Below are 72,089 nucleotides of genomic sequence, written 5' to 3' on the forward strand. Positions count from 1 at the left end.
ATTTCTCAAAGATGTACAATAATATATAGCTTTAAAAAACATTTACCTTTATTAGCACCTCATTACCACTTTAAAATGTAGCTTGGGAAAGCATGATTATTACCATTTCATAGGAAATAGGCCCAGAGAAGATCCGTGACTTGCCAGAAGACTTAAACTTGTGGGGCACTGAAACTTAAATTGTAACAGATATTATTACCTCATTAAATCCTCACAGCATGAGATGAAGCAAGTAAATGGTATATTATTTCATTTTAATATTGGGGAAATTAAAGCCAAATTGGTGAAGCAGCATTGCTAGCAAAATGCACCAATGTGGAAGATTCTATACCTCATTGCCTTTTTCACTCCTAAGTACCTGAAATGTTAAAGTTTTACTTCCTTTTTAAGACACAGTTTGTAATATGCCTCTTTTTTTCTGAAATGAAATCCCAGTTAAAATGCTGACAGAGTACTCAGCCGGGGAGTTCAGTGGCCTCTGCTCAGCTGACAGGCCCACAGAATTACCAAGGAGACAGGCTCTGGGATCAGGCTTGGATGATCCTTCCCCTGATGAACTGCACTAACTGCCGTGTTCCTTTCACAAGCACTGACTCTGCAGATTGTGGGAGTTTCTGAAGCTGTTCAGAACACAGTCAAGTGAGGAGACGGGAGAGAGGCCTGAAGTAAACAGTGAGCATGGCACTTATTTTCCTTTGATTGATAGGCAGTTGTTCCTTGGGTTACCACAGGTTCTGTTAAAATAGAAATCAATGCAAGAAGCTAGTTCTCCTCATGTCCTCAAGTTGGGCCCCCTTTGTATGCCCGAGAGAAAATGGAGGCGCCCTGTATGGCGCCACCTCAGCAACTAACAAAGTGCGTTCTCTGGAACCCTTGTCCTGCTGGAAGGCCTGTGAAAGGGGCTCCTATGATAAAGTAAGTTAAAAATTCTACCACCGTTTCCTCACTGTTTAGATTCCAAAATGTACAAAAGTATATTAAAAGCTTTGTTTGGCTAACAAGCAACTTTTTCTAAACTTATTGAATCATATAACACCTGCTCTCCGCCACCATATAAAAACAAATATAAACCTTTGTGAGAAACTATTTCTTAGTTTTTCATTAGGGTTTTTTAATCCTAAAAAAAATTTTTTTAGTGGGATTTCAGAAGAAAGATGATAAAGCTAAAAGGAGAAGAGTTGAGGTTCTTGTGATTCTATTGCTCCCTAGGAGTAAAAAAATCATAAAATGTCTTCAGGTCTTACATTGTCCATTTATAAAATAAATAACATTTTCCTCAACTCATGGTGTTGAGAAGTTTTAATCAGACCTTTACTAAAGTGATATAAGATTAAACAATTGAAACACCTTAAGCCATTTAGAAGAAAGTGAGACAAATTATTTTTCAGAAATGATGTTTTTAAACAGTATCTAATGCTTTGCACATTTACAAGACCAGATCAGATAATCAACAAGGACTTACTGTATAGCACAGGTAACTCTATTCAATGTTCTATAATAATCTATATAGGAAAAGAATCTGAAAAAAATGAATATATGTATATATATAACTGAACCACTTTGCTGTGAACCTGAAATTAACACAACATTGTAAATCACCAATTTTGTAAATCACCAACATAAAATAAAAATTAAATTAAAAATAATATAAGACCAGATCATAGTATTCTTCATTTTCTTCAAATCATTGGTGGAATTTAGTATTTTAATCCCATACATTAAGTTATATATAGAATTTAGAGAGACAACTGGCGTTTTTTTTAATAGCTAAAAAAAGACATCTGAAGGATGAATGATGTGAAAACCATGAGAATATAGACAATTTGTTTTCTCACAGCCTAAATACATTGAGTTACTTCTTAAAGGACAGTCTCATGAGAGAGGTAAAAATGTATTTATTTAATTACTATATATAGGATAGCATGGAAACTATATTTCTTGGAATACTGAGCTGCCTGCCAAAATTGTCTTCTTATGTCTACTATTATTCAGATTAGATAGTTAAAAAAATAACAAATAGTTTAGAAGAACAAGTAATTCAGTAAGATTATACTATTAATTTACATCTTTTGATACTTTCCATCCATCTCATTTGCTGGGAGTTAAGGAGAGTGAAAAAGTTGCCTTAAAACTCAACATTCAGAAAACTAAGATCATGGCATTTGTCCCATCATTTCATGGCAAATGCATGGGGGAACAATGGAAACAGTGAGAGACTTTATTTTGGGAGGCTCCAAAATCACTGCAGATGGTGATTGCAGCCATGATATTAAGACTCTTACTCCTTGGAAGAAAAACTATGACCAACATAGATAGTACATTAAAAAGCAGAGACAATACTTTGCCAACAAAGTCCATCTAGTCAAAGCTATGGTTTTTCCAATAGTCATGTATGGATGTGAGAGTTGGGCTATAAAGAAAGCTGAGCACTAAGAATGGATGCTTTTAAAGTGTGGTGTTGGAGAAGACTCTTAAGAGTCCTTGGACAGCAAGGAGATCCAACCAGTCCATCCTAAAGGAAATCAGTCCTGAATATTCATTGGAAAGACTGATGCTGAAGTTGAAACTCCAATACTTTGGCCACCTGATGCGAAGAGTTGACTCATTGGAAAAGACCTTGATGCTGGGGAAGATTGAAGGCAGGAGGAGAAGGGACAAGAGAGGATGAGATGATTGGATGGCATCACTGATTCAATGGACATGAGTTTGAGCAAGATCTGGGAGTTGGTGATGACAGGGAAGCATGGCGTGCTGCAGTCCATGGGTCACAAAGAGTTGGACACGACTGAGCAACTGAACTGAACTGAAGGCAGACACAGTGCATGAAGAAAAGCTTTTGTATATTTCCTTGTTTTTGAAAACTACTTTATTCACTAGTTATTTTAACACCCACCCTCAATCAATGCTTCACAGAGACATGCAATAAAGACATCCATATTTGCCTTGTATTATGTTAGAGAATTAAAAATAAACTCCTTAAGATACAGATCCAGAAAGTTTGAGGATAGTATTTTTGTTCAGGCTTAATCACAGAAAAGCAATATAGAATATTTTCGTTCAATCTCTTCCACTTCTAGTGCTTCCCAGTTGCTAACTGAATGAAACGAGAACCTCATGCTTTTCCATTTAAGATCCACCACAATCTGTTTTCTCCCTCATCCCAGGGCTTAGTTCCCATGGGCCTGAAGGATCTAGTCTTTGTTCCAGCTAGCATCCCTAGGACATACATTCTTCCTGTCTGCACTCTATGTTCATGCCTCTCCTCTCCAATCTCACCTCCAGTCATCTGAAACCTATTAGTATTATTAGAGGTTAAAACATTTGCCCAGGTCACTAAGCAAGGAATGGAAAAAGCCACGGTTCAAAACCAGGCACTGGTCTGTAGAGCCCATGGTCAGCCACCCCACTGAACTGCTTAAATGCTGAAAGAGCTTTTAGTATTTCTAAAATGCTGAAATGCTGATAGAGCTGGCCTTGCATCCTGGTTCTATGGTTCCCATCCTGATAACTTTGGGGTAAACATTGATCTCTCTAATCGTTATAAGAATTATAATAAATCTTTGATTAAATAAGATGATTAGCAATTGGTTAATTTAATCTTCAGTTAAGTAAGATGATTAGCAATTGGTTCAGTCCTTGGTCCAGACTGAAGACCCAGCAAATGCCAGCAGTTATTTTTACATTCTTACCCTGTTATATATATCATACATAAATAAATAAATTTCCTTCCTTCCTCCCTCCCACCCTCCTTTCCCTTTCTTCCCCCCTCCTCTCACTCTCTTTCTCCCCTCCCCAGTCAGATTCTATGAATCTTGAGGGGGAGAAAAAAGTTTTATTCATTTTGTTCTTGAACTTTACAGGTGTTAAATATGTATTTTTGATTGATTGATTGGTATTTAATCATTCTTTATATTTTATGATAGAAAATTTCCAGTTGCTTACTAAGAACACTACCATTAAAGACTTATGTAATATAATAGCTACCTATCCTATTACAGAACAGACACTTCTCAATAAAGCAGACATTTTAAGTAATTTTTTGGTATTTGTTAACATTCAGTAAATATTTTTAAATGTATCTTTCTTTGACAAATATGATACTCTAACAGCATTTATATTTTTGACAGTCAATATTTTTTTATGTCATAGGAAGTGTCTTGTTAATATTTTATCCTAGCATGGGCTGCTATGGTGATTAATTTAGTATTCACATGGATAGATACCACATGCACTTTTCTAGGTGTTTCACTATCATTTACTTTAGCTAATGGGCACTTAAAGTCTTGCTGATTTTTCCCCAAAGACTCATAGTCATCTATAACATTCTTGAATAATTGGGCTTTAAGTGGAAGTTAAGAGGATTGACTACTTCCAGATAGCCAAAATTTTCTACTAGTTTAAATTTAAAATTTGAATAACCCTAAAGATATCAAGTTTTGAAATTCCCTAAGAAATTGAAAATTAATACTGTGAAATAAAGTGAAATAAAATGACTTGGGTTTTCTCATTAGAAGCTATTTATGGAAGTCCCACTTTATAAAATTACTATTCAGTATTATTTTAATTCATACACTAAAGCAATAACAACAGCATCTGGAACCTAAAAATTGCTGCCAGAATAAATAAAATGTATCATTACGACTTTTCAAGAAGTTTTAAGATACGCTCATTTCAACGTCAACTCTTCATATCTCCTCTAAAGCCATTTTGCTTCCTTTAGATCAGCATGTCCATCCTGATGTTGATTGTCTAAGTATTGACTGACAATTATTTGTGAGAAATAGTCTTTCATGTATTCAACTGTTTTTAAGTCTAAGCCAGGATTTCCTGCAGTGGTGACAAGCTTTGAGTAGAGACAGATTGGAGTGTTTCTCTACCATGTAGCCCTTCTCCACTCTGGTAGTGTTTCCAGCTAATAGATGGGGAATGAATGGTGGTGGATGGGAAAGAGAAGAAGGCAGAAGACTATTTCTAGCCAATGTCTACCAATTCACAGGAGATATTTTTGTTTGTGTTTGGAGAAATGGCCTACCAAACTCCAAGAGTGAAATATCAGTAACCTCATATTTGTCATCTCTCACATCGTTTTTTCTAATACCCACAACAACCCTTGTGAATTTATTATTAACCTCATTTTACAGATGAGGAAACTAGAAAAGCTAATTCACAAAGATTATATGTGAGTTAACGAAAGAATCGTGACTTTAATGGAGGTCTTTGGCTTCAGGAGTGATGCACTTTCTTCTCTGTATATCACCTGAAATTTTCCTTGGAAGTGGAAAATAAGACCTTTGTAGAGTTAATGAATATGTCCTTCCATGCAGTTCAATTCAGTCCGACTCTTTGAGACCCCATGAATTGCAGCACGCCAGGCCTCCCTGTCCATCACCAACTCCTGGAGTTCATTCAAACTCAAGTCCATCGAGTTGGTGATGCCATCCAGCCATCTCATCCTCTGTCGTCCCCTTTTACTCCTGCCCCCAGTCACTCCCAGCATCAGAGTCTTTTCCAATGAGTCAACTCTTCGAATGAGGTGGCCAAAGTACTGGGTGGTATTAATAATTGTAATTGTGCTACATTATCATAACAGACAAGGAGTTTACCTAAATGACGGAAGTTAGCATGGCTTCTAAACATAGCCATGTTTAGTATTTTTGGCACTTAGGAGGAGAGCAAAAAGAACCAAGCAGATTAAGAAGGTTCTAAGAGCCAGCAAATTTGGAAAACTCAGCAGTGGCCACAGGACTGGAAAAGGTCAGTTTTCATTCCAATCCCAAAGAAAGGCAATGACAAAGAATGCTCAAACTACCACACAATTGCACTCATCTCACACGCTTAGTAAAGTAATGCTCAAAACTCTCCAAGCCAGGCTTCAGCAATACATGAACCATGAACTTCCAGATGTTCAAGCTGGATTTAGAAAAGGCAGAGGAACCACAGAACAAATTGCCAACATTCGCAGGATCATCAAAAAAGCAGGAGAGTTCCAGAAAAACATCTATTTCTGCTTTAATGATGATGCCAAAGCCTTTGACTGTGTGGATCACAATAAACTGTGGAAAATTCTGAAAGAGATGGGAATACCAGACCACCTGATCTGCCTCTTGAGAAACCTGTATGCAGGTCAGGAAGCAACAGTTAGAGCTGGAGGTAGAACTATAGACTGGTTCCAAATAGGAAAAGGAATACTTCAAGGCTGTATATTGTCACCCTGCTTATTTAACTTATATTCAGAGTATATCATGAGAAATGCTGGGCTGGAAGAAGCTCAAGCTGGAATCAAGATTGCTGGGAGAAATATCAATAACCTCAGATATGCAGATGACACCACCCTTAAGGCAGAAAGTGAAGAGGAACTAAAAAGCCTCCTGATGAAAGTGAAAGAGGAGAGTGAAAAAGTTGGCCTAAAGCTCAACATTCAGAAAACGAAGATCATGGCTACTGGTCCCATCACTTCATGGGAAATATATGGGGAAACAGTGGAAACAGTGTCAGACTTTATTTTTTGGGGGCTCCAAAATCACTGCAGATGGTGATTGCAACCATGAACTTAAAAGACGCTTACTCCTTGGAAGGAAAGTTATGACCAACCTAGATAGCATATTCAAAAGCAGAGACATTGCTTTGCCAACAAAGGTCCATCTAGTCAAGGCTATGGTTTTTCCAGTAGTCATGTATGGATGTGAGAGTTGGACTGTGAAGAAAGCTGAGCACTGAAGAACTGATGCTTTTGAACTGTGGTGTTAGAGAAGACTCCTGGACTGCAAGGAGATCCAACCAGTCCATTCTAAAGGGGATCAGTCTTGGGTGCTCTTTGGAAGGACTGATGTTAAAGCTGAAACTCCAATACTTTGGCCACCTCATGCGAAGAGTTGACTCACTGAAAAAGACTCTGATGCTGGGAGGAATTGAGGGCAGGAAGAGAAGGGGATGACAGAGAATGAGATGGCTGGATGGCATCACCAATTCAGTGGACGTGCGTTGAGTGAACTCTGGGGGTTGGTGATGGACAGGGAGGCCTGCGTGCTGCAATTCATGGGGTCGCAAAAAGTTGGACATGACTGAGCAACTGAAATGAGCTGAATATTTTTTTATAAATCTATCACTCACTGTCTGAATTTGGGAAACCCAAAGCGGCAAAATTTAATTTTTTCACTTTCCTATCAGAATCTATTGATTGTAAAGCCTCTGCATTGCAAAGTAAGATAGAGCATGGGTTCAATTCTTTTAAAGCAGCTTAATTAAATGAGAGAGCACTTGCTTGCACCCATTACTCAAATATTAGCTAAGAATCTTTCTTTCTAGTGTTCCAGCAATGTTTTTCTTTTAATCCTTAAAGAGAGTGAAAATGCCCAGACTTTGTGAGAACAAGTCAACCAGAGTTGTTACTAAGAAAGATAAGAAACAGGTTTGCTTCTACAACCTAACATCTCAATTTATGTGCCTCTACCCACCCCCCTAAACACACATAAGGGATCCCCTGTCTCCATTTGCTAGATCCTTTACTGAGAACTAGAGTCCTCTTCCTGTTCTAAACACTACTCTGAAGCATCCAAAAGTTCTTCCAACTCCCAAATTATTTTAACCTCAAAGAAAACTCCCAACCCCTTAATATAGACCAAGATGCAGCATATGTTTTTGGTAAAGGGCCAGATAGTAAATGTTTTCATCTCTGGGGGCCAGATGGTGTCTCTCACAAATACTTAACGTGCAAGTTATAGAGTGAAAGCAATCACAGACAATAAATAAACAAATAAGCATGGCTGTGTTTCTATTTTCTTTGGCTGTGTTTCGATAAAACTTTATTTACAAAAATAGATGGCAGGCTGCATTTGGCTTCAGAGCCATAGTTCCATGATCCCTGATACAGACCAGCTCCTTCATTTAATTGTGTTCTAGAGTCAAAGAAACAAGAGGAAAAAAGTAAAACTGATCTTTATTTAGCCAGGATGAGAGCACCAACAACGTGCTAAGTCCTACGCCCTGTGGTGCGGATTTAGTGGCGATTAACTCAGACTTGGATTCTGGGTTTATGTTGTTTCCTTTCCTTCTCCCAGGAGAAGAGCAGGATTATCTTGGCATAGGATGACAATATCCTAAATTAGAAATTCACTTCTTTCGCAATGGTATACATGCTCTGCCAACAAAGTCCTGGGTAAACTTGCAAACTAAACAAAGTTTGCCTACTTACATCCCTTCTCAATCTTACCTTTACCTTATCTCTCACCTTTCTGACGGTCAGCTCCTTGCTCTACTGCTTCAAGTCTTCCCTCTCCTTCTTCTACATTCCACACTCTTACTCTATGATCATTTACCCTTCCCTACAGTCTTAATCTATTGGCCCCAACACAATATCCTTAGAGTCTTTAATTTCACAAACTAAACTTACTAACACCATGGTATAAGTGATGCAGATTTTTTTGTTTAAAAGGCAAGCTTGTGATTCCTAATTCTACTGTAGCTGGCAATAAAGTAAGTATGATCAAATATGCATCTGCACACTTTGCCTAAACTGTCAGAGTTTAAGCCCATACTTTCTGGGCTCAATAGAAATTCAGCTGAATCCTGAATAAGGAGAGCCTCCAGCAGTTTTTTCAGTTTTCTGAAAGAAAGGAGAAAAGAGAGCAGAGGTGCTTATTATGGGAGGTACAGGCAGTCCAAGGGCTACCTTGCTGTGCCAGCTATAACAGAAGGTATGTGACAGATTAATTTAGGCCAGCACACACCTTGCTGGGAAGTATGCATTAATATAGGAAAGTGGAATTAAATATTTAAGTCTGTCAAAATAAAAATGTGAATTGTCTCTGCTCCCTCCTCATTTCATATATACTAATTTTTCAAAGGTGGCTTTTGTCTGGTGATCTAGGTAGTCAGCTCTGACAACTCTGACTCATTTGTAAATTCAAAGGCCTTTTGGACCACAGTCTAGGTACTGGGGAACTGATGACTTGGTTTTTTTAGCTTAGAAATAAAAATTTAAGTGAATATTTGTGAGTGAATAGAAAAAAATGAGCAAATTTTGTTTGTAGAAAAGGGAGGTGAGATTCTGTACTGGTCTGAAAAGTCCATGGTAATGGTTTAAGAGGACAGGGAATAATGATATATATAAAACAAAGAAGAAAGTCTATAAAATTCAATCAACTTTTGTAGGCTTGTTTGGTACAAAAAACCCAGGAAAGCTTGGAGTAGCTTGGCATTTCAGCAAACATAATGGGCCTTGGCCTTCAGCCTACTCCAGTGCATTCATTTTCTCTAGGGAGTTTTTCTTTTTTCTTATCCAAGGAACTGGTCTAAAAACAGTTAGGGTTACTTAAGAAGTGATGATTTACTATTTAGTCCTGAAAGGGCTGTAATGTCTTGGAAGTCTAATCTCTACCTGACTTTATCGAATGAATGCATCTCTCTTGCTTGATAAACATATTTACTGGACAACAATGCAATTATTTGGCTAATTATGATGTCAGTTGACACAGGTGGTATAAAGACATCTTAAAGTTGGATTCTGGATGAATGTGGAAGAGGAGAGTGAAAAAGCTGGCTTGAAACTCAATATTCAGAAAACTAAGATCATGGCATCCTGTCTCATCACTTTATGGCAAATAGATGGGGGAAAAATGGAAATAGTTGCAGATTTTATTTTCTTGGGCTCCCAAATCACTGTGGACTGTGATTGCAGCCACAAAATCAAAAGACACTTGCTCCTTGGAAGAAAGGCTATGACAAATCTAGACAGCATATTAAAAAGCAGAGACATCACTTTGCTGACTAAGATCTGTATAGTCAGAGCTTTGATTTTTCAAATATTTAGGAATGGTTGTGAGAGTTTGACCATAAAGAAGGCTGAGTGATGAAGAATTGATGCTTTTCAACTGTGGTGCTGGAGAAGACTCTTTAGAGTCCCTTGGACAGCAAGCATATCAAACCAGTCACTCCTAAAGCAAATCAACCCTGAATAATCATTGGAAAGACTGATGGTAAAGCTGAAGCTCCAATACTTTGGCCATCTGATGCGAAGAGCCGACTTATTGGAAAAGGCCCTGATGCTGGAAAGACTGAGGGAAGGGGGAGAAGGGAGTGAAAGAGCATGAAATGATTGGATTACATCACTGACTCAGTGGATATGAGTTTGAGCAAACTCTGGGAGACAGTGAAGGATAGTGAAACCTGGGGTGCTGCAGTCCACGGGTTCTCAAAGATTTAGACACAACTTAGTGATTGGACAACAACAACAAAGTTGGATTCAGCCCAACTACAGCAAAGGGGAGACCATATTGAAAATAAAAGTAGAAATTCATCAGGATCTTCTCTCTAGAGGTGCAGGGCTCTCATCTCTGCTCCTTTATAATATATACCTCATTTTTTCTCTCTGTGTGAATAAGGGTTACTAGCCATTTTTATACTATGGATGCCCTTGGAGCTTTGAAAAAAAAACCTATGGAAAAACCTCAGAAAATGCCTTCAATGTATCAGATCAGATCAGAGCAGATCAGTCACTCAGTCGTGTCCGACTCTTTGCGACCCCATGAATCGCAGCACGCCAGGCCTCCCTGTCCATCACCAACTCCCGGAGTTCACTCAGACTCATATCCATCCAGTCAGTGATGCCATCCAGCCATCTCATCCTCTGTCTTCCCCTTCTCCTCCTGCCACCAATCCCTCCCAGCATCAGAGTCTTTTCCAATGAGTTAACTCTTCGCATGAGGTGGCCAAAGTACTGGAGTTTCAGCTTTAGCATCATTCCTTCCAAAGGAATCCCAGGGCTGATCTCCTCTAGAATGGACTGGTTGGATCTCCTTGTAGTCCAAGGGACTCTCAAGAGTCTTCTCCAACACCACAGTTCAAAAGCATCAATTCTTCGGTGCTCAGCCTTCTTTACAGTCCAATTCTCACATCCATACATGACCACAGGAAAAACCATAGCCTTGACTAGACGAACCTTTGTTGGCAAAGAAATGTCTCTGCTTTTGAATGTATAAAATATATTATATGATATTAAAAAGAAAATCAAATATATTAAAACATATTCAACATGTTAACTAAAATTTTTATTTTTTAATTTAAATGTTTACAATATATTAATACATATGCTTCTTTACAATATGCGTGTTAGTTGCTCAGTTCTGTCTGACTCTATACTACACTATGAACTGCAGCCTGCCAGGCTCCTCTGTCCATGGGATTCTCCAGGTAAGAATACTGGAGTGGATTGCCATGCCCTCCTCCAGGGGATCTTCCCAACCAAAGGACTGAACCTGGGTCTCCTACACTGTAGGCAGACTAGACTCTACCATCTGAGTCATACAATAAAGTCAATTAGAAGATCTGACAGTGTGTCAATATCTACAATAATTCCAAAATATGTATACATTTTTTGAGAGCTTTGATATAAAAATATTTGTAATTTTTACTGGAAATAAAATCACAGGTATTACTAGCATTACTGCAGTTTTGCCTAAATTTATAGTGTAGCTAGAGGCTGATGAAAATCAACGTACTTTTCCCCCCTTCCAAGTTAATGAACTCCTTGAATTCTGCCCTTAGATCAGGGCTACCTGAGCTCAGGTTAAGATGTGCTTTTATATACTCTCTTATTTTTTATCCTGTACAAATTGGGAATTGGTAAAAAAAGCTAAAAGCTAAAAGCTGTACATTCTCAGATCCAGAGCCCTCAATAATGACCACATGTCAAATGTCCAACGCCAGGTCTCATGGAAAATTATGGTGATTGGACAGAACAGTCCATTCCTATTTCCCACAACAGTGGAAGATTCTATAAAGCAAACATATCCTTGTTCCACTCTTTTGAGGACAAGGACCAAGAGAATTTTTAAAGATAGGATATGTATAAGGCAGACATACCAAAAAGGACCTTTACAAATACAGGTTTGAGACCTTTAAAAGCAATTTGAAAATTCCTTTTGGCACAGCTCACAGATATAACGAAGGGGTTCCTCTCAGAGTGAAGAGTCATCACTGCTCATAGGGAAGAAAAGTTGCCTCTGCACAAATAAAAGTGTAGGTTTTGTAAAACTCTGATACAACACTGTTTTTCCAACTGTACAGTCCAATATGGTAGCTACTAGTCACAAAATTAAAAGACGCTTACTCCTTGGAAGGAAAGCTATGAGAAACCTAGACAGTGTATCTATTGGGCAATTGAAATATGGCTAATAAGACCCAGGAGTGAATTTTAAATTTTATTTATTTTTAAGTAGTTAAAATTTAACTTTAAGTAATTAGAATTTAAATTTGTGTAGCCATTTGTGGTTAGTGGCTACTGGGGTGGATATCTAGATACAACCTGTTAAATAGTGCGTCTCCATCACTTTCCTATAACCATGACATTCCAGCCAAACCAGCAAAGAACTTCTACTCTTTTACTTTTGTTGTGGCTGTTTTCCCAGCCAGGTACACACTCATGGTTTCTATTTCTCTAAGTCGTTCCATACCTTATATGCTTAACTTGTATCACACCTCCTCTGGAAGGCTTCTATTATCAACTTAGCCCTCTGAATCAATCTATTGCTATATCACTAGTTGAGACTTTTTTTTTTTTTTGGCTGCACTGCACAAGATATGGATTAGTTTCTCAACTAGGGATCAAACCCTTGTCCTCTGCACTGGAACCATGGACTCTTAACCACTGGACTGTCAGGGAAGTCCTGCTAATCACTAACTGGTATAAATCATATGCAATTTTGTATTGATGTTTATCTTTTAAAAAAAGTTTGACAATTTTTACCTTCAAGTAGAGTGCAGGCTTTTCTAGGAGGAAGAAACAATTTATCTCTCACATCTCTTTGAGTAGTACCTAATCTTTGCATAGGGCTTCCCTGATGTCTCAGCCATAAAGAATTAGCCTGGAACGCTGTGGCCACAGGAGACACAGGTTCAATCCCTGGGTGGGGAAAATGCCCTGGAGGAGGACATGGTCACCCACTCCAGTTTTCTTGCCTGGAGAATCCTGTGGACAAAGGCGCCTGGCAGGCTACAGTCTATAGCGTCCCACAGAGTCGAACATGACTGAAGTGACTTAGCACGCATGCAGTCTTTACATATAAGTGTTCAGCACAATTTTGTTGAAGATGAGGTCACCAGATGCTTTGGAGGAAGAGAGGATACAAATAAAAATATAAATCCACTGTAGCAAGGATGCTTGAAAGTTGAGAATCATTGTAGAAACAGACTGCTGAAATATTTTAGAGTGAAGAGAGACCAAGAATTCACTTGGTGTTGTCTTTAGGCAAATAAATAATTCTTTATGGATGAGAAAACCAAGTTCTAATGATATTGACTAATTTAGCCAAGATCATGTGCCAATGAAGGATGTAAGGGAAACTGGAACACAGGTCTCTGACATTTAATATTTACAGATCAGGGTCCCAGAAAGTTTGGGGACCTCTTAAGAAGAAAGAGAGAGGGGTCAATAGAAAGAAGAGGACAGTGAAAGGGAGATTTGTGAAAAGAAATGCAAGAGAGGGTTTATAATGAATATTCTTGTTATGTTAGGTTTTCTGAAAACCTAAAAAGTAATTTCCACAAAATTAAAGAAAATTCAAAATATCCTTCTAATTTTAAATACTAGTAACTCCTAAGATACCCAACTAGATTGAACAAACACAGGAATCCAGGCACAAGGACTAGATATGTTTTTTTTTTTTGTATTCTTATTCTTTTTTTTTAATTTTTTAATTTAAATTTATTTATTTTAATTGGAGGCTAATTACTTTACAATATTGTATTGGTTTGTTCATGATTTCCTTTCATGCTTGATGGTCTCCAGATTACGTTCTTTCACCAGATGGAGGCCTAGGGTGCCTGTGCATGCCAGGCTGCAGTGAACTCAGTGCGGTGGGGAAACCTTGCCACGGCAAAAACAATTGACAATATTTCCTATAAAATGTTGACATGAACATTGGAGAAAGTGTTAGAAAAAGAATGATCATCAATATTAGGTATGTAGTGCATTAAGGAGAAATCACCCATCTTCCTATCTTCTAGGCAATAGCAGTATCATAGAAAGAAGGTAAAATCTAACATTTCATAAGCATTAGTATAATCATCCCCATGTACCCACTGGACTCATTTCTACAACCATATCAAAGATCTCCTATCAGAGATGACCCACTTCTTTTCACAGAACAGAGATATACAGGAGATAGAAGAAGAAGGAAACTAAGGGAAATGAGTAGATAGACCCATGTTTAAAGAAAGGAGACTCAAGAGTCAAAGAATTGTACTATAGATGTGCTTAATTTGCTAAAAATGTGTGTGTGTGTATATGTGCTCAACTGAGTACGGGCTTGGTCCAACTCTTTTCCACCCTATGGACCGTAAGGGATTGAACCCATGTCTCTGCATCTCCTGCATTGCAGGTAGATACTTTACCACTGAGCCATTGGACAAGCCCTTGCTAAGAATACCCATAGGCTAAACAAAGCACTAATTAAAACATTTAGACTAAGTTATAGTTACTATACAAAGTCATTCTCAGCCTTTAAATTAGGACAGCATGCTCAGTAATCCCTTCAAGTAGCCAATATTTGAATGTTCTTACTGTATCTTGCAACATTATACTAAGACCCTCAAACCATAAGGCTACTTCACATGATGCCAAAGCCAGTGGTGTTTGCATGTGCCGCAGCCTATTTTTGCTCCTTTATCATAGATGGAAAATTATCAAGTGATTCTGTAAGTTTTTGGTAAAATGTCCATTCATCCTTGATGTGGATATATTTGAAAAGCCAGATTTCAAAACCAAAAGAATATCTTGCGAGGGGGCGGGGAATACACTTAAATGGTTAAGAAATGCTTTCATCTATCAGGAGGAATCATTATTTAGGAGAATCAGCTTAAGGATAGAATTGATGGAGAATAATTTCCAGTGGAGAATCAATGGAGAGTGAGTATGTTAGTTAGAGAAAAAGTAAAAATAAAAAATTGACTGAGATGACCATGCCTGTGTACTGCCAAGCTGATGCTGTGCTTTCGTAATAAGTGTTAAGATTGTTTTGATGAAATATTATTAATAATGTGCTGTATAGTACTTTGGCCACTTCATGTGAAGAGTTGACTCATTGGAAAAGACTCTGATGCTGGGAGGGATTGGCGGCAAGAGGAGAAGGGGACGACAGAGGATGAGATGGCTGGATGGCATCACTGACTCGATGGATGTGAGTCTCAGTGAACTCTGGGAGTTGGTGATGGACAGGGAGGCCTGGCGTGCTGCGATTCATGGGGTCGCAAAGAGTTGGACATGACTGAGTGACTGAACTGATCTGATCTGATGTGCTTATGATATTGAAAGACACTTTGCTAAATTTAAGGATTATTTCGTTTAATCCCTGCAGACCTTAATATGGATGATTTGCATTATTTCTTTTTTATAGATAAGGAAACTGAGAAAAAATAATTAGGTAAGATGTCCGTAACACATGAGAAGGGACAGAGGTAGGATTCAAAACCTAACAGACATACTCTGAGCAACCGTGCATGTAACCACCATGCTCTAATTTACACCTCAAATACATCAATGTGGTCCATGCTAAGTTGCTTCAGTCATGTCCATCTCTGCAACCCTGCCAGGCTCCTCTGTCCATGGGATTCTACAGACAAGATTACTGGTGTAGGTTGCTATGCTCTCCTTCAGGGGATCTTCCTGACCCAGGGATTGAACCTGTGTCTCTTGTCTCCTGTGTTGGCAGGCGGGTTCTTTACCACTAGCGCCACCTGGGAAGTCCCAGATACATCAGTGCTATGATCAGTTTTTATCAAACTTAAATAATATACAAAGCATCATTAGAAAAACAATTGTGTGAGTTTCCCATTTTGAGAAACACTGACTTAAAAATGTAAAGTCACATTCTCTGAAAGAAGCCACTTATGGACTGAAAATTTGTGTCCTCTCCCAAATATATGTATTACAGCTTCAACCCCAAGTATGACTGCATTAGGAGATGAAACCTCTAAGGAAGGAATCAAGGTTAAATGAGGTCATAGGGCTGGGGCCCTCATCCAGTAGGGTTAGTTATAGGAAAAGACATGAGCAAACTCTCTGTCTCAGCGTGCACAAGAATGAAGGCCAAGTGAGGACACATGGAAAAGGTGGCCAGCTGCAAGTAAGGAGACCTGTCAGCAGAAATCCAATGGGCCAGTACCTTGATCTTGGGCTTCTAGCTCCCAGAACTGTGAGAAAATACATTTCTGTTGTTTAAGCCACCAAACTTATGGTATTTTGTTATGACAGCTGAGCTAACTAAAACAGAAGCTTTGAATTGTAAATTTTCATTTTAAACAAGGAGTTATTTGTTTTAAACCTGCAAGATGATTTCTAAAGATAGCTATTGAAATGTAAATCTAAAATTAAAAACTTTTTACAGAACTCTTACCCTGTTTCCCCTTAAAAATTATGTCCTTGATTTCCAGTGTTTGTGAATCTTTCATAGGACAAAACCTGGGCTAACCATTGTTACAGATCTTGTCAGTAAATTATTATTTTGCCTGCATTCAGAAATTAATATAGCCCAATTATTTGTAAGTAGTGAATTAAAATAAATCTTAAAAAAAAGAGAGAATATAGAGTTGTCTACGTTCTTTCCTCTGGTATTTGAGCTTCCCAGGTGGCGCAGTGTTAAAGAATCTGCCTGCCAAGCAGGAAACGAGGGTTCATCACTGGGTCGAGAAGATCCCCTGGAGGAGGAAGTGGCAATCTGCTCTAGTTTTTTTGTCTGGGAAATCCCATGGACAGAGGAGTCTGGAGGGCTACAATCCATGGGGTTGCAAAGAATCTGACAGGACTTATCAACTGAGCACAAGCAAAGTAAAGAAGCACACCGCCCACAGCATTCTTGAAAGTTTAAGGTAGGAATCCCCTCCCTTTAGAAAAATGGAACAAAGTTCTTATGAAGAACAGTGTCACATTTAATTAAAATAATGATAAATTCAGAGAACAATTTTAAAAGTATAAATTTTGCTTCCAGTTTGCAGAGATAGATGAATATATAGTTAATGCATCGTCCACTAGAATATACAAATTCCTCTTTAAATGGAGATAATGTTAGCGTCATATATAAGTGGCCATTATCAACAGTAAAAGAGGTAATCCATGTGAAGCCTTGAAAACTATCAAGTTCAATTGCAATGTCAAGTCGATCATCATTATTGAGTTGTTTGCTCTAAGTGACCAATACCACATTTTGAATTTAAATCATGTGGCCCTTTATTGAAAGGAAGTAATCACCATGGAAGCTTAGAAAACAAATGCAACACTTCCTGAATGACCAAGCCTAGCATTTTTACTTTATGGAACACATTATTAAGTATGGCTTAGAGACAAAACCATTCATAAAAAATGTAAATTTTGTTAAAGGTCTAATAGAATATTACAAAACCAACCCGACAAAGGATCTGTTCTATGAATAAAGTGGATTTTAGAAATTATAAAAATAGTTTAATGTGGCAGATTTCTACAGAAAGGAGGTATTTAATTTTAATTCAACTTGCAGATAGCAAGCACCTGCTGTGTGGAAGGCACAGTGCTGGTTTCTGAGCCACAATGAGAAAATGATTTTGTGTCTGCTGCTGGTTGTTTCACATCAGATTTTTTAAAAATCGAAATACAATTGTTTTACAATGCTGTGTTAGTTTCTTCTGTACAATAAAGTGAATCAGCTGTATGTATACATATGCCCTCTCCCTCTTGAACCTCCTTCCCAACTCCCATCCCGTCCTTCTCAGTTCAGTTCAGTTCAGTTCAGTCGGTCAGTCCTGTCCGACTCTGTGTGACCCCATGGACTGCAGCACGCCAGGCCTCCCTGTCCCTCACCAATTCCCAGAGTTTACTGAAACTCATGTCCATTGAGTCAGTGATGCCATCCATCCATCTCATCCTCTGTCGTCCCTTTCTTCTCCTGCCTTCAATCTTTCCCAGCATCAGGGGCTTTTCAAATGAGTCAGTTCTTCTCATCAGATGACCAAAGTATTGGAGTTTCAGCTTTAGCATCAGTCCTTCCAATGAATATTCAGGACTGATTTCCTTTAGGATGGATTGGTTGGATCTCCTTGCTGTCCAAGAGACTCCCAAGAGTCTTATCCAACACCACATTTCAAAAGCATCAATTCTTCAGCACTCAGCTTTCTTTATAGTCCAACTCTCACATGCATTTATGACTACTGAAAAAACCATAGCCTTGACCAGGCAGATGTTTGTCAGCAAAGCAATGTCTCTCCTTTTTTATATGCTGTCTAGGTTGGTCATAACTTTCCTGACAAGGAGCAAGCATCTTTTAATTTCATGGCTGCAGTCACCATCTGCAGTGATTTTGGAGCCCCACAAAATAAAGTCTGACACTGTTTCCACTGTTTCCCCATCTATTTCCCGTGAAGTGATGGGACTGGATGCCATTATCTTTGCTTTCTGAATGTTGAGCTTTAAGCCAACTTTTTCAATCTCCTCTTTCCTTTCATCAAGAGGCTCTTTAGTTCTTCTTCACTTTCTGCCATAAGGGTGGTGTCATCTGCATATCTGAGTTTATTGATATTTCTCCTGGCAATCTTGATTCCAGCTTGTACTTCCTCCAGCCCAGCATTTTGCATGATGTACTCTGCATATAAGTTAAATTAGCAGGGTAACAATATACAATTGATTTACTCCTTCCCAATTTGGAACAGTCTGTTGTTCCATGTCCAGTTCTAACTGTTGCTTCCTGACCTGCATACAGATTTCTCAAGAGGCAGGTCAGGTGGTCTGGTATTCCCATCTCTTTCAGAATTTTCCACAGTTTATTGTGATCCACACAGTCAAAGGCTTTGGCATAGTCAATAAAGCAGAAATAGACCCACCCCTCTAGGTCATTATAGAGCCCCGAGCTAAGTTCCCTGTGCTATACAGCAGCTTCCTACCAACTATCTCATTTACACATGGTAGTATATATGCGTGCTGTATGTGCTAACTTGCTTCAGTCATGTCTGACTCTGTGTGACCCTATGGACTATAGCCTGCTAAACTCATCTGCCCGTGGGATTCTCCGGGCAAGAATACTGGAGTGGGTTGCCATGCCCTCCTCCAGGAGATCTTCTCGATCTAGGGATTGAAGGATTGGAGATCTAGGGATTGCACCCACATCTCTTATGTCTCCTGTATTGGCGGGCAGGCTCTTTTACCACTAGCACCACTTGGGAAGGCCATCAGTGTGTGTGTATTAATCCTAATCTCCCAATTTGTCCCACCCTCCCCTTCCACTCACACTGTGTCCACATGCCCATTCTCTATGTCTGCATCTCTATTCCTGCGTGGGAAATATGTTCATCTGTACCATTTTTTAGCTTCCACATATGATTTGTTGGTCGTAGAGAGGCAGGTATTTGTAGAGGAATTTAGATCAAAGGTCTCAGGTAATTGGCCTGAGGCATAGGATGAAGTAGATAAATTCAGAGAATAAAACTGAGAGTTTACAAAAAAAAAATTAGTGGAATATTATCCTTACACACTGACTTCAGAGTTAATATTGGATTGTAAGTCACAGGCCCATCTTCAAATATATAGTTCATGCAGCAAGCAGTGATCTTTGCTTTCTGATTGTTGATAGACAAAGCATCCAGTATCGATAATGATGCACTAGTGACCTAAACAGAAGAGCCATTTCCAAACTTTTTCTTTTCTTCCTTAATGCTGAGTCTGAGAGGCATGTTAAATCTGGCACTTGTGCAACTACTCCAGTTTTTCTACAAAAGAGGAAGGAAATTCCTTTCAATAGGAAGCAAAAGAAAAGTTTAAAAATGATATTTGCTTAGTTGTGTATTACTTCTGTATTGTCATCTTTCTTTTACAGCTGGAACACATTCTTTGTTTTTAATATCTAATCATCAGTAGACTGATTTTTTTTTTTTTTAATTTATTTGGCTCTGCTGGGTCTTAGTTGCAGAATGTGGGATCTAGTTCCCTTCCTAGGGATTGAACCTCCACCTCTTGCACTGGAGGTGTGGTGTCTTAACCACTCGACCACCAGGGAAGTCCCAGCAAGCTGTGGTTAAGGTCTTACAGTCTTCAAAGTCTTGATGGCTGGTTTTCGTGCATTTCTGACTTTCAACTTGGCGAGAGAGTGCCTGGATGGGCTCTTTCATCCATTATTGCCATGGTTTTCATCCTTGTGTTCAGTTTTAATTAAAGTGTACTAAACTATATCAATCAGATCTAAGTAGGAAAATAATTGTCCTAATTAAAAAACAAAAACAATAAAAATTCTTATGGCTGGTTGATTTCAAAATATTGAGTGCCCTAAACCCATGGTTGTACTGAAAACTACCAGTTTTGTTAAACTAAAGAGTTAATTATATAGGGTTCTTATGCCAGGAAAGCGGGGAGGGGCAGAATTTTTTTTTCTTTCTGTATCTGTCAATTGAAAATATGCTGTGTTGTAGCTGAAACATGAATATTTTAAAGTAACAGCAAATGCCTATAATTCTTGGCCAGTGGTTCCAGGCATGTCCTTTACTGGCAATGAACCACATGCAGAGAGAGTCTGTCTCACGGTGCCAAGGAGTTAATTATACTCTCTTAGACTCTCAGGACTAGAGTGTCTTTACTATAAACCCCCCATCCCCCTTTTTTGCATAAAGTGGAGCAAATCTCATTGTTCATCAAATTGTTTTAAGCAGGTGCCATTTTCACTTTTCTCTTTGTACTTATGAGTCAATATTTGTACAATCAGATTAAACAAAATAGTAACTCTATAACTTAAGTTTCCTTCATGCTTTCATATTGTTTCCTGGAGTTCACAGTGTGAATGCAGCCCTGAACCCAGGGGGCTCTGTTCCCAGCAGTGCAGTGGCATTGGGCACCAGGCTCTGCAGACTCTCTTTAGTTTATACAGTTCATACATTAAAGAAAATAAATGCAATTGAGAATGCCTAATGGAACTTTCTGGCACATGCTACAGGAGGGTACTTAAATATAGTCTGATAAAAAATTAAAACCAATTTATCAAAATGGCAAAACATTCGGTAATTTGGAACACTCTTAATGTCCATTTAAAGTGCAATAGCCAGTAATTTATTCCATTTTGGAGATTTCAAGTTATCAGCATTTAGTGAAATTTATAGCTCATTCTTAATCTTGGTATTATTTATTTTAGCAAATAGGAGGAATCTTACTCTGCAAAAAAAAAAAAAAGAAAGAAAAAGAAAAAAGTGCTGATTCTCATTTTGTGAAGTACCTCAGTGTAGCAGATTCAGTGTAGAAGACAAATTGATGGCTTGCTACCACCAAAGTGGAGATTTCAACTTCTTTTATGTAAGCTTTCAGATATGTGGCTTCTTATACTTGACTATTTTGGAGACTGAACCAGGGAACTTATTAAAAATTCAAATTCTTGCCTTCTAGCCCCAAAGGACTCTGATCAGAAGGTCTGGAATGGTGCCAAGTAATCTGTGATGATTTTTAACAATCACCCATAAAGAATTTTTTTCCTAGGATACATTTTGATAAACACACATTGAGACAGAAAAGTCTGTGCTTTTTGTACACAATGCCATTTTATATATGAACTACTAATTAGTAGGTACAGTAATCCTAAAATTAATTAAGGTGTTGATTAACTTTAGTTTGGGGGATTTACAAGATCTGTTAAAAATTCAGTTTGGAAAATTGTTCCATTTTGTATTAACCTTATAAGTTGCGTCACTAAGACCAAACCAAATTCATCAAATCAATAATTCATTTAGAAGGCTCTGGTATACACTCATGGGCTTCCCTGGTGGCTCGGAGAGTAAAGCGTCTGCCTGCAATGCAGGAGACCTGGGTTCTACGTTAAATACATAAGATGTATTTTCTTCTCTTAATACAATCCCTGGGGAGATATAGATAATGAAACATATCATCAGAAAATTAACTATAGTAAACAGCTAATATTCATATATGTTGGTAAAAATAGTTGATTTATTGAAAGTGATAGTCTGTTGGATTCCAAAAACCTCCTTAAAAATATGGCTTTAGGGAGTACACCCAATGCTGAGGTCTCATTCTGATCATGTATAGAGATAATTATTAAGGAGCAGAAACATGCCTCACTATGGATATTGCAGTTTTAAAACTGAACATAATTTTTCCATCAAGGAACTAAAACTAGTATCATTAGAAAAGAATGGTTGGCACAATATAGGAGATAATCCATGTTCTTTTCACAGGTAAGAGTGAAGGTCCAGTGAGCTTCCTAAAGATACTTAGTCTTCAAATATCTCCCTAAACAGAAAAGTTGCTTATAAAGGAGTGCTGCAAATCAAGCAGTAGATATCATCTTAGATGTGAAATGATGGTCTAAGCAGAGATTTCAAGAAGACTTCTTCTTAGTCCTATATATTGTAGAGGTCTTAGGGGAGAATCAACCAATTACAGGCAAAAAAGAAATATCACATGTGACCTCAAGGACAAGACCATGGACATGGGCCATTTACAGAATGAGCAAACAAATTCTAGATTTCAGGGGGAAAAAAGGCAGAAGAGGAAATAAATCCACGAACCATCCAGGTTTAAATTCTCAGATCAAAGGTTTATCTCCAGCTGCTGGAGGATCTTGGCAGAGGAAGATAGTCTCTGGTGATGAGTGACACGTTGGAGGAAAAGAGAAGGTGACAGGCAGTTTCTGAGGAATTTGCAGCCCAAGGCATTCCTGGTCCCTGAAGATGGAAGTGACGGTGACAGGGACCTTTAGCAGTTTCATTTTTTTCTGATGTGCTTATCTGAATTTTAAGAACCCAGAACAGAAGAACAAGAAAATTCAGTTAGGACCTAGTTTTATATCCATTATCCAGGCAAGAGGCCACAGAATCAAGCCTATTGAGGCTGTTTATGTTTGCCAAATGAACTATTTCAGATATTAAAATGACATCAATACAGGTTTTTGGAGAAGCTCACTGACATTAATGACGTTGCCAAAAATGTAACACAAACTTCTGAACATTTGTCATATTTAGGAAGTTCTATTTTCCAGTTCATTTCCACAGAGCTGGAGAAAGGAAACGTGAATTACTGTGGTAATAAGGGAAGGAAATCAAAATTTAGCGAAAGCTTGTTGTGGTCTTCACATTGTGCTATGTACTTTACACATTGTCTCATTTGGTAAGTTCATAATAAATGTGAACTGTGTTAAAGATGAAAAAGGTAGTGATGTGAAGTCTATAGACATTTTAGGGATTTAATAATGAACATGCCATCCCAAGTGACTTTTTAAAAAAATTGGAGTAGAATTGTTTTACAATATTGTATTAGTTTCTGCTGCACAACAAAGTGAGTCAGCTGTGTGTTTACATACATCCATTTCTTTTTGGACCTTCCTCCCACCCTACTCCATCCCACCCCTCTAGGTCATCACAGAGCAAGCACTAAGCTGAGCTCCCTGTACCACACAGCAGCTTCCCACTGGCTATCTGTTTTACTCTGGTAGTGTATTTATGTCGAACCTAATCTCCCAGTTCATCACACTCTCCCCTAACAGTTCAATTTTATTGTGTTGAAAAAAAAAATCATCATCAAACCAACCAACCCTGAGAGCAGTCTGCAAATACAATGTGCAAACCTTTGTTCATATTCATCTGTAGATCTCTCTAGAGACCTACACAACTTTTATTTAAAATCCTGGTGGATTCATTTTGATATTTGGCAACACTAATACAATTATGTAAAGTTTAAAAATAAAATAAAAAAAAATAAATAAAATCCTTGGGAGAAAAATGACCTGTTGGGATTTTTCTACAGCAGTTATCATAGCAAGGATATGAAGAGGGGGAGAGCAACTCATACAATCATACACAGTGTGGGTTTTATCTGGAAAACTTTCAAGCCGGAGGTTGACAAGAGGTGGCATACATCTCCATCCTCTCATCACTCTGTAGAGAAGTGTGTCAGCTCCTGGACCCACAGAAGTTTGTATCCCACTACTTTACTTTTTTTTTTTAATTTACTTTTTCTTATTGGAGTACAGTTGCTTTACAACGTTGCATTAGTTTCTGCTGTGTCATGAAGTGGTGACAGAGGATGAGATGGTTGGATGGCATCACCAACTCAATGAACATGAGTCTGAGCAAACTCTGAGAGACGGTGAAGAACGGGGAATCCTGGTGTGCTGCAGTCCATGGGATCACGAAGAGTCAGACGCAACTGAGTGACTAAACAACAAACAACAGTATACGTATGTATCTCCTCCCTCTTGGACCTCCCTCCACGCCTATTCCACCTATCTAGGTCATCACAGAGCACCGAGCTGAGCTCTTTGTGCTAGACAGCACATTCCCATGAGCTATCTGTTTTACACATGGCAGTGCACATATGTCAATCTCAATCTCCCAATTCATCCCCAACCCCCGCCTTGTCCCCCAGCGGATTGTCCTACCCGTGGCTGTCCTGACGTAGGAGCCCCTGAAAGCTCATCTTCAAAGGTTAGTTTGAGTACCGTATTCTGGAGTGTGATCCCATAGGGGTGGGAACAAGAGACAGGCTGAGAGACACGCAGAAGGAGGAAGGAAAATGACCCACGATGTGTGGTCCAGCAGTGCCTGCTACGGCTGGTAGCTTCTTACTATGGAACAGCCTGAGAATTCAAATAAGGCGTGTCTTGGAATCAGTCTGCTTAAAGAAAAAGTGGGCAGAATGATTTGCCCATTGGCTTCTCTCTCCCTATGGCCAAGAAGTACCCATTAATTATCCTAACACTCTGCTTCTCTTGTGTCAGAGAAACTCTTGAAGAAGTTTAAGGGACTCATATTCCAAGTCTGAGGGGAGGTACTATGAGTTCCTTTTGTAGGAAACTGATCAAAACTCAGGGCTGGAATAACAGTGATGTTTTGGTAAGTTTATGATATATGTAAATTTCTCTTAAGGCGGAGGACTAAATGTTTTAAACTCAAGCCTCTAGTGGGTTGGGTATCACTGTTACGGGTCAGCTCAGGAGACGTAGGGAAACCATGGAAAGGCCTAACAATTCCTCCTGCAGAAGTATAGCCACTCACCCTGTGGAGATGTGAAACACAGCTTTTCCTGCTGGGGTGAATGTGGGACCCCAATACAGTGTGCCCTTCATAGTCAGGTAATGAAGAAAGCATGTCCATGATGGCCTCTGGAATTCCTGCTGACACTGTGTGGTCAGGTCTGGATAGTTAGTATGTGCTCTGCTTAGTCACTCAGTCTGACTCTTTGAGAACCTATGAACTGTATCCCACCAGGCTCCTCTGTCCATGGGATTCCCCAGGCAAGAATACTGGAGTGGGCTGCCATGCCCTCCTCCAGGGGGTCTTCCCAATCTGTGGATTGAAGCCAGGTCTCTCACATTGAAAGCGGATTCTTTACCATCCAAGCCACGAGGAAGCACATTTAGTATGTAAATTCATTCTAACAGCAGTTGTTTTAAAAAATGATGAGCACTTTTAAAATTTATTTTTAGTCACAGGTTAGGAGTAAAAAATTGATCTGGTTTACCTGCTAGCATTTACATTGAATCTCATTCTCACATTTGATGCTCATGAATTGCAAAGGAAAGGTCAGTAAAGGAAAGTGTCTCCCCATCTTGCTTTGCAGGTGGGTACCCATAAGGCTCAAAGGGCTGTTAGAATCCTATTCTTTTAGCTACTCTGCATCCTTGACATCACAAATGAGACAGTTATGTTGATGGTGAGTATTTTCTATTTAAGGAATTTTGCTTTGTTTTGTAAAAAGAATGATTTTTTCTTGATTAATAAAAGCTGCAGTGATTTCCAGGTTTTCCCTGGGTTTTGACTGTGTGATTGATTTACCGTTATCCCCGGCAACACTTGAATGGCTTGGTTTGCTTTTGTTTTTCTAAAAGACCCATACTTTCCTTTCTTGTCCTTGTACTTCGTATCACTCTGCTTAAAGCACTTTCAAGTATATTCCTGTGCTGTAAAATTAGTCTAATTTATCTTTGCTCAACGTATCTGTGTTTAAAATACCTTGTTGATGATACTGATGAACTTATTTGCAGGAATAAAGGGAATAAATAAAAGGAATAAAGGGCAGGAATAAAGACGTGAAAGTAGGAAATGGACTTGTGTATATAGTGGGAGAAGGAGAGGGTGGGACAAATTGAGAGGGTAGCATTGACATATATTCACTACTATGTATAAAATAGATAGCTAGTGGGAAGTTGCTGTGTGACACAGGGAGCCCAGCTCAGTCCTCTGTGATGACCTAGATGGGTAGGATGGACGTTGGGTGGGAGGGAGGTCCAAGAGGGAGGGGATATATGTATAATTATGGTTGATTCATGTTGTTGTATGGCAGAAATCAACACAATACTGTAAAGCAATTATCCTCCAATTAAAAATTTTAAAAATAGAATAAAATACCTTGTCTTCCTCTTTTCCAACTCTACGGATAAACTCTAGGTTAAACTATTTAACCTAGTGACTCCCAAACCCCTTTAACTTCTTATATATTAACCTCTGTTAATCATAGTAGGTGATGGAGTCCAAACATTTTATTTAATAAAGAGAAGATCACATCCATTGAATGTCACTTACGAGAGTTGTAAAGACGAGGCATCCATCCTTCCATTTCTTCTCTCAACAAATGATGGGCAGATCACAATAGGCATAGAATTCTGTCCTCTGTGCTGTGGGACATTGTAAAATGTAAAAGACAGTGGGCTTCCAGAGCATGCAAACCAATTTGGCTAACCCCATTTTGTCAAGTAATTTTGGTGTGGGAAATAACCAGTGGGAAAGCAAGTGGGGAAAGAAAAATAAGTAGTAAGATTCTGAACAGATGTTCAGCACAGCGGGAGATAGTGTTTCAGACCTGAGATCCAACTTGTAAAAGAAAGTGTGTAGAGGCTTGCATTTTGAAAGGAACCCCAGACAGGAAAAGATTATACTTTGTGGCAAAGACACAACAGGGAGACCTAAATGAAATCATGACTACTTTCCTTGTGGAACCACAGAGAAGAATGTGGGGTAAGGAAGCCCATTAGCAGATGACATGCCTTGGAGGCGGGGGTGGAGAGGGGGAAGGCGATCCTTTGTCACTGCCTGGGCACATGTGGTTGGCCGTTTGTGTACGTAGTATATAAGGCTCTGAATTGCCTTTTTATTTAGCATCTATTGTGTAGAACGTTATTTATGCTTCAGTATCATTTTTTTCTAATGTTTCAGAAAACTGGTTATTTATTGCTATGTCACTTCACTGGTGTCCGACTCTTTGCAACCCTGTACGCTGTAGCCTGTCAGGCTCCTCTGTCCATGGGATTTTCTAGGCAAGAATACTGGAGTGTTTTGCCATGCCCTCCTCCAGGGGAACTCTCCCGACCCAGGGATGGAACCCACATCTTTTACATCTCCTGCATTGGCAGACTGGTTCTTTGCTGGTTATTTGTTAGGTTAGAGTAATTGTGTAAAAACATAAAATTAACAACCAGCAGAAATCCTTTTTAGAATTTCTTCACTTTTAATTTTTAAACCTAAAATCAATGTTACAAAACCCACAAGAGTAAAATCAAATTTATCTTGCTAGTAAAATGGATTTAAAATGCTTTCAAGTTCGCTGGGGATTCAAATCCAGCAATACTTGAAGTCATGCCATCCTGTATGCTGTCAAAATCTGACTGCCATGGGTAAAGTTTTAGAGGGTTCTGAACCAGTAAAGGGAAGCAGTACAAAATAACACTTAGCAGCTGTGCAATCAGAAAATATTAGACTGCCATTCAAAATATAATTCCTTGTAGCCACACAGAAATATAGTTCCCAATCACTGAACAGGTTCCAAATGGGAATTTGCAAGAATTAAATCTCTCATGAGCTGAGTCAAAAATCAGGAGGTTGCTGGCCCGGTAAAGAATGTGGCAAAAAATAAAATCTAGATGAAAGCATCTTGAGAGTTAGCAGTTCAGACTCTTAGAGAAGTCCAGAGAACAGGGGAAGAAAATGCTTTCTATATCAGAGAGTGGGGATAAAAAACAAAACGAAACAGGATATTCTCAGGACAAGGTCATGAATCCATCAGGAGTGTTTCTAAGCCAAGTGACATTACCGAGTGACCCACTGTTCTGAACGTTTTTCTTGAACTGCTCCATTGAAATGAACACCTTCATTCTCTGTGTTGTATTTTATTTATAGTGGTTATCTCCCACTTTCTGAAGACGTTGGGAGTCTTTACTTGTTGACTTGTTGATCATTTGTTTCTTCCTCTTTGAATGTGAGTTTTGTACTGGTCATCCTATGCCTCCAGCATTGAAATACATCACAACTGCTAAATGAATACATAAAAAGGAAAAGGAAAATTTTACAGTTACAGTAAATTTTACAGTCTTGCCATACCATCATTGTTTTGTACTGTACACAAATGAATGGTAATGTAAGATGCTTTTGCTGATTCAGGCTCAGATGCTTTAGACAGATAGACAGCTTGGGGACAAAAGCATTGTCATAGCTTTTGTTGTTTGTGGGGGTGCACAGCGAATTTGAAATCATTCACTGATATAGGAAGGGTGCAGTAGTAAATACAATTTTGGCATAGACATAAAAAAATCACAGCCTTAATATTAGTGCTTTTGGTTGTTATCTCCTTTCTTCCAAAAGAAGAAGTCAAACAGGGTTAAAGTTAAGGTTAGAAAGCATTCCACAATGTTTGACAGAATGGTGCTCCAACTCCATGTCCAATTTTTCAGAAACTGTAGCCTGGGTTGTCCTTGTTTTTCCAGTGCAGTTACCATGGAATTGATATGGCATATTCTTAAATATACAATATTTCTAGAATGATGGGACTATTTCTGTACTACACATTTAAAAAATATGTTCAACCTTAAGGGATTATTTAGATCTTAAAAGTATTTTGCATCCAAGCTCATTTGTTCCATCAGTCCCTGACTCCCCTTCAAGCAACTTCCTGTCTCTCCTTTGAATTAGAACTGATATTTTATATCTCATGTGGTACAGAAAAGATATGAATTGCATGAGGGTAAGGACATTTTCTGCTTCATTCCCTGCCTAGCCTTCAGTGACATGGTAAATGCAATAACAACATCGCCAATTTTCAGATAAATAAAGGAGAACCTTAGTGGGCTGTTTTAAGCTGTACTTTCCAGGGTATCATATTTTGGTGGAATTCAGAGTAATTACTGCTTGCGTGTTTAAAAATCATTCTTTATTCCTACTTTGTTTTAATGGGATCATAAGCTTTTTAAAGATTTAGTTTTAATTTTGATTCCATATTTTCAAAAGTAAATAATTGCTGAAAGACATAGCAGTGCCCCTCTCCCCAATCCATCCCACCACTAGCCCCTTCACCGCAGTGATCCCCCTTTGGAAATAAGAAATGCCATCTCTCTTAGCTCTTCTGGTACTTAGCTCTTTACTTATAAATACTACATGTGCTGTGCTTAGTCACTCAGTCATGTCCAACTCCTTGTGATCCCATGGACTGTAGCCCACCAGGCTCCTCTGTCCATGCGGATTCTCCAGGCAAGAGTACTAGAGTGGATTTCCATGTCCTCCTCCAGGGGATCTTCCCAACCCAGGGATCAAACCCAGGTCTCCCGCATTGCAGGTGGATTCTTTACCATCTGAGCCACCAGGAAAACCCAAGAATACTGGAGTAGGTAGCTTATCCCTTCTCCAGGGGTACTCCCCAACCCAGGAATTGAACCAGGGTCTTCTGCATTGCAGGCAGACTCTTTACCAGGTGAGCTACCAGGGAAGCCCCCAAAATGCTACATAGAACATAGATTACCTTATTTTGAGTGTGTTTAAGTTTAACCATTATCCAACTCTATTACAGTTTGGTGACAAACCCATAGTTAGTGTTACCATTATCATGACTAGTGTAAATACTATCCATTGTTGAACCAAGTGAAATGCTCTAGTTATATGGTTTTTAATAGTATTTTCCCCTGGAGTTAATAAGTGCATTTTTTCCTATTTCATTAATTACCTAAAAATTATGGCTGAGTCATTATACACCTTCTGATAGCCATGTAATATATTGCTCCATTCAAATTCCCATACAGTCAATTCTAGTTGTTGATGTATCAATTTCCTTTTCATCTTTATTTCCCCTGAAAGCATCCTTTGTGTCTCTTCTGTATTCTTTAGAAAATCCCTAAATAGAGGTTTTCAGGATTGGCTCTTCTTTGTGTGAAGGCTTCTGCCCAACTGTCATCTGGATTGTTGAGCACTCCATTTGGGATTTTGAGCTCTCATTCCTCATCCTAAGACTTCTTGGCTTATCCCTTGTTGTAGATGAAATATGCCTTGTAACTTCTGGAAAAACAAGACAAAAAGTAATTATTTTGAGACACAGCATTTCTGAAAGAAGAGAAGCAACAGTCAAAGCAGAAAAAAAAAAGACATACCCATCTGCTGCAGGTGGGTATTCCAAAGAATAGCAAAAAGAGATAAGAAAGCCTTCTTAAGTGATCAATGCAAAGAAATAGAAGGAAACAATAGAATGGGAAAGACTAGAGATCTCTTCAAGAAAATCAGAGGTACCAAGGGAACATTTCATGCAAAGATGGACACAATAAAGGACAGAAATAGTATGGACCTAACAGAAGCAGAACATATTAAGAAGAGGTGGCAAGAATACACAGAAAAATTGTACAAAAAAAAGGTCTCAATGACCTGAATAACCACCCGGATAATGATGATGTGGTCATTCACCTAGAGCCAGACAGCCTAAAGCATGAAGTCAAGTGGGCCCTAGGAAGCATTACTACAAACAAAGCTAGTGGAGGTGATGGAATTCCAGTTGAGCTATTTCAAATCCTAAAAGATGATGCTGTGGAAGTGCTGCACTCAATATGTCAGCAAATTTGGAAAACTCAGCAGTGGCCACAGGACTGGAAAAGGCCAGTTTTTATTCCAATCCCAAAGAAGGACAATGTCAAGGAATGTTCAAACTGCCATCCAGTTGTGCTCATTTCAGGTGTTAGTAACGTAATGCTCAAAATTCTTCAAGCTAGGCTTCAACTGTATGTGAACCAAGAGCTTCCAGATGTACAAGCTGGATTTAGAAAAGGCAGAGGAACCAGAGATCAAATTGCCAACATCCATTGGATCATAGAAAAGGCAAGGGAATTCCAGAAAAAACATCTGCTTCATTGATTACACTAAAGCCTTTGACTGTGTGGATCACAATAAACTGTGAAAAATGTTTAAAGAGATGGGAATACCAAACCACCTTACCTGCCTCCTGAGAAACCTGTATGTAGGTCAGGAAGCAACAGTTAGAACATGGCATAAAAAAATGAACTGGTTCAAATTGGGAAAAGAGTATGTCAAGGCTGTCTATTGTCACCCTGTTTATTTAACTTATACACAGAATATATCATGCAAAATGCCAGGCTGGATGAAGCACAAACTGGAATCAAGATTGCCAGGAGAAACATCAGTAACCTCAGATATGGAGATGACACCACCATTATGGCAGAAAGTGAAGAGAACTAAATAGCTTCTTGATAAAAGTGAAAGAAAAGAGTGAAAAAGCTGGCTTAAAACTCAACATTCAAAAGCAAAGATCATGGCATTTGATCCCCTCACTTCATGGCAATTAGATGGGGAAGAAATGGAAACAGTAACTGATTTTATTGTCTTGGACTTCAAAATCACTGGGGACACTGGCTGCAGTCATGAAATTAAAAGAAGAAAAGCTCCTTGGAAGAAAACCTATGACAAACCTAGACAGCACATTAAAAAGCAGAGACATCACTTTGCTGACAAATATCTGTATAACCAAAGCTATAGTTTTTCCAGTAGTCATGTATAAATCTGAGAGTTGGATCATAAAGAAACCTGAGTGCTGAAGAATTGATGCTTTCAAACTGTGGTGCTGGAGAAGACTCTTGAGAGTCGCTTGGACAGCAAGGAGTCGCTTGGACAGCAAGGAGATCAAATCAGTCAATCCTAAAGGAAATCAGTCCTGAATATTCATTGGAAGGACTGATGCTGAAGCTGAAGCTCCAATACTTTGGTCACCTGAAGTGAGGAGCCGACTCATTGGGAAAGACCCTGATGCTGGGAAAGACTGAGAGCAGGAGTAGAAGGGCATGACAGAGGATGAGCTGGTTGAATGGCATCACTGAATCAATGGACATGGCTTTGAGCAAGCTCTGGGAGATACTGAAGGACAGAGAAGCCTGGCGTGCTGCAGTCCGTGGGGTCACAAAGAGTCGGACATGACTGAGCGATTGAATAACAACTAGAAATTTAACAAATTTCTTAAAATGTCCTTATTTCATTTTTACATATGGTTGATCATGTATTTGGATATAAATTACTAGAATGGATAGTATAGAATTTGAAATGCACTGTTCTACTGTCTTCACGGCCTCTAAGTTGCTTTTAGAAAGCAAATGTGATTTTTCCTGATCTTTTGTATGTGCCCCCCTTTTTTCTCTGGAGGGTCTCCTTTTTATTTTTTTTTTTCTTTTCCATTTATAGCTTTAGGCACTTGGTGGCAGGTTTTTTCAATCTGGAGACTTACATCTTTCAAAGGTAGGGAATTTTCTGGTTTTCTCTGTGAAACTCCTATTAGTCAGATATTGGGCCTCTTCACTTAATTGTTTTTCTTTCATCTTTTCTCTCTTATTGGTTATCTTTTTGCAGTTTTGATCTTCCAGCTCTTTTGTAGAACTCTTATTCAAGTGATCTTTTTATGCTTTAATTTCTATTTCTTGTTCCATGAATGTTTCTTTTTAAGCAGTTAGTTTTGTTCCATGGGTTCAATACCTCTCTTACTCTCCAGGGATATTAATTAAAGCATTTTTTCGCTCCCTAAATCTATTTTGGTTATTTTCTCATCTTAATTTTAGAAGCTTTCAGTTCTTTGATTTTGTTTCTAAGTAAGATAAAGGCCCTAAAATTTGAATAGGAAGTTCTATGGGTGTGGGTTGCATTTATGCATGGCTGAACCTCCTGTGTTTGCCAGACTGACCAGCCAGTTTCTATGTTGTGAATCCCCTCAATGTTTGGATTCCTACTGGGGCTTTCTGTGAGGCAGTACATTTTCTCTTATATTTTCCTGTGGGGAATTAACATGCCTACCAGATAGCCAGAATTTGGTGGGAAAGAATGGATCAGGGTCCACAGTTTAGTAAGCAAGTTTTAGTTTGATTCCATTTATCTTCCTTTGTATGGTAATTTGCAGTCTTCTGTGCTCATGCTTGCAGGTGTGTTAGAAGTAGAATAGTCATCAGAAGGTACTCACAGTGAGTGGGAACTGGGGATGTGAGGCTAATTGCTCCTCAGCTGGTTTTTTCAAATACTTACCCTGATATCTTCAGAGTGTTCCCAGTAATTCCAATTTCTGAGACTTTCTGGGGTTGTTAGGGGCCATATGAGTCAATAAATCTATCCTTAAGATTTTACTATTTCCATCGTTCTCAGTTATTTTTCTGTTTACTGCAGTCTTCCAACACTGTGCCTTGGGATTACAGATTTATTCTAATTTTTTAAATAGCTCTTCAAATTTGTTGGTTTTCATGTATTTGGTTTTTTTTTTTTTTTTCTCCTGGATGTTAGGTTGTTGAGTTTTGAGAGGAGAAGAAATGGAAATGTCTTGAGTCCATCAACTTAAAACCACAAATCTGGTGATCAGATTTTGAGGTATAGATTCTCATTATTGTAAAAATTGCCAACATTTATTTTTAAACAGGATACAGTGTATTAATTAGCACTTGCAACATTATCATGAAGTAAAGTAGAATATCTACTGTGGCTGCTGAAAGCAATGTTGTCCTACTAGAGAATCAACTGGAGAAACCAAATAAAGATCTAAACCTTTCTGGTGGGTACTGAGTCAGGACAGAGAATGTTAAGTTGCTCTTTCTGGTAAATGTTATCACATTATCCTAGACTAATGTCATATTCCACATGTGAGTACATGGCTGCCAAGATAAACTGAGCGTGGGGCAAGTAAGAAAACTCTCACCACTGTGTAGTTCTAGTAGTATACAGACAGGTTTCTACTCTTCTTTCTCTATTCTTCCTGAAGATTACTGAAACATTACAACAAAACATTTTGCAAATATTTGAGTGAAAAAGGAACAAACCTTTATTGGCTGCCCACTCTGTACAGTATATAGCAGTGTGGCTTATACATTATTATCATTTCATCATTTTTCCTAGATATTTGTTATACTTTAAATTTATGTATATTTAGTGAGATTTCAAGGCATTGATTTCTGAATGAAATTTATGAGATTCCCAGCATTTACTTGAATCATTTTTTTTGTGTGAAATTTCACATGTACATAGCTACATTCATTTTTTAATGATTTCTTTTAATTGTTGATTTTTCTCTGGATTTGTTTGTAAATCTGTGCCTCAATCTTCAGTTTATCCATAATCATACAATAACTGCATATTCAACACTGTGCAAAATTACCATTGCTTACTTTTCCTACAAAAACAAAGGACATGAAATCTTTATATTTGAGTAGGCCTAAAGAACACAGATCAGAGTCCAAAACTAAATACAAGCTCTCACTCAAGTTCGGTGAAAAGTCAAAAAAAAAAAAGAAAAAAGAAAAAATGTAAATTGTAATGTGAAAATGTGAAAACACACACACATATACAATGACAACAGAAATATGTGTTTCTAATCACTGCACATTCTTCTACTCCCTGGACAGAACTGCAGCAACACTGAAGAGTTTTTCCGAGCCTGGATACTGCTCCTAGTTTTGCACCTGCTCCTGAGGTGAGCCAGGCTGGCAGGAAGAGGGGGGTGGGACTGATTCCAAAGGGCTAGTCCTTAGCCAATCACCAGAGTCACAGGCCCTTGGAGTGAGGTTGAACCACAGATGCATGTTAGATGTTCATCTCTGTGTTAAAAAAAGACTTTGTGAAAATAGCGTCTGGTCCTGAGCCCAGCAAGCATGGAGAGGAAGAATGATAAGTTATCCATTTCTAGAAACTTTATAAATATAGGAATTGCTTAACACAGACTGCTGACCTTGAATTCCCTTCTTATGAGTGTGTTTGTAATTCTGAAAACAGCCTCAGAAGGCTGGAGAACAATTCACAGAATGGCTATTAATAAACAGTGGTCTAAAAGTTACAGTAGTCCAGAGGGTAAAGACAGGTGCTTCACTTCAGTATAGAAATGAAATGCTGAAGAGGTTGGGTGGTTTGTCTGAATACTGTGGGGTGTGTGAATGTGTCCACGAGAATCCACACACTGATGTGTGTGCACGCACAACACGTGCACATGTACTCTGAAAGTACAGTTGACCTTGAAACAAAAAAGGGTTAGGGCACTGACCCTCCATGCAGTGGGAAGTCTGCCTACAACTTTAGAGTCAGTGCTCCATGTCCGCAATTCTGCATTCACCGATTCAACCACCCAGGAGCGTGAAGTCCTGTAGTCGGTGATTATTGCAAAAACTCTGTGTATAAGTGGACTGCACAGTTCAAACCCCTATTATTCAAGGGTCAACTGTACTCACGTGTGTTTGCATTCTGTAGTAGATAATGCTTGTTTAAGACCGTGGTACAGCTTGAATTAATATAGTAATGATTTTGTTTCTAAAATCATTCCAATGCTCCTATGTTTTTCAACAATGGTAATAGCTACAATTAATAAAGTAACATTAGACCAATATCTTTTCATTTAAGTATCATGCTAATGAGATTAAGACTGCTTGGTCTCATGAGGAAAAACATTCAGTTCTCTATTTAGACTGAGCTAACCTCAAAATGTAGGAAAAATAATATAAACTCAACCTATTTCCTAAGGAGTTGGCAATAACATCTTCATAAATGTACTGGTTTTTCAATATTTAAAAAGCAGTGACCTGGGTCTCACATTTCTCATAATTAAGTAGACATGGGAGACCAACTACTTGGGCATAATGCAAACATTAGTAGTAAGAGGAAATTTACGAGTTTTCTTTTTCATCTCCGTTTCAGTGTTGGATTTGCAATGCTGCCTTCCTTCCATTTTCTTTCTTCATTTCTTTTATCTCCATTCCCTTCCTCCTCTCTCCTGGGTCACCACCTCCTCTGTCATTTTATGGAATAAATGGTAGCATGAAGAGCATCTTCAAGAAAGTATATCCTATGGCCTTTCTTAAGGTAATTCAAACTTGTACTTGGCCAAAAAAGAACTGTATGCTAAATTTATGTATGTTCCCGGAGACAGAGAGAAACTATTTTTTCTCTGTCCCCTTCATGAGACATTTAAACAAGTGGGTAACAGGTGCTACATGCCTGGAACACACTGTACTCCGAATATTCTTGTAAGAAGCTGTTCACTCTGGGGAAAGAATTTTGTTTCGAAGTCTTAGCGAACACCACCTGTGCTTGGTCTGTCATTGATGAGATACACCCTTGGTGATGAAAAGGGATGTTATTGGGATATGGATAGAATTCTTTTTCCATATACCTGGGGAGGGAGCTGATAAATGACTTTACACCCACCAAGTTGCCTAATTGTATGTTCTTTGGGATAAGATATTTCACCCATGTTTTGAATGGAAGGAATAATGCAAGATTGAGCAATGTACTATGTATTGTTCTCATTTTGGAAAAAAAATGTGTTTGATTTTACTCATATAAAATATAAAACTTGCTTGTGCCAAGACTCTGATTGTCATTGTTCAGTCACTAAGTCATGTCTGACTCTTTGAGAGCCCGTGGACTGCAGTACACCACGCTTCCCTGTACCCAACTATTTCCCAGAGTTTGCTCAAACTCACGTTCATTGAGTCAGTGATGCTATCCAACCATCCCATCCTCTTTCGCCCCCTTCTCCTCCTGCCCTCAATCTTTGCCAGCATCAGAGTCTTTTCCAATGAGTTGGCTGTTTACATCAGGTGGCCAAAGATTGTGATACTTATGTAGAAAAAGAAAATAAAACTTGAGAAAGAAAGAAGGAAATATCGGTTAGTAGGATTAAGAGGTAAATTTCTATGGTTTTTGCATTAACCTCAGAATTAGCAGTGAGGTCTCATGGACTTGGCCTAATAAAGACAATTTACACAGCACTATGGATAAGAAAAGAGCCCCAGAGAAAATATGTGTAAGCCATAAATTACTAATACATATGACCTTATGATGAATAAATTATTTTGCAATATGATGAACATGAAGAAAAAAATAATATCTAGATTTCTAAAAGAGGATTAACTCTATCAGCCCCTTAGAATACATATTTTGTCTAGAGTCATTTTCATTGCTGAGAGTTTTAAGTATCCTAATGGTTAGATATGATGTACTTGTACACAGACAGCATCCTCCCAACTCCCCATGCAGAGCAGAACTGTGACTCAAGCCAGTGTTTGATGAATTTCCCAAGCATGATGAAGTGCTCTTTTACTTCGTAGGCTTATCCCACCCCCACCCCAAAGTTTGTCAATCACTGTCTAGCTTCAAAAGCATAATGCTGCTATATATCAATTTAGAGATTAAATTCATTTGTAAGAATAACTATCCTGAACTCCATATGTGGTTTAGTTTATTGGGTTAAATTCTCTATGTCTAGATGCTAGCTTTTAACAATTCTGGATGATGACAGCATAGACTGAGTTGGGAATTATCAGGGAAAACTAGGTGATTTGGGAAGATTTGTTTTGGTGATATCAGGTCAACATATAACATCAGAGGTTGTTGAAATCTGAAGCAGAACACTCAGGGTGTGACACCAATACCATTTCGATTTGTATTTTAAAATGTCTATTTCCAGTTATCTGGAGGAAATTTCCACTTGAATATTTCATCACATCTAACACATTCATCTCCCTCTCAACTTAGACCTGTTTCCTTGCTTTTGTTTTCCATTTTGTTGGGATATTGTTGTTCTAGTTTTCAGGACAAGAGCTGAGGACTGTGAGTCTCAGCTTTGCTGCTTCTCACAATCATTCTCTATGTCTCAGTCAGTTCGGTCATTCAGTCGTGTCCAATCTTGGCAACCCCATGGACTGCAGTATGCCAGGCTTCCTTGTCCATCACCAACTCCTGGAGCTTGCTCTAACTCATGTCCATTGAGCTGCTGATGCCATCCAAACATCTCATCCTCTGTTGACCCCTTCACCTCCCACCTTCAACCTTTCCCAGCATCTGGGTCTTTTCCAATGAGTCAGTTATTCGCATCAAGTGGCCAAAGTATTGGAGCTTCAGCTTCAGCATCAGTCCTTCCAATGAATATTCAGGACTGATCTACTTTAGGATGGATTGATTTGATCTTGCAGTCCAGAGGACTCTCAAGAGTCTTCTCTAACATGACAGTTCAAAAGCATCAATTCTTCAGCACTCAGATTTCTTTAGGGTCCAACTCTCACATCCATACATGACTACTGGAAAAACTGTAGTTTTGACTAAACAGACCTTTGTTGGCAAAGTAATGTCTCTGCTTTTTAATATGCTGTTTGTCATAGCTTTTCTTCCAAGGAGCAAGCATCTTTTAATTTCGTGGCTGCAGTCACCATCTGCAGTGATTTTGGAGCCCAAGAAAATAAAGTCTGACACTGTTTCCATTGTTTCCCCATCTATTTGCCATGAAGTGATGGGACCAGATCCCATGATCTTCACTTTTTGAATGTTGAGTTTTAAGCCAGAGTTTTCACTCTCCTCTTTCATTTTCATCTAGAAAAGCTTTATTTCCTCTTCACTTTCTGCCATAAGGATAGTGTCATCTGCATATCTGAGGTTATTGATATTTCTCCCGGCATTCTTGATTCCAGCCTGTGCTTTATCCAGCCTGGCATTTCACGTGATGTACTCTGTACCTATGGCTGATTCATGTTGAGTTTTGACAGATAACAATAAAATTCTGTAAAGCAACTATCCTTCAATAAAAAAATAAATTAATAATAAGAAAAATAAGTTAAATAAGCAGGTTGACAGTATACAGCCTTGACGTACTCCTTTCTCAATTTGGAACCAGTCCATTGCTCCATGTCCTGTTCTAACTGTTGCTTCTTGACCTGCATACAGGTTTCTCAGGAGGCAGATAACATGGTCTGGTATTCCTGTCTCTTTAAGAATTTTCCACTGTTTGTTGTGATCTACAGTCAAAGGCTTTGGAGTAGTCAACGAAGCAGAAGTAAAATGTTTTTCTAGAACTCTCTTGCCTTTTCTATAATCTAAGGATGTTGGCAATTTGATCTCTGGTTCCTCTGCCTTTTCTAAATCCAGCTTGTATACCTGCAAGTTCTTGGTTCATGTACTGTTGAAGCCTGGCTTGGAGAATTTGGGGCATTACTTTGTTAGTGTGTAAGATGAGTGCAATTGTGTGGTAGTTTGAACATTTTTTGGCATTCCCTTTCTTTGGGATTGGAATGAAAACTGACCTTTTCCAGTCCTGTGGCCACTGCTGAGTTTTCCAAATTTGCTAGCAGATTGAGTGCAGCACTTTCACAGCATCACCTTTTAGGATTTGAAATAGCTCCACTAGAATTCCATCACCTCCACTAGCTTTATCCTTAGTGATGACTAGCTTTGTTCATTGTGATGCTTCCCAAGGCCCACTTGACTTTGCATTCGAGGATGTCTGGCTCCAGGTGAATGATTAAACCATTGTGGCTATCTGGGTCATGAAGATATTTTTTGTATAGTTCTGTGTATTCTTGCCACCTCTTCTTAATATCTTCTGCTTCTGTTAGGTCCATATCATTTCTGTCCTTTATTGTGCCCATCTTTGCATGAAATGTTCCCTTGGTATCTCTAATTTTCTTGAAGCAATTTCTAGTCTTTCCCATTCTATTGTTTTCCTCTATGTCTTTGTATTGATCACTTAAGAAGGTTTTCTTATCTCTCCTTGCTGTTCTTTGGAACTCTACATTTAGATGGATATATCTTCCCTTTTCTCCTTTGCCTTCTGTTTTTCTTCTTTTCTCAGTTATTTGTAAGGCCTTCTCAGGCAATCATTTTCCTTTTTGCATTCTTTTTCTTGGGGATGGTTTTGATCACTGCTTCCTTTACAGTGTTGTCAACCTCTATGCATAGTTCTTCAGGCACTCTGTCTATCAGATCTAATCCCTTGAATCTATTTGTTACTGCGGGATTTGACTTAGGTCATACCTGAATGGTCTAGTGGTTTTTGCTACTTTCTTCAGTTTAAGTCTGAATTTTGCAATAAGAAGTTCATGATCTAAGCCACAGTAAGCTCCTGGTCTTGATTTTGCTGACTGTATAGAGCTTCTCTATCTTTGGCTACAAAGAATATAATCAATCTGATTTCGGTATCAACCATCTGGTGATATCCATGTGTAGAGTCATCTTTATGTTGCTGAAAGAGTGTGTTTGCTATGACCGGTGTGTTCTCTTGGAAAAACTCCGTTAGCATTTGCCCTGCTTCATTTTGTGCTCCAAGGCCAAACTTGCCTGCTTGTTTCTCTAGGTATCTCTTGACTTCCTACTTTTGCACTACAGTCCCCTATGTTGAAAAGGCTATCGGTTTTCTGGTGTTAGTTCTAGGAGGTCTTGTAGGTCTTCATAGAACAATTAAACTTCAGCTTCTTCAGCATTAGTGGTTGGAGCACAGATTTGGATTACTGTGGTATTGAATGGTTTGTCTTGGAAATGAACAGAGATCATTCTGTCATTTTTGAGATTGCACCCAAGTACCGCATTTTGGACTTTTGTTGACTATGAGGGCTACTCCATATCTTCTAATGGATTCTTTCCCACAGTAGTAGATATAAGACTTTCTATCAACCTTTTCCAAAGATACCTTGGACTTAGCTACCTTCTCTATTTGCATGTAACATTAGTGGTGCTGGGCTTTCAATATCCACTGCTCTTCACCTCCATTCCCTAGCTCACATTTTCTGCCTTCCTTGGGCATCTCTTTACTGTCCTTACATTTTGTGATGGACTGCTTTCTGGAATTATCTGTATACATCTATTGCTTGAAATGTTCCAAATCTGACCATTTCCTTTTGATATCAATTCCTTTTCAATGAAACCTAGATGAAACCTAGACATCATAATTTAATTACTTAAATGTACTTTCACCAGCACCCTCAATTTCTTTTGTATTCTGTCTCTCTTTATACAGGAGGGGAAGGGGACAAGGATGAAATTGTTGGATGGCATCACCAGCTCAATGGACATGAGTTTGAGTAAGCTCCGGGAGTTGGTAATGGACAGGGAAGCCTGGGATGCTCCAATCCATGGGGTTCACAAAGAGTTGGACATGACTGAGCGACTGAACTGAACTGAGGCATTACCCACTCCCAGCCCCTACTATGGTAATATACAACCAAAGATGAATCTACCCATTCATTTTCTTTATAACTATCTTTTATTTTTACTGTTAATCCTTGGTCCTGAACATTAAGATTCTACAATGGGACTGAACAATATCACCATACTTTAATCAACTGGACCCTCAATACCCTTGGTAAGTCTTTGTCTAATGTGTAATTATGCATTAAAAAAAAATATTTCTTGCTTTATATTCCTCTCCATAAGTGCTTGTTTCACTTCCATCTCTCTAAACCCTGGCAGATGACTGTGCTTGATTTTTCAAACAAAAGAATGGCTCTTATGAACTGCTCACCTGTCTCCATGACACCTGACCTCTAGCTGTAGATCCATCCTTATTCATCTTCCCTCCTGTCTCAGAGGACAGTATCCCCTGGCCTTCTCTTTAAGACATTCTTCCCCATATCTAGGATCTTGATCATCATTTGATCCTTCTTTTTGTAGGTATTCTTCATTTATTTTTTTCCTCTTCATTCCTCCTCCAGAGTTTATTGATATTTCCAAGTCTCCCTCACACTCAGAAATATTTTATCTTATTTCTGCATCCTCTTCAAACTCCTTCCAAATTCTTTTTTCAACATGTGATGAGTTTTCTGGGGAAAACGGTGGTGTGAAGGATAAGACCACACTTACAGAGTCTACTTTTCCAAATTTCATGCAGTCTTAGTTATTACAATCTGGCGTCCTCTCTTGTTACCCCATCTCAATGAGATTGTTTTCCTGTTAGCCACGAATGACATTCTCATTGCCAAATCCTATTTTGCTTTCACATTACTTGATTTTTCTATAAAATTTGATGCTCTATATTATGTTTCCTGTGGATTCTAGGGCATTAATGTCTGCTGGTTTTTATCCATGTCCTGTCTTTTCCCCTTCCATTTGGCGCACGCATTGCATTTTAGGGTTTGTTTTCTCATGGCTATTCCCCTTATTATCTTTTTTTTTTTTTTTTTTTTTATGGAGACCCTAGATGATCTTTACCCACAGTTTTATCTTACATCCCAAGCTGTATTTCCCTGTGACTTCTCAACTTCTATGTCCAAGATTCTCCCTATTTCTTATCCTTCAGTCCATTATGACCTTTATCTTAAAAAAATATACCTCTTTATATCTCAGTTCATCTAAATATCCCTGGTATCTATACAATAAAGATCAAACTCTTTAGTGGGGTGTAAAGCACTTAGTATCTGAACTTTCATCTTCTATTCATGGCTTCATATTCTGCCTTCCAGCTACATTGGAATTTTTACCATAATCTTTCCTCTGCCGTATTTGTGTATTATTAGCTTCTACTCTCCATCCTCACTCAAACTTCAAAAAGCAAAAACAAAAAACTCTGATCATGGGTGTGGTTGTATAATCCAGATTTTGAAAAATATTAATATCTGGCTATTTTGAGCTGGTCCTGCTGCCCTGAGACAAGGCCATACCTTGAGAGAATCAGCTATTTATTTCCCCCCTGAAAGGAAATAAAAGTGATCATTGCCAAACATTCCAGGGAAGTCTTCAATATGGAGTAAGCATAAGATACATCTTTGAACTGAGGATTGAAGAACTGTCTTACTTTCTCAGGCTTGAGGAATTCCAGGAATGGGATAGACCTGGCTTTCTAGGTTGGGTTTCCACAACACAAATTCTTAAGTGATAGGATCTGCGTGAAAGTGGTTTATTAACAGGAAACTGGAAAGGGCACAGAAAGGTAGGATATGTGAGGGGGGAAAGTCAACAAAGGCTATGGTTTCAGGTGAGATCCTAGCCTGGGCTGGCTCCTATGGGTAACTCTGGAATGTAGACTGTGCTTCACACATTACCTTTCCTTGAGGTGAGGGAGCTGGAATTTAGTCCACTTGTAATAGCAGTCAGTCATTGGCTGCCTGCTGGGTGAAGGTGGTAGAAATGAGGATTTGCAAATTCCTGATCCTTTCTGCTCTGCTTCAGTAGCCAAAGAACAATCCTCCGGAAAAGCTGCAGGTGTGAGCAGTTAAAAGTAGGCCACAGAGCTGGGAATGCGCATCCAGAAATGACAACACAGACATGAAGGAGTACCAATAATCTCTAAGCCATCTGGTTGTGGAGAAGCAGATTGGAATCTAATAATCCTGGAACTGGTCCCTTCCAGTGCCAGCAACAGTAGGAGCAAGAACATCAGCAAAACAGAGAAGTGACGGCTTTGGGAACAACCATCTTGTGGGGAGTATGGCATCTCTTGGCCACCACAGGTGGCCTTGTCAGGTCCTATGAAAAGGCAAGGAGATGTACAAGGACCTGGACCCCTGGGTGCTGAGCAGAGGAAGCACCAGAGGTCACTGGCATCCCAGGGTGCCCAACTGAACAGAGACTTTCTGAGGGTCACTAGGAGCAGAGCAAAAGCAAAAAGACACAATGAGCAGACCTGAGAGGAATACCCAGGCAGAGTAGTTTCAAAAAGCATGCAGAAGGGTATCATGGGAAACTCAGAAATAACTGAGAGGTGAGAAAGACTTTGAGAGAGAAAAGTTAGTAGAATCTCTGGATCCAGTTATAGCTTGGGTTACATTTCATGAAAGTGCTGTTTAGAGACTAGAATCACTGGGCTCTAAACCCCAAAGAGCTGCATGTAGTTGATCCATGAAAGAGCCAGGAGATGGAGCAACAGGAGCTCAACAGGAGCTCATCTTCTCCTCAGGCTTCAAGACCTAGGCATCACGCCCCAACTTAGACGAACTCTTTCCTAACTTTCTCTATACACAGTTTCCCCCTCCTCTGTGCTTGAAGAGCACTCAGCTACTTTTAGTAGAGAATTTGCTGCACCGGACCACGGTAGTCCACATTAGTGTCTCTTTGACTCCAGAAACACTTTCAGGAGGAGTTCAGCAGGAACTTACTCATCTCTGTTCTTTAGTATTGTTGTGTTGTTGTTCAATTGCTAAGTCATGTCCTGTACTTTGCAACTCTGTGAACTACAGCATGCAGGGTTCCTTGTCCTTCACTATCTCCCAAAGTTTGCTTAAACTCATGTCCACTGAGTCAGTAATGCCATCCAACCATCTCATCCTCTGTTGCCCCTTTCTCCTTTTGCCTTCAATCTTTCCCAGTATTAGGGCCTTTCCAGTGAGCCGACTCTTTGCATCAGGTGGCCAAAGCACTGGAGATTCACCTTCAGCGTCAGCCCTTCCAATGAATATTCAGGATTGCTTTCCTCTCAGGATTGACTGGTTTGATCTCCTTTCTGTCTGAAGGATTCTCAAGAGTCTTCTCCAGCACCACATTTTGAAAGTACAGTTTGAAGAAAATATTATGGTCTTAATAAATGTCAGTTGAATGAATGAAGTACCTAAGACCATGGTTTCTTCCTTTTGGGGGGTAAAAACATCTCTAAGAAACATCTCTATGAAACGTTTTCCCAGGAAAATACACAAACACAAAATTTTGTATACACTAATCTATAAGAATTTCTCAAAACAGCAAAAAAATGAAAATAAAAAACCAAACCAAAGCAAAAAATACTAACAAAAAATTAAATAAAAAAACTAAAACATTGCTACTAGACAAAACATGTCCTTCAAACTCAAGATTAATAGTTAAGATCCTCCTAAATTTTTGAAAATCTGATGTGTTCCAACTCATGGTAAACTAATGAGAACCTGAAATCAATCCAAGCATTAAGAATTTAGGAGCTCACTCCCAAATTACATGCACCAACTACTTTGGAGGAAGTTCATAGGAATTGCAATTAATGAGGCACTGATGGGAACCAAGTAAGAAAACAGAAGAGAAGGAAATGAAGAGACTTTTTAATGAACAAAGAAAACAGGCAGAGCAGGCAAGTCTGGCCTTGAAATTGATTGATGGGGAAGGGCCTATCTTCCAGGTTTTTGTCCCACTCTCAGCCACCTCATTTGACCATGAAATGAATTATAAATTATGTCTGCATTTTTTTTAGCCAGGTATAAGAAAAACTGTCTTTTCCAAGTGCCTTGGGAACCCCACATCCCCATTTCATTTCTCAAGTCTTAAAAATGTTTTTACTTTCTGGATTTTGGCTACACAGTCAATGACATTGACATCATTTAGTTAAGTAAAGAAACCGTTTTCCAGTGTTTGTGTTCAATGTATTATTATTACAAATTTAGAGGTTTTTGAGTCATTTGGTGCTCCATTGTGTTTCTATGTTTGATGAAATTGTAATGAAATATTTTGCATATATGAAGTTCAAGGGGGCAGCTATTAACTAACTGATTGTTGACTAAAAACAGTTTTATGAAAGAGGTATCAATATATGTGCTTTATTTCTAATTTTGAGATATATAAATCTTATTCTCTCTTTTACTTTTCTAAATAAATCACTCTACAATTTCATCCTGGAATTTAAGATGGACCATCAGCTAAACATGTGAGGACAAATTTGGGAACATCCAGACAGAATGAAATTTTGGTAGACAATTATTTAAAGATAAATTGAAAATATCTATCAAGTAATAATCACACTTCTAGCTACAAAAAACTCACTACTTCTGTTATACCATTGCCATAAAGTTTCTGAAATGTGTATCAAGATCTGGAAAAAAAAATTCAAGTGTGAAATCACATATGTTTGAAAGTTTCTTTAAACTTGTCTATAGAAATGAAGTAAAAACTGACTTTTTACTATTTTTAAAATTTTTATTTATTTTTTAATTGAAGGATAATTGCTTTCTGTCAAATCTCAACATGAATCAGCCATAGGTTTACATATATCTCCTCCCTTTTGAAACTTCCTCACATCTCCCTCCCCATCCCACCCCTCTAGGTTGATACAGAGCCCCTGTTTGAGTTTCCTGAGCTATATAGCAGATTCCCACTGGCTATCTATTTTACATATGGTAATGTACGCTTCCACGTTACTGTTTTCATACATTTCACCCTTTCCTCTCCTCTCCCTATATCCATGAGTCTATTTTCTATGTCTGTTTCTCCATTGCTGCTCTGTAAATAAATTCTTCAGTACCACTTTTCAAGATTCCATATCTATACATCAGAATATGATATTTATCTTTCTCTTTCTGACTTACTTCACTCTGTGTAACAGGCTCTAGGTTCATCCACCTCATTAGAACTGACTCAAATGTGTTCCTTTTTATGGCTGAGTAATATTCCATTGTGTATATGTACCACAACTTCTTTATCCATGCATCTGTCGATGGACATCTAGGTTGCTTCCATGTTCTAGCTATTGTAAATAAGTGCTGCAGTGAACATTGGAATACATGTGTCTTTTTCAATTTTGGTTTCCTCAGGGTATATACCTAGGGGTGGGATTGGTGGGTCAGATGGTGGTTTTATTCCTAGTCTTTTAAAGAATCTCCATACCATCTTCCATAGTGGCTGTATCAATTTTACATTCCCACCAACAGTGCGAGAGCATTCTCTTTTCTCCACACCCTCTCCAGCATTTATTGTTTGTAGACTTTTTGTTAAGGGCCATTCTGACCGGTGTGAGGTGATATCTCATTGTGGTTTTGGTTTGCATTTCTCTGATAATGAGCGATATTGAGCACCTTTTCACGTGTTTGTTAGTCATCTGTATGTCTTCTTTGGAGAAATGTCTGTTTAGGTCTTTTCCCCACTTTTTGATTGGGTTGTTTGTTTTTCTGGTATTGAGTTGTATGAGCTGCTTGTGTATTTTGGAAATTAATCCTTTGTCAGTTGTTTCATTTGCTATCATTTTCTCCCATTCTGAGGGTTGCCTTTTCACCTTTCTTATAGTTTCTTTGGCTGTGCAAAAGCTTTTAAGTTTAATCAGGTCCCACTTGTTTACTTTTGTTTTTATTTCCATTACTCTAGGAAGTGGGTCATAAAGGACCTTGCTTTGATTTATGTCATCGAGTGTTCTGCCTATGTTTTCCTCTAAGAGTTTTATAGTTTCTGGTCTTACATTTAGGTCTTTAATCCATTTTATCTTTGTGTATGGTGTTCAGAAATGTTCTAATTTCATTCTTTTACATATAGCTTCCCAGTTTTCCCAGCACCACTTATTGAAGAGGCCACTTTTGTCCCATTGTATATTCTTGCCTCCTTTGTCAAAAATAAGGTACGCATAGGCGCATGGGTTTATTTCTGGGCTTTCTATCTTGTTCCATTGGTCTATATTTCTGTTTTTGTGCCAGAACCATGCTGTCTTGATGACTGTAGCTTTGTAGTATAATCTGAAGTCAGGAAAGTTAACTCCTCCAGATTCATTCTTCTTTCTCAGGACTCCTTTGGCTGTTCGGGGTGTTTTGTGTTTCCATATGAACCATGAAATTTTTTGTTCTAGTTCTGGGGAAAATGCCATTGGTAATTTAATAGGGATCGCATTGAATCTGTAGAATGCATTTGGTAATATAGTCATTTTCACAATATTGATTCTTCCTAGCAAGGAACATGGAATAGCTCTCCTTCTGTTTATGCCATCTTTGATTTCTTTCATTAGTATCATAATTTTCTTTGTACAGTTCTTTATCTCCTTAGGTAAGTTTATTCCTAGATATTTAATTCTTTTTGTTGCAATGGTGAGTGGGATTGATTTCTTAATTTTTCTTTCTGATTTTTCATTGTTAGTGTGTAGAAATGCAAGTGATTTCTGTGGATTGATTTTGTATCCTGCAACTTTGCTAAATTCACCAATCAGCTCTAGTAATTTTCTGATACTATCTTTTGGGTTTTCTATGTACAGTATCATGTCATCTACAAACAGTGAGAGCTTTGCTTCTTCTTTTCTGATCTGGATTCCTTTTATTTCTTTTTCTTCTATTTCAGTAGCTAGAACTTCCAAAACTATGTTGAATAATAGTGGTGAAAGTGGACAGCCTTGTCTTGTTCCTGATCTTAGGGGGAATGCTTTCAGTTTTTCACCATTGAGAATAATGTTTGCTGTAGGCTTGTCATACATGGCTTTTACTATGTTGAAGGTAGATTCCTTCTATGCACTTTTTTTTTTTTTTAAGAATTTTGACCATAAATGGGTGCTGAATTTTGTCAGAGGCTTTTTCGCCATCTTTTGAGATTATCATATGGTTTTTATCTTTCAGTTTGTTGATATGGTGTATCACATTATTGATTTGCATATATTGAAGAATCCTTGCATCCCTGGAATAAACCCAGCTTGATCTTGGTGTATAAGCTTTTTGATGTGGTGCTGAATTCTGTTTGCTAAAATTTTGTTGAGGATCTTCCATCTATGTTCATCCATGATATTGGCCTGTAGTTTTCTTTTTTTGTGTTGTCTTTGTCTGGTTTTAGTAACAGGGCGATGGGGTCTCGTAGAATGAGTTTGGAAGTGTTCCTTCCTCTGCAATTTTTTTTTGAAAGAGTTTTAGAAGGATAGGCATTAGCTCTTCTCTAAATGCTTGATAGGATTCTGCTGTGAAGCCACCTGGTCCTGGGTGTTTGTTTTTTTGGGAGATTTTTGATCACAGATTCAATTTCAGTGCTTGTAATAGGGTTGTTCATAATTTCTGTTTCTTCCTGGTTCAGTCTTGCAAGATTGAACTTTTCTAAGAATATGTCCGTTTCTTCCAGGTTATCCATTTTATTGCCATATAGTTGTTCATAATAGTCTCTTATACTCCTTTGTATTTCTGCATTGTCTGCTGTAACCTCTCCTTTTACATTTCTAATTTTGTTGATTTGATTCTTCTCTCTTTTTTTCTTGATGAGTCTGGGTATAGGTTTGTCAATTTTGTTTATCTTCTCAAAGAACCAGTTTTTAGTTTTATTAATCTTTACTGTTGTTTCTTTCATTTCTTTTTCATTTATTTCTGCTCGGATCTTTATAATTTCTTTCCTTCTACTAATTTTGGTGTTTTTATTTGTTTGTTTGTTCTTTTTCCAGTTGTTTTAGGTGTAAAGTTAGCTTGTCTATTCGTTGTTTTTCTTGTTTCTTGAGGTAGGATTGTATTGCTATAAACTTCCCTCTTAGAACTGCTTTTGCTGCATCCCATAACTTTTGAGTGATCTTGTTTTCATTGTCATTCGTTTCTAGAAATTTTTTGATTTCCCTTTTTATTTCTTCAGTAACCTGTTGATTATTTAGAAATGTATTGTTTAATCTCCATGTGTTCATGTTTTTTACATTTTTTTTCTTGTGTTTGGTATCTAGTCTCACAGAGTTGTGGTCAGAGAAGATGCTTGATATGATTTCAATTTTCTTAAATTTACTGAGGCTTGATTTGTGACCTAACATGTGGTCTATTCTGGAGAATGTCTCATGTGCACTTGAGAAGAAGTTGTATTCTTCTGCATTTGAATGGAATGCCCTGAAGATATCAATGAGATCCATGTCATCTAACGTATCATTTAAAACTTGTATTTCCTTATTAATTTTGTTTTGATGATCTGTCCATTGGTGTTAGTCAGGTGTTAAACTCTCCTACTATTATTGTGTTACTGTCAATTTCTCCTTGTATGTCTGTGTTTGTCTTATGTATTGAAGTGCTCTTATGTTGGTTGCATGGATATTTACAATTGTTAGGTCTTCCTCTTGGATTGATCCCTTGATCATTATGTAGTGTCCTTCCTTATATCTTGTAATATTCTCTATTTTAAGATCTATTTCATCTGATATGAGGATTGCTACTCCAGCTTTCTTTTGCTTCCCATTTGCATTGAATATATTTTTCCATCCTCTCACTTTCAGTCTATATGTGGTGGGTCTGAGTGGGTTTCTTGTAGACAGTATATGTATGGGTCTTCGTTTTGTATCCATTCAGCCAGTCTGTGTCTTTTGGTCAGATCATTTATTCCATTTATATTTAAAGTAATTATTGATATATACGTTCCTATATGTTTCCTGATGCTGGGAAAGATTGAAGGCGGGAGGAGAAGGAAACAACAGAGGATGAGATGGTTGGATGGCATCACCAACTCAATGCACATGAATTTGAGTAAACTCCGGGAGTTGATGTTGGAAAGGGAGGCCTGGGTGCTGCAGTCCACGGGGTTGCAAAGAGTTGGACACGACTGAGCAATAGAACTGAACTGAACTGATGTTTATATTGCCATTTTCTTAACTGTTTGGGGTTAATTTGGTAGATCTTTTTCTTCTCTTGTATTTCTTGACTATATAAGTCCCTTTAACATTTGTTGTAAAGCTGGCTTGGTGGTACTGAATTCTCTTAATTTTTGCTTGTCTGAAACGCTTTTTATTTCTCAATCAATTTTGAATAAGATCCTTGCTGGGTACAGTAATCTTGGTTGTAGATTTTTCCCTTTCAGTACTTTAAATATATCCTGCCATTCCCTTCTGGTCTACAGAATTTCTGCTGAAAGATCAGCTGTTAACTTATGGGTTTTCCCTTGTATGTTACTTTTGCTTTTCCCTTGTTGCTTTTAATATTCTTTCTTTGTGTTTAGTCTTTGCTAGTTTGATTAGTATGTGTCTTGGTGCATTTCTCCTTGGGTTTATCCTGTATGCAACTCTTTGTGCATCTTGGACTTGATTGACTATTTCCTTTTCCATGTTGGGGAGATTTTCAACTATAATCTCTTCAAAAATTTTTTCATATCCTTTCTTTTTCTCTTCTTCTTCTGTGATCCCTATAATTCGAATGTTGGTGTGTTTGATATTTTTTCAGAGGTCTCTGAGACTATCCTCAGTTCTTTTCATTCTTTTTACTTTATTCTGCTCTTCAGAACTTATTTCCATCATTTTATCTTCCAGCTCACTGATTCATTCTTCTGCTTCAGATATTCTGCTATTGATTCCTTCTAGAGTATTTTTAATTTCAGTACTTGTGTTGTTTGTCTCTGTATGTTTATTCTTTAATTCTTCTAGGTCTTAGTTAATTGTTTCTTCATTTTCTTCATCCTGTTTTCAAGGTTTTTGATCATCTTTACTATCACTATTGTGAATTGTTTATCAGGTAGTTTGTCTGTTTTCTCTTCGTTTATTTGGACTTCTGTGTTTCTATCTTGTTCCTTCATTTGTGTAGTATTTCTATGCCTTTTCATTATTTTTTTTTAACTTACTGTGTTTGAGGTCTCCTTTTCCAAGCCTTAAGGGTTGAATTCTTTCTTCCTTTTGGTTTCTGCCTTCCTAAGGTTGGTCCGGTGGTTTGTGTGAGCTTCATATTGGGTGAGATTTGTGCTGAGTTTTGTTTGTTTGCTTTTCCTCTGATGGGCAAGGCTAAATGAGGTGATAATCCTGTCTGCTGATGACTGGACTTGTATTTTTGTTTTGTTTGTTGGTTAGATGAGCGTACTTCACACAGTGCTATGGCTGGTTGGGTGATGCCGGGTCTTATATTCAAGTGGTTTTCTGTGTGTGAGTTTTAACTATTAGATACTCCCTAAGTTAGTTCTCTGGTAATCTAGGGTCTTGGAGTCAGTGCGCCCACTCCAACGGCTCAGGGCTTGATCTCTGATCAGGAATGAAGATTTCACAAGTGGTTTGTTATGACATTAAGTGATATTAAAACAAATACCCAAAAATGAGAAACCAAAGATGAACCCCAAACAAATGGCAGTTACAAAATCAGGCAAATAATAATTAAAATAATGGAATATACACATACACATATACACCTATAAGCAAAATCAAAAGAGTCCAACAAAAATAAACAGTAACCTGACCTGCCTCTTGAGAAACCTATATGCAGGTCAGGAAGTGACAGTTAGAACTGGACATGGAACAACAGACTGGTTCCAAACAGGAAAAGGAGTACGTCAAGGCTGTACATTTGTCACCCTGCTTATTTAACTTATATGCAGAGTACATCATGAGAAATGCTGGACTGGAAGAAACACAAGCTGGAATCAAGATTGCTGGGAGAAATCTCAATAACCTCATATATACAGATGACACCACCCTTATGGCAGAAAGTGAAGAGGAACTAAAAAGCCTCTTGATGAAAGTAAAAGAGGAGAGTGGAAAAGTTGGCTTAAAGCTCAACATTCAGAAAATGAAGATCATGGCATCTGGTCCCTTCCCTTCATGGGAAATAGATGGGGAAACAGTGGAAACAGTGTCAGACTTTATTTTTTGGGCTCCAAAATCACTGCAGATGGTGATTGCAGCCATGAAGTTAAAAGACGCTAACTCCTTGGAAGGAAAATTATGACCAACCTAGATAGCATATTGAAAAGTAGAGATATTACTTTGCCAACAAAGGTCCATCTAGTCAAGGCTATGGTTTTTCCTGTGGTCATGTATGGATGTGAGAGTTGGACTGTGAAGAAAGCTGAGCACCGAAGAATTGATGCTTTTGAACTGTGGTGTTGGAGAAGACTCTTGAGAGTCCCTTGGACTGCAAGGAGATCCAACCTGTCCATTCTAAAGGAGATCAATCCTGGGTGTTCATTGGAAAGACTGATGCTGAAGCTGAAACTCCAATACTTCGGCCACCTCATGGGGAGAGTTGACTCATTGGAAAAGACTCTGATGCTGGGAGGGATTGGGGGCAGGACGACAAAGGGACGACAGAGGATGAGATGGCTGTATGGCATCACCAACTCAATGGACATGAGTTTGGGTGAACTGCGGGAGTTGGTGATGGACAGGGAGGCCTGGCGTGCTGCAGTTCATGGGGTCGCAAAGAGTCGGACATGACTGAGGGACCGAACTGAACTGAATTGAGATTGACCTGGTTAACAAAATAAATTAAAAATTATATCTACCAATTAAGAACAAATCTAACCAAAGCACAAACTGATAAACAAAACTAAAGCAAGGTGCCAAGTGGGGAATAAAGCAATGAAAACAAAACTAGCAAATACAATGAGAGAAAAGGAAAGAAAGAAAAGAAAGAAAGAATAGATAAGCAAAATTAAATAGAGGTAGATGAAGATTTATATACATTTAAGATTAACTGCAAGGGAAAAAGAACAGTGGGAAAAGAAAACAAAGGAATAAATGTAGAAGAGATAATAATAGGTTTAAAAAATTAAAATTAAAAAAAGAGACAAAAAAAAGGAAGAAGAAAGAAAAATATAAAACTCCACAGAACTGCAAAAGGGCAATGTAGAGGCAAAGGTTTATAAAAAAAAATAAAAACTGTGACTGAGAAAAAACCCTAAAACGCTTAATTAGATTCCATAGTGCCAATAAAACTGAAAAAAATGGGGGAAAAAAAAGAAAAAGAAAAAGAAAGAAAAAAGTAAAAAGAATCCAAAAGAACATGCAATTCAGTTCAGTTCGTCACCCAGTCGTGTCCGATTCTTTGCGACCCCATGAACTGCAGCACGCCAGGCCTCCCTGTCCATCATCAATTCCTGGAGTTCACCCAAACTCATGTCCATTGAGTCAGCGATGCCATCAAGCCATCTCATCCTCTGTCGTCCCCTTGTCCTCCTGCCCCCAATCCCTCCCAGCATCAGAGTCTTTTCCAATGAGTCAACTCTTCACATGAGGTGGCCAAAGTATTGGAGTTTCAGCTTTAGCATCAGTCCTTCCAAAGAACACCCAGGACTGATTTCCTTTAGAATGGACAGGTTGGATCTCCTTGCAGTCCAAGGGACTCTCAAGAGTCTTCTCCAACACCACAGTTCAAAAGCATCAATTCTTCTGTGCTCAGGTTTCATCATAGTCCAACATTCATATCCATACATGACCACTGGAGAAACCATAGCCTTGACTAGATGGACCTTTGTTGGCAAAGTAATGTCTTTGCTTTTCAATATGCTATCTAGGTTGGTCATAACTTTCCTTCCAAGGAGTAAGCGTCTTTTCATTTCATGGCTGCTGTCACCATCTGCAGTGATTTTGGAGCCCAAAAAAATAAAGTCTGACACTGTTACCACTGTTTCCCCATCTATTTCCCATGAAGTGAAGGGACCAGATGCCATGATCTTCATTTTCTGAATGTTGAGCTTTAAACCAACTTTTCCACTCTCCTCTTTTACTTTCATCAAGAGGCTTTTTAGTTCCTCTTCACTTTCTGCCATAAGGGTGATGTCATCTGCATATATGAGGTTATTGATATTTCTCCGGGTAATCTTGGTTCCAGCTTGTGCTTCTTCCATCCCAGCGTTTCTCATGATGTACTCTGCATATAAGTTAAATAAGCAAGGTGACAATATACAGCCTTGACATACTCCTTTACCTATTTGGAACAAGTCTGTTGTTCCATGTCCAGTTCTAACTGTCACTTCCTGATTTGCATATAGGTTTCTCAAGAGGCAGGTCAGGTGGTCTGGTATTCCCCATCTCTTTCAGAATTTTCCACAGTTTATTGTGATCCATACAGTCAAAGGCTTTGGCATAGTCAATAAAGCAGAAATAGATGTTTTTCTGGAACTCTCTTGCTTTTTCCATGATCCGGCAGATGTTGGCAATTTGATCTCTGGTTCCTCTGCCTTTTCTAAAACCAGCTGGAACATCTGGAAGCTCACAGTTCACGTGCTGCTGAAGCCTGGCTTGGAGATTTTTGAGCATTACTTTACTAGTGTATGAGATGAGTGCAATTGTGTGGTAGTTTGAGCATTCTTTGGCATTGCCTTTCTTTGGGATTGGATGAAAACTGACCTTTTCCAGTCCTGTGGCCACTGCTGAGTTCTCCACATTTGCTGGCATATTGAGTGCGTCACTTTCACAGCTTCATCTTCCAGGATTTGAAATAGCTCAACTGGAATTCCATCACCTCCACTAGCTTTGTTCCTAGTGATGCTTTCTAAGGCCCACTTGACTTCACATTCCAGGATGCTGGCTCTAGGTCAGTGATCACACCATCGTGATTATCTTTGTCATGAAGATGTTTTTTGTACAGTTCTTCTGTGTATTCTTGCCACCTCTTCTTAATATCTTCTGCTTCTCTTAGGTCCATACCATTTCTGTCCTTTATGGAGCCCATCTTTGCATGAAATGTTTCCTTGGTATCTCTAATTTTCTTGAAGAGATCTCCAGTCTTTCCTATTCTGTTGTTTTCCTCTATTTCTTTGCATTGATCACTGAGGAAGGCTTTTTTATCTCTCCTTGCTATTCTTTGGAACTCTGCATTCAGATGCTTATGTCTTTCCTTTTCTTCTTTGCTTTTCACTTCTCTTCTTTTCACAGCTATTTGTAAGGCCTCCCCAGACAGCCATTTTGCTTTTTTGCATTTCTTTTTCATGGGGATGGTCTTGATCCCTGTCTCCTGTACAATGTCATGATTCTCCATCCATAGTTCATCAGGCACTCTATCAGATCTATTCCCTTAAATCTATTTCTCACTTCCACTGTATAAATCATACAGAATTTGATTTAGGTCATACCTGAATGGTCTCATGGTTTTCCCTACATTCTTCAATTTAATTCTGAATTTGGCAATAAGGAGTTCATGATCTGAGCCACAGTCAGCTCCTGGTCTTGTTTTTGCTGACTGTATAGAGCTTCTCCATCTTTGGCTGCAAAGAATATAATCAGTCGGATTTCAGTGTTGACCATCTGGTGATGTCCATGTGTAGAGTCTTCTCTTATGTTGTTGGAAGCGGGTGTTTGCTATGACCAGTGCATTCTCTTTGCAAAATTCTATTAGCCTTTGCCCTGCTTCATTCTGTATTCCAGCCCAAATTTGCCTGTTACCCTGGGTGTTTATTGACTTCCTACTTTTGCATTCCAGTCCCCTATCATGAAAAGGACATCTTTTTTGGGTGTTAGTTCTAAAAGGTCTTGTAGGTCTTCATAGAACCATTCAACTTCAGCTTCTTCAGCATTTCTGGTTGGGGCGTAGACTTGGATTACTGTGATATTGAATGGTTTGCCTTGGAAATGAACACAGATCATTCTGTCGTTTTTGAGATTGCATCCAAGGACTGCATTTCGGATTCTTGTTGACCATGATGGCTACTCCATTTCTTCTAAGGGATTCCTGCCCACAGTAGTAGATATAACAGTCATCTGAGTTAAATTCATCCATTCCAGTCCATTTTAGTTCACTGATTCCTAGAATGTTGACGTTCACTCTTGCCATCTCATGTTTGACTACTTCCAATTTGCCTTGATTCATGGACATAACATTCCAGATTCCTATGCAATATTGCTCTTTACAGCATCGGACCTTGCTTCTATCACCAGTCACATCCACAACTCGGTATTGTTTTTGCCTGGCTTCATCCCTTTATTCTTTCTGGAGTTATTTCTCCACTGATCTCCAGTAGCATATTGGGCACCTACTGACCTGGGGAGTTCCTCTTTCAGTATCCTATCATTTTGCCTTTTCATACTGTTCATGCGGTTCTCAAGGTAAGAATACTGAAGTGGTTTGCCATCCCTTATCCAGTGGACCACATTCTGTCAGACCTCTCCACCATGACCCGCCTGTCTTGGGTAGCCCCACATGGCATGGCTTAGTTTCACTGAGTTAGACAAGGCTGTAGTCCATGTGATTAGATTGACTAGTTTTCTGTGATTATGGTTTGTGTGTCTGCCCTCTCATGCCTCTTGTAACACCTACCGTCTTACTTGGGTTTCTCTTACCTTGAGCATGGGGTATCTCTTCACGGCTGCTCCAGCAAAGTGCAGCCACTGCTCCTTATCTTGGACGAGGGGTGTCTCCTCACAGCCGCCCCTCCTGAACTTGAACGTGGAGTAGCTCCTCTCGGCCCTCCTGCGCCCGCGCAGGCACTGCCTCTGGACGTGGGGTTGTTCCTCTAGGCTGCCGCCCCTGGCCTCGGGCAACCGCCGCGACTGACCTCGGACATGGGGTAGCTCCTCAAAAGAATATACAGAATAAGTCAAAACATAAGAATAATAAATGTTTTTCTTGAAGCAATGCTGTCAGATTCCTTTCCCTCACTGGGAGTCACAGTTGACCTCACCTCCCTAGGATGCCCTCCAACACTGTGCTGGTCTCTGGACTGCTGTGTGGGCAGCTCAGATTCTAATCTAGTCCTCCTCCTGTGTGTTCCTGCCTGCAATGTCCACAACTCTCAGAACTAGTGCATTTTCTTTTGTGGGAGCTCTCAATGTCCTTTTATATATTCCATAGACACAGAGTCTTCCTAGTTGATTATGTGGATTTAGTCTGCAGCTTGTACAGCTGGTGGGTTGGTTTTGGGTTTTCTTCTTTAGCCACACTGCCCCTGGGTTTCAACTGTGGTTTTATTTCCACCTCTGCATGTGGATTGTCCACTGGGGTTTGCTCCTGAGGCTTCCCTGGAGGACTTGGGTCTGTCCCAGTGTGGGCCAAGTGTGAAGGTGGTGTAGCTGCTTTAGTTGCAGGGGTTCTGGCAGCACCAGGTACTCAGGGAAGTTGGCAGCTAGAGTAGCAGGAAATATAATGCTCTAGATGGGTATGGCGACCAGTATTGGCCAATATTCTCCAGTATTCTTGCCTGGAGAACCCCCTCTCTGAAAGAGAAGGCTGGTAGGCCACAGTCCACAGAGTTACAAAGAGTTGGACATGACTGAAGCTACCCTGTGTGCATAGACAAAAGACTTTTTGCCTGTGGCCCCACTGCCCCAGTGAGGGTTGAGTGTGAAGGTGTGGCAGCTGCTTGGCTTGCGGGGCCCTGGAGGCACCAAGTGTGCAGGGACAGTGACTGCCTCTGCTGCAGGAGTTATGGCTCTATCAGAGTCTTTTTTAAAGCCTCTTGTAGCTGACAATCAGAAGGCCTCTTTGACCAGTCTTTCTCCATAGCTCTGCCTGTTCAGGCACTTAGAGGGAGTCTTACCCAGGATCCTTGTCTGTTGTTTGGTGTTTGAGGCACATAGAGGGGCCCCCCTGGCTGGGGTCCTACTCTGTAGATTGGTGTGTCAGGCACTTAAAGAGCACCCTGGGTGGGGTCCTACTCTGTAGTTCAGTGCATCAGGCATTTAATGGGCCAGCTTCTCTATTGTTCAGCTGCCAATGTTGGCCTGTGGTGGGAGAGAGGCTATGATGATGGCTCCACCCCCTATGCATGACTCAGCAGTATTGCCTTGCTTTCATGGCTCCCTGGCTTTCCTCCACAGACATTTCCCACCATGATCTCCTCCCTCACATCCCCTCCTGTCTCTCCTCAATCAATAGCAGCCCTCACCCTGGGATTGCTCCACATTGCCTAAACTCCAGCTCCCAGCTGCTGTACCTTCTAGTGAACCTGTATCCCTGTCCGGGGTATGTATGGCTGTGGCAAGGAGTGTATATGATTCTCATTACATTTAGGCTGCCACAGACCAGCTGTTTCACTCTCAGCCTTAAATGTTTCTCCTCTCACTCAGACAATTACCCTGATGTGGGGATCAGACCCCTGCCTCAGTCCCCTACCCACCAAGGGCAGGTCCAGTCCTACCAACACTTCTGTTTTCCCCCCAGTTCCTTCATCCTACTGAGTTTTGCATGGTTCTATATATTCTTTTTTGCTGGTCAGGTATTCTTGTCAGCTCTAACTCATGTTCTGCATACACTTCTGTGTCTGAAGGTGTATTCCTGATGTATCTGTGGAGAGAAATGTACTCCACATCCACCTACTCCTCTGCCATCTTGTTCTCTGTTTTTTACTATTAATTGTTCAATTGTTGTTCATGTGTGCACTCTTTTCTCATATATTTACTTGAAATCTATTAAATTTTTAAAAATTTTTTTTAGTTTTATTTTATTTTTAAACTTTACATAATTGTATTAGTTTTGCCAATTATTTATGATAAAATAGCACATTTCCTTGATTTAAAGATTCAAATATTTCTGACATTGAGATGCATCTTACAATCTACATGGACATGTAATCTAAAAGTTATCTTGATGTTGATGGTATGTTGTTCAATTGATTGTATCTTATTGTGGAGGTGATACATAAGATAAATAAATTTCTGTTTGGTTTTCCAAAAATATTTCTTAGAGATGAGTAGTTCTTTTTTTTTTTTTTTAAGATTTTTTGATATGGACCCTTTTAAAAGTCTTTATTGACTTCGTTACAATATTTTTTCTGTTTTCTCTTTGTGTTTTTCACAGCAAAGCATGTGGGATCCTGGTTCCCTGAACAGGGATTGAACCCACACCTCTTGCATTGGAAAACAATGTCTTAACCACTGGATCACCAGGGAAGTCCATAGAGATGAGTACTTTGAATCGATATTCTACAACTTCTAAGTTCTCTATACATTTTCCTGTTTTTCATCTTCTGTCGGCACAACTTTGTTCAGGAAATAATTAAACTTTTTTGAGAATGGGATAAGAATAAGATGTGTTTGGTTTTCTAATCTGTAAGAAATATCCATGAATTATCAGTGAATCAATGGCAGATGTTCTTTTGCTACTGGTTTACAAACAAGCTTTAGAAAAGCACCTTCATATCTGACAATGTCATCATATGAGTTGGACTGAAGCATTGAAACAAAATGTCTAAGCAATATCAAGACCATAGAGCTCCCTTTTCACACCTGGCTGTACTTTTCCTCAAATATAGATCTATTTGTGTTATAACTGGCCAAAGGGCTTGTCTCATTAAACTGTATTCATCTGAAAGTATTTTACCAGTGATGAAAAATAAAATGTCATGTCAAAGTTACTTAAAAGGTGATTGGGGGGGAATGAAAGTCATTTCATGAGACAATGTGAAAAATAAAAAAGCTCTTTTTGATCATAATTCATAATTGAAGGTTATTTCAATTTCCAAGGTAGTTATTTTGGCAATTAAATCTACTCAAAAGTTTTATCTCTAAAAAAATTAATTGTATGTTGAAAAGTGAATTGGAATAATGTACTCTATAAAGGTTAAAAGAGGTTATTCCAAGTGTTATTTCAGTAACATTAGATTTGTTATCATATGCAGAAAAGTTTAAAATATTAAAAAAGTATAAACTGCCAAAATGTTTTCTATATGCAAAAAGATATTTTTTAGTTTTAATAGAAATAATTGTTCTGAATGCATATATTTATTAACCCAAAGTGCTAAATTAAATTGATTTTTGTAAGAATGATTCCAGTCTATGCTGCTATGTATCATGTTATTTATAAATCCCCCTTGATTTAATGACTAGATTACAAATTTCTGAGGAAATTCCCGAGGGTATTTATATCATTCATATTTTTAAACATCTATATAAACACATATACTGTAGTCCATGGGGTCACAAATAGTTGGACACTACTGAGCTTCTAAACCACCACCACATACAACAAACTGCGTATATTTAAATTATATAATTTGATAAGTTGTTCCACAACTCACTCATCCCCTATCCACTTTTTTCCAGTTTTTTTTTTTTCCTTTGCTTCAATTTGAATTGTTTCTACTTCTCTGTTTTCAAGTTCATTAGTCTTCCATTCTGTAGCATCTAATCTGCAGAAAATGCTATGTGGTGTATTTTTCATCTCACACATTGTAGTTTTCTAGAAAACATCTCTAGACATTTAGTTTGGATCATTTTAATATTTTGTATGTCTCCACTTAACAATTTGAGCATGTGGAATATTATCACAATTTTTAATACCCTTGTATATTAATTCTAATATCTGTGTTGGTTCTGGTTCTGTGTCACTTTCAATTGATTGAATTTCATTATGGGTTGCATTTTCATACTTCTTTGTATTCTGGTCATCTTTGATTGGTTGCCATACATTGTGGATTTTACTATATTTAATGTGGACTATTTTTGTATTCCTATAACTGCTTTTGAATTTTGTTCTGCAATGTGATTGTTACTTGGAAATGGTTTCACTTTTTCACATCTTGCTTTTAAGAATTGGTTAAGTGGGACCAGAGTAATGTTTACTAAGACCTATTATTCTCCACTACTGAGAAAAGATCTTTCTGAGTTTTCTACCCAGGGCATTTCGATGATTGTTTTCCTAGCCTCATATAACTTCCTTATATGCTGTACTAACCAGTACTTGGTTGAATACTACTTGAGAGGAAGACTCTATGGATTTCTGGACTTTTTTCCTTGGTACATCTCTCTTTTCTCCAGTACTCTGTCTAGTGAACTCTAGCTTCTTTGGTCTTTCCTGATTCTCAGCTTTATCTCATCATCTCAGGGAGACTTCCAGTTTCCTACTGGGCACCTTCCATGTTCTGTAGCCTGAGAACTCCCTCAAAGCAGTCAATTGGAGGATTGGAGGCAATCATGGGGCTCATCCCTCTAGGGTCACTTTTTTGTTTGCCTGATGTTCAAGATCTTAAAAGCCATTGTATAAAATACTGATATTTGATGACTCTCTTTTGTTTTTTGTTTTCTTCAGTTTTTGGTTGTTTTCAGTATACACAAACACACATGAACACACATATACATACACATTATAGTATTTCATATATTCATAACATATAATGTTATGAATACACAGAAGAATACACAGAATACACAGAAGAACTGTACATAAAAGATCTTCATGACCAAGATAATCATGATGGTGTGATCACTGACCTAGAGCCAGACATCCTGGAATGTGAAGTCAAGTGGGCCTTAGAAAGCATCACTACGAACAAAGCCAGTGGAGGTGATGGAATTCCAGTTGAGCTATTCCAAATCCTGGAAGATGATGCTCTGAAAGTGCTGCACTCAATATACCAGCAATTTGGAAAACTCAGCAGTGGCCAAAGGACTGGAAAAGGTCAGTTTTCATTCCAATCCCAAAGAAAGGCAATACCAAAGAATGCTCAAACTACCACACAATTGCACTCATCTCACACGCTAGTAAAGTAATGCTCAAAATTCTCCAAGCCAGCCTTCAGCAATATGTGAACTGTGAACTTCCTGATGTTCAAGCTGGTTTTAGAAAAGGCAGAGGAACCAGAGACCAAATTGCCAACCTCCGCTGGATCATGGAAAAAGCAAGAGAGTTCCAGAAAAACATCTATTTCTGCTTTATTGACTATGCCAAAACCTTTGACTGTGTGGATCACAATAAACTGTGGAAAATTCTGAAAGAGATGGGGAATACCAGACCACCTGACCTGCCTCTTGAGAAATTTGTATGCTGGTCAGGAGGCAACAGTTAGAACTGGACATGGAACAATAGACTGGTTCCAAATAGGAAAAGGAGTACATCAAGGCTGTATATTGTCACCCTGCTTATTTAACTTCTATGCAGAGTACATCATGAGAAACGCTGGACTGGAAGAAACACAAACTGGAATCAAGATTTCCGGGAGAAATATCAATAACCTCAGATATGCAGATAACACCACCCTTATGGCAGAAAGTGAAGAGGAACTAAAAAGCCTCTTGATGAAAGTAAAAGAGGAGAGTGGAAAAGTTGGCTTAAAGCTCAACATTCAGAAAACGAAGATCACGGCATCTGGTCCCATCACTTCATGGGAAATAGATGGGGAAACAGTGGAAACAGTGTCAGACTTTATTTTGGGGGGCTCCAAAATCACTGCAGAAGGTGACGGCAGCCATGAAATTAGAAGACGCTTACTCCTTGGAAGAAAAGTTATGACCAACCTAGATACCATATTCAAAAGCAGAGACATTACTTTGCCAACTAAGGTCCATCTAGTCAAGGCTATGGTTTTTCCTGTGGTCATGTATGGATGTGAGAGTTGGACTGTGAAGAAAGCTGAGCACTGAAGAATTGATGCTTTTGAACTGTAGTGTTGGAGAAGACTCTTGAGAGTCCCTTGGACTGCAAGGAGATCCAACCCATCCATTCTAAAGGAGATCAGTCCTGGGATTTCTTTGGAAGGAACGATGCTAAAGCTGAAACTCCAGTACTTTGGCCACCTCATGCGAAGAGTTGACTCATTGGAAAAGACTCTGATGCTGGGAGGGATTGGGGGCAGGAGGAGAAGGGAACAACAGAGGATGAGATGGCTGGATGGCATCACTGACTCGATGGACATGAGTTTGAGTGAACTCCGGGAGTTGCTGATGGACAGGGAGGCCTGACGTGCTGCAGTTCATGGGGTTGCAAAGATTCGGACACGACTGAGCAACTGAACTGAGCTGAACTGATAACATATAATAATGTATATGAATATTTTTATGTTTTATCCAGGTAAATCTCAACAATATGGAACGTTTTGGGAAAAGTGCTATTACAGGCTTTACAATTGTATAAAAAATATTCATGAATTACCTGATCTTGATATTGTTTGAAAGGTTTGTTTGAATGCTTCAGTATGACTCTATTTGGCAAAATTGCCAGGTATGAAGGTGGTTTACTATATTATATATAAATAATCACTGCTACCTCTCTGTGCCAAATCTCTATCCCAATGTACGCTGTGAAAGGATCAAAATTGATATGCTACTTCTATCAGAAGAACCTTAGTGATTTTGACATTTATTCAGAGTTTCTTTTCTATATTCTCAGTCATCTTTTTGCTCAATTCTCATATCCAAATTTACTGAGTACTTTTTACAATAATAGCAAAAGGATTTATTAAACTTTGCCTATTTTAGGGCATGATTTTATGGGTCATCAATATACTTGCTCTAAGAACATGAGGACTACTGTAATGAAAAAAAAAAACAATGAAAATAAACTAGAAAACATTCTAATCATTAAAAAAAAGGGCTTTTTATGTAAATTATTTCCTGTGCCACTTACAAATCTATCTTTAGTAAGGTGGTTGGTCTTGAGAATCACTGTTAAAGAATACAAAAAGTATTCTCTCAAGAATGGTTGAATGTGGCTTCTAGGTTTTGATAATAAAAGCAGGACTCTTCATGCATAACAGAATCAGACTTTTCTATTTTATTTTTTTTAAGGCATGCCTTCCTTTGCTATTCTGGACAGGTGTTTCCATAGTGCAATTTAAACTACAAAAAATGGCTCATAATTGCCAACACCTACTTTAACTTTCTGAATCTAATCATAAAACAACCTCCTCTTTCATAGGAGAGACAAAATCTCAGCTGGGTTTTAAATCCTGATTATATGACAAGGTTCCAATTGAAATTTTAGCTATCAACCAAGTGACCTTCAATGACCACAAGCTGAGAAGCTTGGTAACTAATCTAAATAGATCTCTAGGCAAAATTCCCACCCAATATTGGTTTCCAGACTCTTGCGTTATTCACCTTGTGAAAAAACAAAAAAACAAAAAACAGCAGAGTATGAAAAGCAAATAGTTATACCAGACTTCAAACCTCAATTCTTGAAAGGCCAAAACCAAGCTGTGAAAATATTCCCATAGCCCTACTTCCTGTGTGAGAGTTTAGGAAACTGATAAAATGTTTGCGTTGTCAGCCCACATACAACAGTAATTTGGCCTGCCTTTAAGAAAGTGCTATTTCAAAGAAATACAGATCACCGTAAAATAAAAGAAATCCTACATTCATAGCTACTTGCAGATTGTAATAAAGTCATAATTAATTCTTTTCTGCATATTTCAATTTGAGGCAAGCTAACTATTAATTATTCTGTGTAAAGTTTTCCTCCTTTTCATAACAAAATTCTCCTATAACAGAATTTTATTTTCACTTGCAAGACTTCTTTTTCAACTTCATTATAAAAAAATTCTTGCACAGTGGTGTATAATGCAGCTGTACAAGAAATACCTCATTCCTGTCTTTAAGTGAGGTTGGTAAACACACTGGCTTTTATTTGTTATATCATAAATTTATTGAGGGTGATTCATTTTTTAAAACAAGTTTGTGTTCTCCATAGTGACCTCAAAGCCTACACTTTTAAACATTTTTTGGATGAATGCAGGACTTCACTGATATGATGAAAGGAAGATTTGATTTTCTCTATGAGTATGGTGATTATTCCCCTGAGGGCTTTTTGCCTTTTTTTTTTAACCGATTTATAACTTTATATGTCTATAATATTTTGCCAAAGGCATATGATTAAACAACAATTATACATTTAACAAGGTGTCTATCCTATACTGAATTCAATAATATTTTATAAAACAAAACATAAAATTCCTCAAAAAATCTGTGTCAGATAAATCAATAGATTTGTAAGCTTTTTTTGGGGGGACACACTGAACAACTTTCTCACACAGATTTTAACAGACAAAAAAAGTTCTGTACAATAATATTATAAGAATATATTGGAAGAAAGAAAGAAAAAAAGGAAGAAGAAAACACGACAACCGCAAAGCCTAACTCAGCGGGTACAATTGTGCATAAAAACTCACTGCGTGATTTTGGCAGCCAAAACAAACAAAAAAAAAGAAAGAAAAAGGAAATACAGTGGATTACATAACTCACCAATAGAAAAGAAGAAAATTTACTACTTTTTCAAAGAAGGCACATTTTTTCCTTGGTACTAAACTCAGAGCAAGTTCTCATGTGGGTCTTAGGTAGGGAACATTGAGTAATTTAATGGACAATGTCCTTATTCCAATTCCACCCGCAAATGCAGAAATGGGCCTCATGTGGCTCTTCCTTGCAAAGGTCTTCAGTAAAAGTCGAAGACATAATAGAACATCAGGGAAGAGAACAGTTTTGAGAAGGATCCATGGAATGACATGTCAGCTTGTGTTCAATGTTGATTCAAAGGTAGAACTTAGATGCTGGGGGCAGTAAAATGCTGAAACTGGTTCTTGATTGATACTTCCTTTTGCTTAGGAGCTGGAGAGCAGAAAATCTTTAAAGAAACCCACACGTGAGGGTTTGGTTGAGATTTTTATGTTTATGCTTAAGAATAGACTAGTAAGGTTTAGAATTCACATGAACAGGTGAGAAGCCAATCCATAATTTTAAAATTCAGGCCCCTAACTAGTGTCGTGGTCTGCATCCCTTTGCTCCACCAGACAGTGAAATGAGGGGGTGCTGTTCAACATGGCTGGGCTTATCTACCTTTTTCATCAAGCCACTTATAATGGCAGGATCAAGTTAACATGTTTCAACTAGGATTTGGGATTAATCTCCCAAGATTTATACCCAAAATTCTTGTTGCTGTTCAGTTGCTAAGTCGTGTTTAACTTTGCACCCTCATGAACTGCAGCACTCCAGGCTTCCCTGTCCTTCACCATCTCCCAGAGTTTGCTCAAACTCATGTCCATTGAGTCGGTGATGCTATCTAACCATCTCGTCCCCTTCTCCTACTCCATTCAATCTTTCCCATCATCAGGATCTTTTTCAACAAATCAGCTCTTCAGATCAGATGGCCAAAGTTTTGGAGTTCAGCTTCAACATCAGTTCTTCCAATAAATATTCAGGGCTGATTTTCTTTAGGATTGACTAACTTGATCTCCTTGCTCTCCAAGTTCTCAAGAGTCTTCTCTAGCACCACAGTTTGAAAACCTCAGTTCTTTGGTGCTCAGCCTTCTTTATGGTCCAACTCTCACATATGCACATGATACTGGAAAAATAATACTTGTGACAATACGGACTTTGTCAGCAAAGTGATGTCTCTGTTTTTTAATATGCTGTCTAGATTTGTTATAGCTTTTCTTCCAAGCAGCAAGCATCTTTTAATTTCATGACTTCAGTCACCCAAGAAAATAAAATCTGCCACTGTTTCCATTTTTTCCCCATCTATTTGGCAAGAAATGATGGAACTAGATACCATGACCTTAGTGTTTTGAATGTTGAGTTTTAAGCCAGCTTTTTCACTCTCCTCTTTTACCTTCAAGATGCTCTTTAGCTTTTCTTTGCTTTCTGCCTTAGGATGGTATCATCTGCATATCTGATGCTGTTATTTCTCCCTGCCATCTTGATTCCCACTTGTGGTTCATCCAACATGTACTCTGCACATAAGTTAATTAAATAGGGTGACAATATATGGCCTTGATGTACTCCTTTCCCAATTTTGAACCAGTCTGTTGTTTATGTCTGTTCTAACTGTTGCTTCTTTACCTACATACAGGCTTCTCAGGAGGCAGGTAAGGTGGTCTTGTATTCCCATATCTTTGAGAATTGTTCAGTTTGTTGTAATCCACGCATCAAAGGCTTTAGTATAGTCAATTAAGCAGAAGTAGATGTATTTCTGGAAGTCTCTTGCTTTCTCTGTGATCCAATAGATGTTGGCAATTTGATCTCTGGTTCCTCTGCCTTTTTAAAATCCAGCTTGTACATCTGGAAGCTTTCGGTTCATGCACTGTTGAAGCCTAGCCTGAAGGATTTTGAGCGTTACATTGCTAGCATGTGAAATGAGCACAACTGTATGGTAATTTGAACATTCTTTGGCATTGCCTTTCTTTGGGATTGGAATGAAAACTGACCTTTCCCAGTTCTGTGGCCACTGCTGAGTTTTCCAAATTTGCTGGCATATTGAGTGCAGCACTTTCACAGCATCATCTTTTAGGATTTGAAATAGCTCAAGCTAGAATTCCATCACCTCCACTAGGTTTTTTCACACTAATGCTTCCTAAGGCCCACTTGACTTCACATGCCAGGATGTCTGGCTAGGTGATTGATCACACCATCGTGGTTATCTGGGTCATTGAGGTCTTTTTTGTATAGTTCTTCTGTGTGTCCATCTCTTTAATATCCCACTTGAGATTTCAAAATGCACATACATTGTTATTACATAAAATATTTTTAAAATTTAAGTTACAAATAAAATCAGTAAGATATGACACCATAAAACTCCTAGAAGAGAACATAGGCAAAACAGTCTCTGACATAAATTATACCTATGTTTTCTTAGGTCAGTCTCCCAAGGCAATAGAAACAAAAGCAAAAATAAACAAATAGAATATAATCAAACTTACAAGCTTCTGTACAGCAAAGGAAACCATAAAGAAAATGAGAAGACAACCTACTGACAGAAAAAATATATTTGCAAAGGCTGAAAGAGACAAGGGCTTAAAATAATGACAACATTAAATTGGATAAGGATGTATAACAATAGGACTCTTATTCACTGCTGATGGAAACGTAAAATTGTACAGACATTTTGGAATATGGTTTGGAATTTACTTGAAAAAATAAACATACTATTACCATGCAATCCAGCAACTGAGCTCCTTGGTATTTACTTCAAAGGAGGTGAAAACTTATTTCCACCAAAAAACTTGTATTGAGATGTTTACAGCAGATTTACTCATAATAGTCAAAACTTGGAAGCAACCAAGATGGCCTTCAGTAAGTGGATGGATAAATGAACTGTAGTGAATCCAAACAAAGGAATATTATTCAGCACCAAAAATAAATCTGTTGTCAAGCCATAGAAAGATATGGAGGGAACTTAAATGCATATTACTAAGTAAAAGAAGCCAATCTGAAAAGTCTAATTACAGTATGATTGCAACTATATGATATTCTATATAAGCCAAAATTATGGAAACAATAAAGAGATCATTGGTTACCAAGGGTCAGGGGAGGTAAGGATGAATAATCAGGACACAGATGATTTTTAGGACTGTGAAACTACTCTGTATGATACTTCAATGGAATATACAAGCCAGTATACATCTATCCAAACTCCTAGAATGTATAACACCAAGGGTGAAGCCTAATATAAGCCATGAGTAGACTTCCGGTGATAATGATGTGTTTCACCGTGGCTTCATTAGTCGTAACAAAATACTCCTCTGGTGGGGGATGTTAGTAACAGGGGAGGCTATGCACGTATGCGGGCTTCCCAGGGAATACTAGTGGTAAAAAACCTGCTTGCCAGTGCAGGAGATGTAAGAGACACAGGTTCAATCCCTGGGTTGAGAAGATCTCCTGGAGGAGGGCATGGTAACCCACTTCTGTATTCTGGACTGGAGAATCGCATGGACAGAGGAGCCTGGTGGGCTACAGTCCATAGGGTCACAAAGAGTGGGAAAGGGCTGAAGCAACTTACCACGCATGCATGCATGTATATGTGGAGGAAGCAGGTATATGGGAGCCTTCTGTACCTTATCCTCAAATTTGCTGTGAACTTAAAACTTCTCTAAAAAATAGAAGTCTATTTTAAAAACGCTTTAAATAAACTCTAAGAAGATGAGCCTTGCTTATTGAATAGCTTTGAGTGCTGCTTGGTCCATTTCTCCAAAGGTCAGCCTAATCCAGTTTGAGAAGCACAGCCAGAGACAGTCAGGGTGTTTGCGACCTGAAAAATTATCAATGCATGCTACTGTATACCTTTACAACCCTAAGTGAACCTAGTTCATCTTCCTGTGGAATGCTGAATTCTGAGCAGCATGGTCTCCTAGTGGGTTTACTGGAAATACCAGTAAAGGATAACTTAAACAATTGACCTGCTGTGAAAACTCAAATGATTCCCACAGTTTAAACGTCCATCAAGGAAAATAGCTTCACTTATAATTTTGTTGTTGTTGTTGTTCAGACACAATACTGAATCCCTCTTTCCTGCTAATAGGTCAATTGCTCAGACTTTGTTTTTTTTGGAGTCAAAATAATATAAAACTTGTACTGTGAATTTCATCATTCAAAACTAGTAAAACAATAACACACACAATTCGTGGTATCTGTAGGCTTTATACAAGTTAACTCATTTAATCCTGATAGTCGCCTATGAGGTGAATACTACTATTATGACCACTTTACAAAAGAAGGGTTTGGGACACAGAAAACATAAGTAACTTTGCCAGTGGTCACACAGCTGGTCAGTGGATGAGCAGGTATTTGAACCAGTCAGCTTGACTTCAGAGTTGTTCTTTTAACAACTGTGCTAAGCTGACTTGAGATTGTTCTATTTCAAATCTTTCTATAAATTTGAGTTACTTCAAGTCTATATGTGGCCTAGAATTATCCTTGGAAGTATATCTGGGCCAAAGTTGTCTCAGGTACAGACTATAGAGAAGTTGGTTCTTTAATTCTGTTTCCATTCTACTGTGTGTACTCAGTCACTTGTCTGACTCTGTGACCCCATGGACTGCTGCCCACCAAGCTCCTCTGTCCATGGGATTTCCCAGGCAAGAATACTGGAGTGGGTTGCCATTTCCTACTCCAGGAGATTTTCCTGACTCAGGGTCAAACCCACATCTCTTGCACTGCAGGCAAATTCTTTACCTCTGAGCCACTGGGGTTGACATTCTGCTGTACTCTCTTCAACTCAGTGACATTCTTGGAGTTTCTGGATTTCTTCTCCACATCAAATTTAATGCAGGCATATTCTATTATGCCCTTTAAACACACCCCATATTTCTATTATACTTTTTCTGCTTGAACTCCCATTTTTAACTTGTTTAATTACTCAGTCATTTTCAGTACTTATTCTACGAAGAAGTCTTTGGTCAGCCCCTTTTTCACTTCAGAAAATACTTCAGTTTCTAGTCAGCCTTGTGTTTGTTGCCCTGATCTGTTTGGTCAGCAGTGGCTGAGTGAACTGGTATCTAGTGACTGGAAAACACGACCATTCAAGGAGCAGCAATGACAGTGAGGGTGTTCTCTTTTGAAGGATGTGTGCATGTGAAAGGCTTTCTCAGACTTGGCCTATCTGTGCAAGTTGGAAGGAGATATTTTGTTGTTCTTCTGCACTTTTGTGAAGAACTTAGGTCATTGTCCTTTCTTTATGAAATGAGTAAATCTTGGCAGGCTAGTATTAATTTGTATGTACTATAAAAGTTCGAAGCATCACTATGAACAAAGCTAGTGGAGGTGATGGAATTCCAGTTGAGCTATTTCAAATCCTAAAAGATGATGCTATTAAAGTGCTGCACGCAATAAGCCAGCAAATTTGGAAAACTCAGCAGTGATCACAGGACTGGAAAAAGGCCAGTTTTCATTTCAATCCCAAAGAAAGGCAATGCCAAAGAATGCTCAAACTACCACACAATTGCACTCATTTCATATGCTAGCAAAGTATTCTCAAAATGTAGCTCAAAATTCTCCAGGTGAGGCTTCAACGGTGCATGAACCGAGAACTTTCAGATGTTCAAGCTGGATTTAGAAAAGGCAGAGGAACCAGAGATCAAATTGTCAACATCCATTAGGTCATAGAAAAAGCGAGAGTTCCAAAAAAACATCTATTTCTGCTTTATTGATTATGCCAAAGCCTTTGACTGTGTGGATCACAACAAACTGTGGAAAATTCTTAAAGAAATGGGAATACCAGACCACTTTACCTGCCTCCCAAGAGATCTGTATGCAGGTCAAGAAGCAACAGTTGGAACTGGACATGGAGCAATGGACTGGTTCCAAATTGGGAAAGGAGTATGCCAAGGCTGTATATTATCACCCTGTTTGTTTATATTCTATGCAGAGTACATTATGCAACATGTCAGGCTGGATGAAACACAAGCTGGAATCAAGATTGCCAGGAGAGATATCAATAACCTCAGATATGCAGATGACACCACCCTTATGGCAGAAAGTGAAGAGGAATTGAAGAGCCTCTTGATGAAAGTGAAAGAGGAGAGTGAAAAAGCTGGTTAAAACTCAACATTTGAAAAACTAAGATCATGGCATCTGGTCACATCCCTTCATGGCAAAGAGATAGGGGAAAAATAGAAACCGTGACAGACTTTATTTTTTGGGCTCCAAAATCACTGCAGATGGTGACTGCAGCCATGAAGTTAAAAGACAGTTGCTCCTTGGAAGAAAAGCTATGACCAACCTAGACAGCATATTAAGGCACAGACATTACTTTGCTGACAAAGGTCCATCAAGTCAAAGTTATGGTTTTTCCAGTTGTCATGTATGGATGTGAGAGTTGGACCATAAAGAAAGCTGAGGGCTGAAGAATTGATGCTTTTGAATTTTGGTGTTGGAGAAGACTCCTGAGAATCCTTTGGACTGCAAAGAGATCAAACCAGTCCATCCTAAAGGAAATCAGTCCTGAATGTTCTTTGGAAGGACTGATGCTGAAGCTGAAACTCCAATACTTTGGCCACCTGATGCAAAGAACTGACTCACTAGAAAAGACCCTGATGCTGGGAAAGACTAAAGGCAGGAAGAGAAAGGGATGACAGAGGATGAGATGGTTGGATGGCATCACTGACTTGACAGACACAAGTTTGAACAAGCTCTGGGAGTTGGTGATGAACAGGGAAGCCTGACATGCTACAGTCCATGGGATCACAAAGAGTCAGACAGGGCTGAGTGACTGAACTGAACTGATAAATACATGACGTGTTTTTGATGGGCATCGTGGCTTTTTCCAGGCCCCCTGAGTTCCTAATCAGCTTACAAATGACCTCTGAATTGCAGTGAATGAACACTTGGAAATGTTTTTAAATGTTGGAAATCTAGCATT

General features: G+C 38.6%; 1 long non-coding RNA gene across 1 annotated transcript; it reads right to left on the minus strand.

Annotated features, from left to right (window-relative positions):
• Window positions 1–27,425: 27,425 nt before the first annotated feature.
• LOC147380232 (uncharacterized) lies at window positions 27,426–56,827 on the minus strand. The gene is made up of 2 exons (XR_015167479.1): window positions 56,594–56,827; window positions 27,426–30,258 (listed from the first exon to the last, which is right to left on the minus strand). It is a non-coding gene; the product is annotated as an uncharacterized LOC147380232 (long non-coding RNA).
• Between the last annotated feature and the right edge of the window lie 15,262 nt (window positions 56,828–72,089).

This window comes from Bos grunniens, chromosome 1 (genome assembly GCF_055505025.1).
Source record: "Bos grunniens cultivar Pamir isolate PY7600 chromosome 1, Bosgru_T2T1.0, whole genome shotgun sequence".
Lineage (NCBI taxonomy): Eukaryota > Metazoa > Chordata > Mammalia > Artiodactyla > Bovidae > Bos > Bos grunniens.